Below are 72,089 nucleotides of genomic sequence, written 5' to 3' on the forward strand. Positions count from 1 at the left end.
CCATAGAACATATCTACGTCAACCAATAACACTCAAGAATCACCATGGGCTCCAGGTTACTGTCTAATGAAACGTACTTTAGGACACGATTTAAGATAAACATTTTTTTTTTTTTTGAAAACAGTGAAATGTAGGATATGATATTGCAAAGTGTGACTTACGTCTCAGCATGCGTGCTGGAGCAATCCTGTATTCTACCATTTACAAATTTCTATAATTATCTATTGGTTGACAAGAGTCTGTTTTCTGTTATTGTATTGGGTGGAGTGTCTGCCTTTCATTCACTGTCATTGCTGCCGGGAAGGTTCAGGGGGCGTGGCCAGAGATGACGGTTCGTTTGGTGGATCCGCTCGGAATAAACTCCACATTATGACACAGCCGGACTTACTGGTATTAATTGTATTAATTATATATTATATATGATGTCAGAAGCCCCGTGAGTATGTGGAGCTAAGCAAACTTGGTCGGACATATTGTTGGGGCAGCTCATTGATGGTGAAGGAGGTGACAGCGGAAAAGACAGCGGAATGACTGACGAATGTGCAGGCAAGGAGGCAGCAGCAGTTGCAAAGAGAGCAGCTTTGCCAAGTGCTAGCGCTACATCAGAACGGAGGCTCTGAAAACAAGCGACCCAAGGCTGAAATCCACAGCATCCCTGAAGTGCTGGTGACTGACAACGGGCCACGTTCTCCGGGATTGCCTTTGCAGCGTTTGCAGAGTCATGTGGCTTCTGTCATATCACAAGCAGCCCAAAATTCTCCCAGAATACCGACAAAGCTGAACGTGCAGTCAAAACTATGAAAGAACTCCTCAGGAAAGCAACAGACCCCTACTTTGCTCTGCTTGCACACATGCTGGACGAGTACAGCCCAGCCCAACTCCTCATGGGGAGACTTTGCATGACTGTGCCAACAATTCCAGTGTTACTGGACCCTGCTCTTCCTGATGGTGAAGCTGTTGCCCTGAAGGAAAGGGCAAGGAGAACGATGGATGCACAGCACCACAACAGGTGCCATTGTACATGAGCCCTCAGTGAGCTACCACCAGGAAAACAAGTGTAGGTGACAGACCATAGAGCACCCGGAACAGTGATCAGCAGCCACACCACTCCACGTTCCTACCTCGTGGATGGGCCCCATGGAACAGTTAGACGCAACCGCCATCATCTGATACCCATGCGGGTGTCTCCAGAGCAGTGCCGTGGAGGGGTGCAGGAACAACCCTCAGATGTTGTTCCAGAACAGAGTTCTGCAGAACCACTAAAGCAGATGGTTCCTGATCTGCCATCTACTCCTAGAACAAGGTCTGGGAGAGCTGTGGTGAGACTAACAAGGTTGGACCTGTAAACACACACACACACAAGAGAGAGAGAGTGTCATGTTAACTGAAAAAAAAGGGGAAAAAATGTGATCGAATGTTACTTGTATGGAACTTTTACTTAATTGTGTTAAAAATGGAATCTATAATTTTGTTAAGAAATGAAAATGGTAGAAAGTGTTAAAATCCAAGTTTACATATGATAAGCATTATGTGTTAAGTTATGTTTACACTATTAGATGTTCAGTTTAAAATAAGTGTTTGTTGATGTTTAGACAGGGACAGACCTTCCAGCAAAGAGGCAGAGTAATCCTCTAAGGTCTGATGAATCAATGGCAGTCTACCCATTGATTCTAGAAATGGGAAGGTGTTGTTGTAATGATATGTTGCAATATAACCAGTGTGATCAGTCATCTGTCAAAGGAAGCCAGGTCAGAGAATGTTGAGCTTTGGTTCTCATACGACAGAGCAGACCCCAAACACATGAGTCAACACTGGAGATACGCAGGCACTGCCCATCTGATGTGCTGGGCTACAAGCATTGGCAAACAGATCACGGCATGCCCACCATACGCACCATATACAAGATTGTGGTCACTCAGTATGACCCACTGGGTTATATAATCTCGTTCACAACCAGAGCCAAGGTAGTTGTCCCGCAATTGTGGAACAAACAAAGAGATTGGGATGATCTCCCTCCCATCTTCATTTATTCAAGCCTCCATTATATTCTGCCGGCACAGACTGCTTTGGACCATTTGAAATTAAAGGAGGACGGCGCAATGAAAAGAGATGGGGAATTATTTTCAAGCGTCTAGCCACTAGAGCTGTACACTTGGACCTTCTAGCCAGCATGAACACTCTACTCACTCATTCTTAATGGCCCTTTGATGGTTCATTGCATGCCGAGGGACTCCCACAGAGCTTTACACAGATCAGGTCACTAATTTCCGAGGAGAGAAGGAACTAGGAGAAGCCTTTGCAGACCTTAGTTCTGACCTCCAACAGCAGCTGGCCAAAGTGAAAGTAGACTTCCACTTCAGTCCACCCTCAGCGCCACATTTTGGGGAGGCATGGGAATGACAGATCGTTTCCGTAAAGGCAGCCCTTCAGACCACACTGTGCGCGCAGCCCGTTAGTGAGGAACTCTTGTGAATGGAAGGCATCAATAAGACCGTGTACACAAACTTTAAAACTGTTCCCCTGCTGCTGCAGTGGTTCTTTGTTAAAAGCTTTTTGATGACTTCTGCCATTGATCCATACTGAGCATTGCCTTTGTCCTTCTCCCTCCCACCAGCCATTCCCTCCCACCTACTGAGTGTTCTTTTATACGTTTGGTGCACAAAATTAAGAGGATTGTACAAAAGTAAGAGGATTGTGGAGATATTTTCAGATTTGATTTACCCACTTTAGCAGCTCAGCAGGAGACCAAACAGGAACAGGAAGTGTGATCAATTCTGACGTTAAACTGACTCTGAAGCGGCATGGGACAGCGTAAAAATTCACAGAGTTATTTTAAGTTCCTGATGTTTCTTCAGCTGTATGGACTCAGCCGCAGTGGCCACCCTTCTGTAACTGAACATGTAATGAGGCCTTAATAGGACACATGATTGACCACTGATGAAAACCTAACAGTTTCTTGAGAAGTTGTCCTGGACAACCAGGACAGAGAGGTACTGATTTTGTATACTGAAATTATAAGTGCTAATGATTCTCTCCAACCTCAGATTCCATATAAATCAGTGACCTTTCTGTTACATTTCTGCCAACAATAAACGAACATGTTGTCTGACCAAATGTCAAATGTGTAGCATCACAGTTGCATAACTGTGTACTCTAAACTGTGCCAAGTTTATATAACTTCATGTCCATCTGATAATATTTGATCCCAACAAGACAGGATGGTCTGCTTATAAAAGCAAATCTAAGCAAAGTGGAGTTCTGTCAATAAAACAGTAAGTATATGTTCAGAGGACACAGGGTAATTATGATTTAATGTCCAATAACACGACAGGCACGTAAAACAAATAAGGAATAATAATTGACAGAAGGTTATTGTATTACATTCACTGTCAGAGTATTCAGGGTTTTCCTCCTTTCATCTGTGTTGTATTGCTTTAGCAAGGACACTGTTATCTCAGGTAGGTGCTGATAAGCCCAAAGCTTTGGCAGTGTTACAGGGATTCTCCTGAAGCTCTTCCAAAAAAAATGTTTAATGCATTCCTCCACATAATTCTTAAATGCTAAAAATATTTCCTGTCTGCACAATGCTGGTAGAATGCACTTTTCCTTTCCTCAGGCCTCTAGATGAGCTTCTAGAAGGCTCTGACAAATGATGTAGGGTAGAGTGTCTGGACTGAGGCTGATATCTGTGTGCAGAGGAGATGCATTTCCTTTATCAAGGCAGGACAGAGAAAAGTGTCATTATTGTTATGGAACCACAGTTTATACAAGCCTTTTTCTCAAGCCTGAGCTTATGCAACTGTTCACATGGTTTTAAATTTATTAATGAAGTGCATTAAGCATCTTTAATTAAGGTTAAAAATGTTTGAGGAGGAATATCTGTCTTTAATTACAGAATACAGATTTTCTTGTATAACTGGATCTGCATTCATGTCACTGTTGAAATTGTTAATTTATTGTACTATTCTCCTGTTTAGTGTTCACGTAATTATCTGAATTTGGCACTTTTGACATTTTCATTAATGATAAAAAAAATGTCTAAAAAACTATGTTGTGCATGAGAAAGGACAATTATCTCTAACAAGAAAAGAATTATTAATAAAGTGTATTGTTACAAGCTCTGCTATACTTTCTCTGCCATAGCAAAGCTCTTTGAAGTCTGAGAAATTTCCTGCTGTTTGGTATATATTATTGGATCAACATTCATTTCATCGTTTTAATTTTGTCAGTAATTGGATACTGACTACGATATTACATCCTTGATTTTTCCTCTTTTCTTCATCTAGTGGTGAATTTTTTTTTCACACGTAGTGAATGAAGACCATAACCCTGACATGACAAAAGGATTTTTAAAGGTGTTGTAAAACTTTATTGCCCAGACCAGCCATGAGAGCATGTCTGTATGAGGTTTACTTGATGACGCACAAAGCCAATGCTAAAACTGCTGTGTCATTGAGGAAAATCTATCAGTGCTGTAAGTGTATAGCCCTTCAGACTCACTCCATCCATATATAAGTGTGTTGTAATGGCACTATTTTATAAGAGCGCAGAGCACATTGATAAGTTGTGTGACGTGTCATGTAAGTAATGAGTTCCAGTCTAGTGAGGAGTAACGTTTTTTTCTATTCAGTTAATGCGCCGGGTTGTTAATCAATAAATTCTCAAATCTAAAAGACATCGGAGGTTTATCTGAAGGAAAGGAAGGATGTAGCCATTATATTTAATATTTTTTTTTTTGCCTAATCAGAATTGTCATAAAACACTTTGCCGGCGACTGATTCAGGGGAAGGTCAGTGATTGTTATATGGTGTAGGTGTTTTATACATAAAGATTAGATTTGGTCAATCAATAATCACTCTTACACGTCAGCAAAATCATTTAATCTTTCATGTACAGGGATCAAATGAATACATGATGGAGACAGGTTACATGAACTGTACCTGTGACCAGCTTGCATGACAAATTATATAAGGGTAAGCTAGTTTTGCCAGTGACATTGATGAGGGGTTGAAAATGGTTGCTGGTTTTGTGATTAGCATGTGCTAAGTCAGTGTATAAGTACTAGTACCTGCATCTGTCTGCTGTTGTCCTGTAATAAGACGTGATAGGGGTTGAAAAGTGACTGTACATATAAAATCAGCATTATCACCATTCTACTAAAAGCACTTTGTTCTCATCTATACGCTTTGATATACTGTATGTAAATCTGACACTTTTTCAGATCTTTATCCCATCAGTTTAAATCAAACATAATGTCACATAGAGCTTTTGTCAAACACAGCAAATATAAACACAGCTCTGCTAAAATTTAAATTAAAAGATACAGAGAAAAAATAGTTTAAGGGTGTTTTTGTTATGGTTCATACACAAACCTGACCTGTTTTGGGAAACAGGAATTTCGTTGAACAGCAGCAAAGCAGTAGCAAAGGGTGCTTTCCAGACTCCGTCAGCTGCCCCAGAAGGGTCCTGTAGTCAGTCCCTGTTTCCACATGTGAGTCATGGGTGACATATGTGTGAGGGAGCTGATGGTATCTTGAATCCCACCTGCTCTGAAGGAATCATTCTTGTTCTGGAGGCTTTAAAGACAGAAACTGTCCAACAGATAACACATACTCCTGCTCAGTCTCTCTGTAACCATATGAAACATAGAAAAACAACAGGAAGTGTCAAAGAACTTCTCTTTGGGACCTCATTTTCTCTGTCATGTTGCTGCCCCATGACAGTTTATGAGAATTCATAGCTTTGTTTGTCTGACCAAATGTTAAACAGACTCTCACAGTCATGTGGCATCTGAGGTGAAAAGTGAGAATAGCAGTAAAAGGATACAGCACGCTTGTGTTTGGGTGTGTGGTGCAATATTGATAAGCTCCACATGAAGTTGGCCTTTTTCAAGCAAGAGGTTAGGTGAGGACAGTGTTTATGTAAAGAGCAACTGATAATAGCTGATTACAGGACGTTCGGGTAAAAAACTGAATGGGAGTAAAACAATGACAATCTATAGATAAATTTGTAAACATTTGTACAGAGGCCATAGAGCAGTAGAAAACCACCTGACCTGAACACATTTTTTTAATGGAAAAAGGAAACACATTGGTATACTAAAATATTCATAAAATTTGTAATAGTCGAACGTCATAAAATATCTAACCAATGAAACCTATCCTAAAACAAGTAAATAAAGTGACTAATTAAATGTGGGTTTTATGAAATCGGCATAAAAATATTATTTCATCGGATAAATCAAGGATAAAATATTGAAGTCAAGCAATTTATTTAAGTAGCTAAAATTTCAACAGTGATGTGAATACAAATCTAGAAATACAAGCAAATCTGCTCTGTATTGGTCCAGATAGCTGTCCCTGTTCATATACAGTCTGTTTTTTTATCGACTGTGCAAACTGTGCAGCCTCAGTCCAGACACTCTACCCTATATTAAAAAAAAATGTATATCGTTATGAACTTTGGTACTGCTGAAGTACACTTTATGTTTAAAAATTCACCACATTAGAGATATGCTTATTTAAAGGAAAAGGAAAAAACCCCCACATAAAACACTGCACAAAATTAATCTTACGTTTTTATGAGAATTATTAAAGTGAACAATAAACACGCAAAAAGAAATTGTTGTATTCTTTTTGACTTCATTTTTAGGAAACGTCAATGGAATATGAAGGTTTGAGGTCTTTTATCATGACTTCTTTCTTGCTTCTTATTGTCAGGGGCGCCGCTAGAAATTTTGGGCTCCATGAAAAAATATAATATTGGGCCCCCCAAACCTTAGCAGTGTTATTAATCGTGTTCTATGAGGGTCCTCTGTCGGTGCTGTGCCTTTGTAATCGTCCTAACCTCATGCTCGTGGTAGCCTGGACAAATAAAGTTCTTGAATCTTGAATCTGACTTGAAAAGGTGAAATCTGACACATTTTACTGAATCTAAATACAGTCATGTCCTAAAAATGAAGTCAAAAAAACGTAAGGCTAATTTTGTATAGTGTTTTATGGTTATTTTTTTCCTTTTCCTTTAAATGAGCATATCTCTAATGTGGTGAATTATTAAACATACATTGTACTTCAGCAGTATCAAAGTTCATAAGGATAAACATTATGTGTGTGTGTGTGTGTGTGTTTTTTCTTTTTCAGATAGGCATATGTCACTGGGGATACAAACAAATGTTAATGGGTATCCTTGGACCTCCTATCTGTAAAGACTGATAGTGAAGTACCCCTTAAAGGTGACAAACCTGTATAATAACTGTATAATAACATTATTTGCCAGAACAACTTCAATATGTGTGCATTAAACAAAATAAAACAACTTAACAAAAGCAAACCTCACATTATCTCCTTGTCATTTTTATCCAAAATGTGTATTGAATGCACTAAAACAACTTTGATCTATTTTCTTGTATCATTAAAATGGAAATGAGGTGTTACGAGCAGCGCACTGTGTGTTTTATTTGTGTGTGTCTCGTTTTGTCTGCGTCTTGTTTTTTCTCCCTCTCCCCTCTCCGCTTTCCTGACGCAGGTACCCAGCTGTGGCGCGAACCGCTGGCAGTCCCATCTGGCCTGGTGTTGCGCCCCACCTCCTCGCTCCCGATCGACCAACCAGGAGGGGAGTGCCCCTTTCGGTTCAATCAACCGGACACGGAGCGCCAAGATTTAAAAAAGAAGCTGGATGTGCTGTGTTTAGATTTTGATCTTGTTGTTGTTACTCTCCGTGTTTTCCGTGTGTTTGCTCCTTTACAAACTTGCCATTCTGTGTATGACTTTGAATTTTCGTTTACTGACCTCGTTTTGGAATTGTGTCTCGGCTCTGGTGGTTTGGTTGTATTTGGTTATTATTATTATTATTATTATTATTTATTTTTTTTCAATTCCCTGTAAATATCATTAATATATCGTGCCCTTTTTGTACATTGATTCCCCATGTCTGTGTTTTCCCTCACCATCACACCGTCCCAAACCAGCACAGGTGGTGGGATCCCTTTATGTTTCATCCCTAAATCATACCCCTAGACACCACCTTACACCTGGGACGTGACAGAGGAGTTACTCTAGGAGTTTAAAGTTTGACATATTCGGTATACGATAGTACATTGGATATAAGTTGATGATGCAGGGAGACGAGATATTCTTCTTGTTACACTCACATGGCCAAAAAAGGTCAAAAAGAAAGAAAGAAAGAAAGAAAGAAAGAAAGATTGTTTTCTAGCATGTGGATTATGCACATATGTGGATATATGGACAGCTACATTGCATCCTCTTAAATGTCTTGTAAAAAAATAACAGTGACGGGTATCAATACTTAAAAAGGCCTCAGTACAAAAGAATTTGCAGCACAAAATAGAAACCATTTCCAATACCCCCATTAATGTCCTTAGTTCCAGAGCAGCATATACACTTATAATGCTGGTTATATAAGCTGGTTATGGGAGCATTTTATGTAACCTACTATTATCCTGTATAACTGTGACCCCAGCACAAGGAAGGTAATTAGTAACCTGTAGAGACGTCATTTATTAACCAAATCTAATCTTCACCAATTCTTATCACACAAACTTTATTACAACTTATACAGGTACTGAATTACTTTTTGCTGTTTACCCCCACCCGCCCACCCCCTTAAAAGACTAAATCAAGAAGGTATGAAGTGCATATTTTTGATGACAGAGCAATAATACATATGTAGTGGAATTTGGATAACAGTTCCAACGGACTTCAAATACACTTTTATCATCAATTTTTAAATGAAAAGGTTAAAACTAAGATAAAGTCAAATGATTCTACATGCCTCACAAATCATTTCATATGCTAAATGAGTATTAGTTATCAGTCTTGCAGAAACATCAGAACCGTGTTTTATATTAGACATGACGTAAGGTTTGTTTACAGTGATCCAGAGCTTTATCTGTGGTCGCCCCCTGCCCTTAAGAATCGTGTTTGTTCTCGATGCTCTAAAGGCAAGGTTTGGTCAAAAGATAACACAGATTCCTGCTCAGTCTCGGCGTTATTCAGAGAGAGTGACTGTTGTTCAGGACACTACAGCTTTGTGTGCCACATGAGGGTTTAAGGTGAATGGAATGGATGTGCTTGCCTGTGTGTTTGAGAATAATCAAGCTGAAGAGGTCAAAGATTGGGATTTGGAAAGGGACACGCTCCCAGTGGAACTAGCCTTGGGAGTTTAGCAGTGTGTGGAATCTGATGTCTTGAAGTTCAGGGTCATTATTCAGAACAAGCCCCCTGACAAGAAGAGGAATACTCTCAGTGGTCACCACCATCTGTGATCTGCTTGGGTTTCTACCCCTAGTCATCCTCCCTGCAAAGCAAATTATGCACGAGTTATGTAGAACAAACCATGGATGGGATGACAACATGCCACCCTCGTTGACACAGCATTGGGACCAATGGGTATCAAACTCACACCAGTTAACAGACTTAACAGACTTAAGGTAGAAAAGTGTGTCAAACCATCTAACTTTGGTGGAACAGTTCCTTTTTAGCTTCATAATTTTGCTGATGCCAGTGACAAGGGTAATGGCACAGCTACTTACCTGGTGTCAAGAAATGAAAAACGCCAAGTGCACTGCACATTCATTGTAGGTAGAGGGGGAGCCGCACCCTTGAAAACGATACTATAGGTTGACCTCACAACTGCTGCCGTAGCTGCAAAGATGGGCAGGACAATAAGAAATTGACTAGATATGAATCTTGAGAGGTCCATGTTTTTGACATTTGGCACCCCATTTCTTAAGTACTTAATGAGTGGCTGAACAAGGTTTTGCACCTTTGTTGCCAATTGGATTGCTGTCATCAGAATGCAGCCTGAAGTATCACAGTGGAGATTTGGGAATACCGCCACCAATACAGTAGATTCTACTTCCATGGGTCTCACTGTGCAGGCTCTCCAGAAAGCAAAAATATGGTCACTGGAGGTGGACTTTCTGGCAAAACCAGAAGCTGAGTGGCCTGACATTCCAGACAGTGCTGTCCCTGAGGTTAGAGAAGCTTCAGTTTCTATGCAGTGTGCTGAGGAAGGTGAAGACATTCTTCTCATTGCTCTATGCAGATTCATTGTGAGATAAGGACAGGTGCATGTCTTATATTCTCTCAGTGGCACCAGTTTAAAAGTAAAGGCTTTGAATAATGGGAACATTCAACATACAGTACAGCCAAGAACTATCAGATGGATTTTCAACCCAACAACTGCTTCCCATCCTGGTAGAGTTTGGAAATGGCTGATAAAGTCTAAAAGAGAGGTTCAGAACTCCATAATGAGACAAAAGGACAAAGATTCTGCATACACTCCTGTGTGAAGTAGAGCCTATCTTCAATAGCCATCACATCACCAGGCTAATAGTAACACATTATTATTGACCTGTTTATTATCTGCAACATAGACTAAAGAGCAGGACTGTGTGGTGGTCAGGGGAAGCACTGCCCCTAAATCTAACAAGTCACTCTCAAAGCCTTATGAATACTTGTTGTTTTGTTTTGAGAAATGTGTTCCTGAATTCCCCTTTGTGTATGTTTGCAAGACAAATGTTATGGGTTTCAGGGGAATGCAGCTGGTTGTGTCCTCATAGGCAGGACATCAGCCCACTTGCTTTCTCTCTCTCATAATGCTCGTCAAAGGTCACTATTCACTCATTCAGTTGCTGGTGTGAGAGATACTGTATGCACTGTCTGATCCATACATCTTATAAGACCTAATGCTTAGCAGTAGTTCTTTCTGTTAGTATTGAGTAATTGATACACACACTGTTTTAAACAGTCTTCACCTTTGTAAACATTGAGAGGTATGACTTCTGTTTTTTTTTTTTCAGTTTTCTACAAAGTATGATTGAAATATCATGATTGAAGCACAGCGGCTAAGGAAATGCTTCAAGGCCTGTGTAAAAACATGTCATATATGTGATTACTTATTGTTAGGATCTCTCCCCCTGAGTCTGAACTAGCATAAGCCCATGAAGGGTCATGTCCGGCTGGAAAATGGCCTAATTTTGGTCAAACTTCAGTTTAATGACAAACTGGAAAGAATGCCCTTGTCAAAACTGAAACTGAGTGAAACAGACTTGTCTAGCAGGAGTTGCCTACTTTGCTCTGAAGTGAGGAATGGCATCAGTTTTTGATGTTTAAGATATTTTCTGCTAATGTTCCTGTTTAGCTGACGCCTTCTGCACATCTACATAATAAAAAACAAAACTTGTGACTTAATCAATAATAGAACAGCATCACTACCAACGACTCATTTTTCTTTCATTTTTTAAATGAGAACGTATTCCAACAATCAATTAAAGACAATTTCACAGGGCACCCAGACGGGCAATTTAGCAAGTGGTGGAATCAATCTTACATGGACATCTAATTGAGAACAGAGGACAATGGCCAGATTTCATATTCACACCCAAATATCTCAGCTAGCACTGAATACAGATATACATGTGTTTAATAGCACCTTTTAAAACATTCAAAATACATACAGATGTCATCAAATTCTGTTTTTGCACAAGCCTAATGAAATTTTGTGTTGTTAATAACTCAAGTATAAATGAAGAATTAAGCATACTTATCAAGTAAAATTAATTAAATCTTAGAGTAGCTACTCCGAAGCATCATGCCATTCAAACATATGCAAGTTTGAAAGTTACAATACAATATAAATACTGTGAATAATTTAAAATGCACCAGCAAGCACTGAAACCATTTTATAAATTATTCCTTTTAAATCAGTGATTAGATAAGTTCAATTTTAATGCTCAGAATTTTTTCTCTAGGCTAATGTTGTCTACATTGTGTTTTTTCGATTTTTTTTTGGCCTTACAACACAGGTAGGTCATGATGACAACAGCTAGTATTCCAACAAGGAAGAGAACAAAAAGAACGTAGAGGCCAGTCTCAGCTTCCGATGGAGATATTTCCAAACCCAGGAAACTCACTACCTGGATCTCTGGAGATGGTGGAGGAGATGGTGTACTTGTTCCTGGTGAGACACAAGGGTGTACAAAAATGCATACTGAGATAAAGGTATATGATTTGAAAAAGAGCAGCTGGTGACTGAAAGATGAATGGAGATGTGACTGTTAAATCAAGATCCAGATTCTCTTCAAATGCTGGTTACTTTACCTTCAGGGTCAGTTAGGAGACATTCATGAGGGCCCTGGGCAGGATCTGGGAAGCCGTTGCAATTCACAATGTTCGTGAAATACTTGGCCGATTCCTTGGGAGTGCGGGGGAGTGATGGATCTGAGCGGTTCACATAGAAGAGGCCAAATCTTTCTTCATAACCCATAGCCCACTCAAAGTTGTCCATGAGAGACCATGCCGTGTATCCCCGAAGGTCCACTCCATCAATCAAGACCGCTGAAGAAGATATACATCAATTTCCAACCATCAACATTTGAAGTCATTTATTTGGAGTTTTTTGTACAATGAGATAAAATTTGCAATACTGCTACTTGTGATAATTGCTAAACAAACAAAAACAAGTTATTACTGACTTATGCTAAGTAATGTTATTACCTTTCATGGCTTGATTAATGTAGTTTTCATAGAAGTGACGTCTGTGGATGTCGTTCAAGTCCACCGGACCATGCTCTGAAATGCCATTCTCTGTTACGTAAATTGGGGGGTTTCCATACTCTTCTTTGATGAATTTCAGGAGATTTCTAAGTCCATGTGGCACCACTCTCAACCAGACTGAACCAGATCCCAACCACGACCAGTCAGAGATGACTACTGTGCCTCTGAACATAACATTCATTGTGTACAATGTTATACATTGCTCTAGTAGTACTTTACAGGACAATTTACCAGCGAAAAATGTGAGTGGTCCTCAAAGTTAGATACTTGCCTGTCTCCATCATAGGCCTGGTAATTGATATCATAGTCCACCATAAAGGCCAGTACAGAGGTGTAATGGTTTAATCCAAAGAAGTCATGTGTACCTTTGATCCTCTGTATTTCAGCTGGGGTAAATTCAGGGAGCCTGTTCAAACACACATTGCATTAGTTAAGCTTCATTCAGCAACTGCTTTTGCCGCATAACAGCTAATAGTAAATATTAATTTTGAGACAATAAAGCAACAAGATTCAGCAGAAGAAACAAAAGAGCTCATCATTTTGACCCATCTGAAGGGGCTTTTCTTACCGAGACTTTGGAAGTCCCACAGCCAGGCTTCTTTCCTTAATTACAGTCTTCATCACTTCAGGGTAATCTCCATTAAAAATGGGGTGAGCAAACCATCCTACAAAAAACTGTTCCAAAAGTAACATAAATTACACAGTGCAAATCTCGAATAATATCTATACAGCAACTTTAGTAGACTTTAGCATATTTTTATAGTAAATGAAACTGTAGGGGCCGCAGGGGAACCACTGAGTGTAGAGGTGACAATCACCTGCAAATACCGCCAGGCTGCATACACATCCTCTTGTTTGTAGGGATTGCGAGGTAATGCCCAGTCAGAGTTGACTGTGATAGAGATGATGCCACCCTGCTTGGCACGATAGTTGTCATTGTAGAGATGCCAGGCTTCGGCATGGGCCTTCAATATGTTGTGGGCCACTTTGTAGACAATTGTGCCAGTAGGGTCTTTGACACCTGCAATGTAATTGCAAAATAAAATTTGAATCTATCTCACAGACATTCTGTTGTGCAAATTTAATGAATGACCCAGCTGCATATCTCTTCGTTCAATATGTTTATATAATACAATACCTGGAGCAAAATCTCCGTAATTATATCCTAAGTTTGCAACGATGTAAGGTTCATTAAAGGTGATCCAGAACTTCACTTTGTCTCCAAAGTAATTGAACATGACGTTAGCATACTCTGTGAATCTGTCAATAATTGTGTCATTTTCCCAACCACCTACATCTTGCAGCGCCTGGGGTAAGTCCCAGTGGTATAGAGTAACCTGTAAAATACAGGAAAAACAGGAAACTGTCACACAGTTTAAAACCACCATGTTTATGGGAACTTGTTCACTGCTGGGTCACTGACTTTCTCTTGTATATAAATTTTTTGCCATTCTTACCTGAGGCTGGATGTTTGCAGCGAGAAGTTCATCAACCAGACGGTTATAGAAATCAATTCCAGCTTGGTTCAAGGATTTCAGAGTTCCATCAGGTAGAATCCTGGTCCATGATATTGAGAGGCGATAATTATTCACTTTCAAACTCTTTAGCATTTCCACATCCCTGGGAAATTTAGCGTAGCTGTTGCAGGCAATATCTCCTGTGTCATCATTTCTTACTTTTCCAGGGATGTGTGAAAACGTATCCCAGATACTCAGGCCCTTCCCATCTGCTCTCCAGGCCCCCTCAGTCTGACATGCACAAACATTGAATAAAACGTAAGAAAAGGGTAATTGCATTTGTCTTCCGCTCTTATTATATACAAGACAACAAATACGAAACTTGACATAGTTGCTAACATGCTAAAAATACCATATATTACAATCATAAGAAGCTCACTTCACTGTGTGTTGTGGTTTACCTGATAAGCTGCTGTTGCAGTACTCCATTTAAACCCTTCCGGGAAATGTCCATACATAATCTTTTCGACCTCTGTCTCAGGAAAACCGTTGTCCATTATAATGTGGTAGTACTCATGTGCAGAGCGTTTTGGAGTCCTTGGACGGCTTGGGTCTTTGAAGTCCACATGGTGGAGGCCAAAGCTCTTAATGTAACCATTTAGCCATTCAAAAGAGTCCATGAGGGACCATGCTGTGTAACCCTTAACATTCACTCCATCCAGGTTATGTGCTACAAGGAAAGACAGAATAAGACATGAATAGAAGTATATTTTTATCATTTTAGCACGCATCTAGATGAGTGTTGATTGATTTGTTCAGTATTTACTGATTACAAAAGAAATGCTCATGTCTGTTGTACCTTTTAGGACCTCGTCAATATACATCTTGTAGAAGAAATTTCTGTCTGTGTCATCAATGGTTGTTAAAAAGTCTGTGGCCAACCCATTCTCTGTGACGTAAATCTCAGGGTTACCATACTCTTCTTTGATCCAGTTTAGAAGTCTCCTCATTCCATAAGGTACAGCCTTAAGTTCTAGGATCGCTGTACCGTACCACTCGTCTGGATCTTCTATCCCAATATCTTGATCAGTCTCGTAAGACGGGGGTTGGATAGCAGTGTTTGCATGATACACTTTTTTGGTTGTGTAAGCGTTTATACAAAAAACATCAGCTGTGCCTTGTATATAGGCTTTCTCCTCATCAGTAAAAGAAGGTAGCCTAGTCTGCGGAAGACCCTGAAGTTCACTCTTAGTGCTCACTTGCCACTTCATGGCATCTGGATAGTCACCATTTTTGAATATGGGATGTGCAAACCAGCCAAGCTGGAACTGCAGTGCCCGGTCAGCAGCAACCACATCTCGAGGGTCATCAACATTTCTGGGCTCAACCCAGTCAGCGTTGAGACTGATTGATACTAGCCCACCTTGAGATGTCCTGTATTTGTCATCATAGGTGTGATAAGCCTTGGCATGAGCTTTTAGAAGGTTGTGTGCTACCCTGTATGGAGCATCTCCTGGGCTCTTGACATTGGGAGGAAATTGTCCTATTCCATAACCTGACCATGCAATGGTGTGGGGCTGATTGAATGTTATCCAAAACTTGACTCTGTCTCCAAAGGTTGCAAAACAGAAATCACAATAGTCATTGAAGATGTCAGTCATGTTGACACTGTCCCAACCTCCTGCATCCTGTAGTGCCTGAGGGAGGTCCCAGTGGTAGAGTGTCACCATGGGTGTGATATTGTATGCTAGGAGGCCATTAATGAGCCTGTTGTAATAGTCAACCCCTTTCTGGTTAAGGGAAGCCCTTAAGCCATTGGGGAAGATTCTGGACCAGGATAAGGAAAACCTGTAACTCTTTACTTTCATGGCTCTTAGCATGTAAAGATCTTCATCTATTTTATTGTAACTGTCACATGCCACATCACCATTAGCAACTTCAGGAATGGTATTTGGGCCATGAGTAAAGGTGTCCCAGATACTTTGTCCCTTCCCATCTGCGTTCCAGCCACCTTCAATCTGGTATGCTGAGGAGGAAATGCCCCACTGGAATCCATTTGGGAAGGTCCCATAGTGGTAAACTCTTCTCTGAAAATGGGACTGGTGTGAGAACTTCTCCCAGACCACTTTGGATGTAGAGGGAACCTCAGATGGGGGCAGAGCAGGGCTCTTCTTGCTTTGTTGCTCTGAGACGTGAATTTTTTTGCTTGCTTTGACTACTGGGAAACCGTTGTCTTCAATGATCTCAGAGTAGGCATATGCTGACCTCTTTGGGGTTCTGGGTCTGTGGAGGTCTTCAAAGTCCACATAGTGCAAACCAAATCTATGGTTATAGCCTTGTGGACCCTCAAATCCATCCATTAATGATTGCACTGTAAACCTCTGCACATCAAGGCCATCCAGACGTATAGCTGTTAGAGAGAAAACTATTCATTAGCCCTCTTAAGAGCAACAAATTTATTCACAATAAAAATTAACAAAAAATCAGCCAAGAACAGATGGAATTTACTTCACAATCAGCCAGAAGCAGACTGCAGAGAATGAACTAGATCTCTTGGCAAATATCTGACTATGAAATTTAAAAAAACTTGCAGAGTTTTTGTGAAGCTAATTGACAAACCTTATGAAAACTAAAAATGCTATCTTAGAGACACAGAACTGTGGTAAATGTTTTGGTCATTGAAACTGTTACAGGGTAAGCTAATATTACATTCACCAAACTAACTGTTCCATTATGCTTCTGAATTGCCTCAAACTAATGTACAGTGTCTTTACTGAGAGATTTGGCTTGATAAAGGCATGCAAACCACATATATTCATTTGAATGCCAGTACAACAGTTCAAAATATGCTATTTTCTCTCTTGTCTTGGTGAGAGAGGGTGCCACTTAACCTACCTTTCAGAGCTTCATTGATGTAGCCTCTGAGGAACTCTACACGCTGGTTATCATTCAGCACATCAACTCCGTACTCTGAGGGCATCCCGTTTCCAGTGATGAAGATGGGCAGTTTTCTGGCAGATGTGTACTCTGTAGCAATATAGTTCAGAAGACGGCGAAGCCCCCAGGGTACATATCTGACATCATCGGAAACTGTGGTGTTCCAGCTGCTGTCTGTGTGGGATTGAAAGTCTCCCACACCGTGTGGTCCAGGGACACAGCCGCCTGTACTGTGGCTGACCAGACGGGAGGTGTAGTGGTTTAAACCGAAGAAATCAGCTGTTCCTTGGATTCGTGTTTTCTCAGCATCTGTGAAGACAGGGAGTCTGGCAACTTCTGATGGTGAGCACTGTTGTTTCTTAAGATCGATGTAACTCTTTAGATTTGCAGGATAATCTCCATCAACAAATATTGGGTGAGCAAACCAGCCCAGCATGAACTGAAGATAACGCTCTGCTGCCACTACGTCTTGTTGATTTGCGGGGACCCGTGGCTCTGCCCAGTCTGAGTTGAGAGCAATGCCCACTCTCCCACCCTGCTGCTTTCGGTAATTATCATTATAAATATGCCAGGCCTCTGCATGAGATTTCAGTATGTTGTGAGTCACCTATGAGAGCAGAGTTTAAAATTAGACTATGCATATTTGTTCAGTATCAAATATAAATGCAAAGTATAGCAAACTTACTTGAAAAGAAGCAACCACAGGGTCTTTGATGCTGGGAGGGTGCTGCCCTGTGCCATATCCATAATTGCTGACTACCCAGGGACTGCTGAAGGTGTTCCAGGTCTTGACTCTTGAGCCATATCTGGAGAAGCAGAAGTCAGCGAAGTCTCTGAAAGCCTCCACGATAGTGTCACTGGTCCAACCTCCAAGATCTTGCAGGGCTTGAGGCAGATCCCAGTGATACAGGGTGGCAACAGGCTCAACACCAGACTGAATGAGGGTGTCAATCAGCTTGTCATAATACTGAGCCCCCTTCTCTTGAAAGCTCTCTTTACGACCGTTGGGGAAAATGCGGGCCCAGGAGATAGAGAACTGATAGGTTTTGGCTAGCATACCCCTAAGCAGGTATGCATCATAGTCCACCTTGTAGTAGCTGTCACAGGCCAGATCAGCAGTCTGCTTGTTAAAAGCATGACCTTCATGACCGAAGCGATCCCAGATAGTCTCACCCTTCCCGTCTTCAGACCAGCCACCCTCTACTTTGAAAGACTCACTAGAAACAGCCCATTGAAACCCTTCAGGAAAAACGTCGTTCAGGAATGTGTCCCGCTCAGCTGCTGACTGGGAACTGAATTTGTCCCACACAGTCTGATACGAGGCTGGGGAAGCATTCTTCACATGGCCACTGAGGTAAGTACATTTTAGAGTTAGTGAAATATTGGCTAAATATTAAACAATAAGAAGGAAACATTGAAAATGTGTAGTAACATTAAAATAATAGCTAAAGCATAAACTACCTTCTATGAAGTTCTCCATGACTGTGGCACCCACAGGCAATCAACAGCAAGAGACAAAGAACTCCTCTTAGGGACCTCATCTTCTCTGTCACAATACTGCCCCAAAACAAGGAATTTATAGATCTGATTGTCGGACCAAATGTCAAACACGTGGCCTCACACTTTCATAATCATACAGCCTGTGCTGTGCCAACTGAAAGTTGCTTTTTATTGCAGTTCAACTGATAATAACTGATTCCAACAGGATAGCATGGTGCTCATAAAGGCAGAACGGGGGTAAGGTGGGGTCATTTTGTAGATAAAACAGTAAGTATCTTTATGGCAGAAACAAACACAAACCAAAACACTGGCTGCTGTGGCATTGTCACAGCCGTTTGTAGCTGAAATGTTTTGGTAATGATGGCATCCGAAGACATTTAAGCTCTTCTCTGTCCATTCATATTATGCACATTGTACTTGATTACTATAATTTAACATGTTTCCTATTCTAATTTAAATGTATGTAACAACTGACAGGAAATTGCATTGTAGTTTTCACGGTAAGAGTGACCAAGACTTCTGTCTTCCGTCTGTTTTATATTACTTGGGCAAAACCACTATTATCTTTAACTAATTTTCATAAGATGATATATGCCTTATAATCTGTTTTTCTAGACAGTCAATTTATTGGATTTCTATAGACCCAATAACAGAACAGTGAACAAACAGAGTGGTGACAGTTGTGTGTACTATTAATTCCCACCCACCTTCTCACACATTGCCCTGCCCCGCCCCTGTCCCCACCACTTTCATGTCACCTTCTACATCAATCCTGACAGAACACCTCCTCTAAGCGCCGTAAGTAGCAGGGGAGTCAACAAATTAATTTAAAAAAGGAGCATAATAAAATAAGCTAAATAAATAAATCTAATTCAGAACAAGTTAGTAAAATTAAGTTATACTTATTATACGGTTCCTCAGAATTCTGTATGGGCTTTAGCCAAAGTAATACATGTTCACACTGTCCAACCTCAACAGATGATTACTTTCATGCCATCTGGCTCTGCCCACACGTCCAAAACTTTTGGTCGGAGGTCATGAGCAAGCTATCTGAGATCCTTAGCCTCAGCATCCCCTTATGCCCCATCATAGCTTTACTTGGCGATGTCTCTATGCTACACACACCAAAACATCTCAGATCATTCACATTAATATTGCTAACCATTGCCAAAAAGACCATATTACTGAACTGGAAAGACATTTGAATGGTCTGTTAGTAGGTTGAGCCAGTGAGCTATGGATATCTTGGTTCTGTCTTTCCAGTTCAGTAATATGGTCTTTTTGGCAATGGTTAGCAATATTAATGTGAATGATCTGAGATGTTTTGGTGTGTGTAACATTGCCAAAAAGACCATATTACTGAACTGGAAAGACAGAACCAAGATATCCATAGCTCACTGGCTCAACCTACTAACAGACCATTCAAATCTAGAAAAACTTACCGCATCTCAGCAAAACAACATTAAATCCTATGAAGACACCTGCTCCCCCTTTCTACAATACCTTAAACCCTGATTCCTCTCCCCACAAGTGACCCTTAACATTACTGTTCTTTTCAACTTTTATTTATTTATTTATTTATTTATTTTCTCCTCTTATCTGCTTCAACAAACCTAACACAGTGTGCAGTTTGTCCCACCAGCCCGGTTTGTCTGGTCTTGTCTGTCTTGCCCCATCATGTCTTGTCAGTCTTATTATGTTTTGTTGTTCAACCTTTGTACATAAATACATATATACAAAGAATGATGTATTTTATTTATTTATTTATTTATTTAACTATTATTATTATTAATTTTTTTTCTCTTTTTTCCCTTCTTTTTTTTGTTTTGTTTTTTGGGGGGTTTTTTTGTTTTGATTCCCTTTGCTTTTTCTTTTTTGACTTTATTTGTTGTTGATCTTCTTGTTGTTATTGTTTTTTCTGTTTGTTAGTTAGTTTGTTTTGTTTTCATTGTGAAGCATTGTTGTACCTCATACTTTTGTTATCCTGTTTTCAAAAAAAAAAAAAAAATTCTGCAGAAGGTTTCATTGAATTGAATGGGCTATCCTAACGTTCAGAGGCCCGATATCTCTTGATAACAACCGCTGAAAAATATTAAAAACTGCTGAGAAAAATTAATGACTTCTGCCACTGGCAACAGGTTTTGTGCTTCTGATTCAGATATTTCATATCATTCTACAAGTAGTCCGTTCATTTATCATAATGGAAATTCATGATAATTGACAATCTGTGGACAATCAAAGACAAGAAATGAATGGGGACATTGACTTCAGCTTCCTCTGAGATGTGCCACTGATTCTCTTAAACTGCACCATTAATTGAAACATTCGATTTGATATCAATAAACAGAATGCTTAGCCTATTAATCTGCAACAAAAAGTTGATGAATCTGCAGGTAGCCTAACATGTTGCTACGCAACACCTGCAACTTTAAAGTTCTATTTGAACAAGGGCTATTTTTCTCAGGGGAAGCCATGAAACGGCAATAAAATCATTAAAATGAAATATTGTGTGAAGTTTCTTTTGTTATTTTGACAAGTAACCGTATAATAAATGGAATAATGTAGAGTCTGCTAGTCATTATTGAAAAATGAATCCCTTCAGGAAGAAAGAAGACCCCTCCACTGTGCTTTGGGGTCCCATTCGTCCTGATTTATTATTCAATAATGACCGGCAGACTATACATTATCCCTTACATGTTTTCTGTATGTGCACTTAGTAAGAGTGATGTTATATACAGGCTTTAGAAGATGTTATGAATAGCAATGATTTGAGTGTCTCAGTTTGGCAGGTTTAGCAGTTTTGGGGGAATATAATAAGGATGTCAATATAATTTAAGAGGGGTTTTCAGGGTTTGTGGCAGGTTTTAAGGGATCCATTCAGAGAGAATTTGATCTTTACCAATATCCTTCAATGTGTGTGTGTGTGTGTGTTTGAGGGTTTGGGCTGGGGGTGTGGGGTTGTTGGTTTTCTTGGAATTCTAGGACCTTGGAAAGGGGAGTGCTTTTTTTTTCCGGGATAAGCTATCAGGTTCTGTGTTCTAGACCAGGATGAAATCTCCCCCCTATGAATATATAGTAATCCATCAATATTTTGGAGCACGATAAACTAGGAATGAACTTATAATCCCAGGTTGATACAGATACACAAGCCAGGATGCCTTGCAGCCTGCCTGAGCCAACAAAATAATGACCAATTGGATCTCAAGTAGTGCATGATAGTTCAAACACAACATCTTTGTGAATGAAGATGGATGCTCTTCTTGCCCTATCGGGATGCTTCAAGTGGAATAAATGACGTACCCATGCCTTTGTAATATGAAGGATATCTTAAGTACAAGATGTGTTTCCTGTAAGAAAAATAAGACTTCTTTGAGGTGCTGCAAGTGTGTCAGTACCTTATTAAGTATGGTTATCCCATTCAACCCCTTTCACATTCCAGGAGATAAAACTGGTGCTTTTGTCATTCCCTGTCATAACCTTAGCCATCTATGAAATGTTGTGGAGGTAGCCCGACTTGCCCTGATGTGGTGCTTACTGAAATAAGGGACAGTAAAAAGCCCCAAAACCCACACATAATCAGGACTGTATTACTCATAGATGTTGATGAGTTTCTTCTGATACTGAAGCTCCCCTCTCCTCCTGCAGGCCTGGCAGACAACTCTCTCCTTGGTATGGAAGCAGTATAGCATGACTGCTCTTAATTTTTCCCTTTTGGCTTTGGTTTGGCAATGATACTCTGTGAGTATGGTCAAGCTCTGGTTGGGAGGGCAGAACGTGTTTTATTTTAATTTTTTGTTATTTCGGCATCATGGTCTGTGGTTCTAATTTTTAGCTAGGCGTTGTTGTTGTCCGGGGTTGCACTCATTGCCTCCAGTGCCTGCACGTGCAGGTGGATACAAAGTATGTGATTTGCCGACTGTGGTCAGATAATATAGCTTGCTCACTTTTTAGCTTTACCCTGAGGGGTGTGATACCTAACTTGAACTCTGTGGACAGGGCAGCTCTGTGCTCCGTGACATATTGAAGTCACTGGTGGGCACTTTGTCTCTGATGCTGAAATTGTTTCTACCTTGTTTGCCTTATGTCGATGCAATAGTTCCACAAATACTATTATAGTAATGTTTTTTTGTCTGGTTGATTTTTGTCCAACTACCCGTCAATGCATGCCATCAAAAATCTATGGATTGATGCAAAATGCAGACAAGATACAAAGTAAACTCAACCCCTTTACACAATTTTCCTTCTAACTTAACTTCCCTTTGGGATCATTTTAGTACTCATTTGTCCATTCAAATCCTAAATTCATAATAAATATTTTTAAAAAGTAAAGCTTTGCTGACGAAAATAATCTCAATTAACCAATGAACCTTTTATTTTACAATCATATTCTCTAAAGCCGTTTTGGAATCAGCAGCAGTGCCCTTTCCTCTGTGATGGAACATGTAATGATGCAAAAGTTCTGAAAAACCAGAACAGAGCTGTATGGATTTTGTACATTGAAATTATGAGTGCCAATAATTCCCTCTACTCCAGCCTGTTAATGGGCACGTTCTGCACAAAACAGTGACCTCTCTGTCACATTGCCACCAACAGCTAATGAACATGTTTGATTGTATTCCCAAATGTCAAACACGTAGCTTCAGAGTTTCATAACTGTGTATTCTAAACTGTGCCAAGTTGAAAAAACTTCATCTGATAATATTTGATCCCGCCAAGACAGGAAGGTTTATGAATGAAAATTAGGAGCAAACTGGGGTCACTTTGCCAATAAAACAGTAAATTTCTCTTCAGAGAACACAGGGTAATTTGATGTGATGTTTATGCTGATAATGATAGCATCACGTAAAACTAACTGGAAATAATAATTAACAGACAGTAATCGTATCACATTAGCTATCAGAGTATGCAAGGTTTCCCTTCATCCATCTATGCTGCTTTGCTTGGGCAGGGCTAATGCTGAGTAATTGTGAGTAGCTGACAAGCTGATATGCCCAGGTTGTAGCACTGTTACAGAGATACTGAAGCACAACCATAAAATGTTTCACACGTTCCTCAACACAGTTTCTAAACACTAGTATTTTCAGTGCAAAATAGTAACCATAGTACTGGTAATATGCATGTTTCCTTTCCACAGACGTTGCCCATAGTCTTTGGACTCCATTTTAAGGCTTCATGTGAACTAATCATATCCCTAAATGTATTTAAATCAGAGTAAAAGAAAACAATATTTGGATTACTATATATTAAGTGTATGTAAGGTAACTAGAATGAAGGAAAAGAAAAAGTTCTCTTTTTTCCAACTCAATGTCCAAAAGCTGTTGTTTTAATGAGATGTGATCCCAAATGTAAGAGGAATTTTACTGTATCCACATCATCTTGTTTGAAATGGTTTAAGGGCATTGAAATAAGAATAATGTGAAGGATACAACTTGACTTGCCACAGTAATTGTTATTGGTTCTTTCATCATTTCACGTTGATTATTTGTACCATAATTACAAATATACATTTCAAAATGTTTATTGATCACACCTTTCAATAAAAAAGGGTTAATGTGTGAGGAGATTGACATAGATGATATTCCTTTGCACCAGTTGTAATGTACGTATTTCTATCTTTGCTACAGGTTTATTGTCTTCGATGCTCTTGAAGCAGCGGAGGTACAGTTGTTGTGAGTGGATTATTTTAAGCCTTGTTTTACTGCGATGTTTTTTTTTTTTCTCACAATAGAAGGGAACCTTCATATAGAGAGGGAAGCTCCAGCTGAGCGACCACTGCATCTGACCTTGAACTGTGTAGTGTGATATGCCCCATTGTTTTGACAAGATAGTGCTGTAATTATAGAAAATCACTGAGATTCACTTGCATGTCAGGTGAAACACATGCATTTCTTATGGTTTTCTCCAGTTTTATGGCTTCAGATTATCTACAGATTATCTTTGTTTTGATTCTGTTTTTATCTGAACTCTCTGTCTTGATGGGGTTACTCACCATCAGTTCTGTACTTACATAAACTCTTTCCTCACTTCACTAGTTGCTTGAATAAGGCTCATTTCCCATACTGCTTATCAATATTGCGCCATGCATCCAAACACAAGCACGCTGTACCATTTTACAGCAAGCAAACCTGTAAATTCTTTCTTATGGGACAGCAGCATGGCAGGAAATTGCACCCTGAAGAGGAGTTCCTTCTTACTTCCGATTGTTTTTCTGTGTGTTCTGTGGTTACGGAGAGACTGAGCAGGAGTCTACATCACCTCTAGGCCAAATTTTTTCAGGGTCTCCAGAACAAACATGATTCCTTCAGAACAGTTGGGATTCACATTAAGATACCATCAGCTCCTTGTAACATATGACACCCATGACTCACATGTGGAAACAGGGACTGGCTACAGGACCCTCCTGGAGCATTCCAGAACAACAACACTGGGATTAGCTTCATCTACCCTTATGGTGGTAAGCTATTCAGTCTGCAGAGGATGCAAGCTAAAACCAAAGTGGAGGAAGTCACTGTTCGAGAACTTTTGTTCGCTGAGGACTGTGCTCAGGCCACTGGCTCACATGAAGAACTACAGGCCAGTATGGACCACATCCCCTCAGCTTGCAACAACCTCGGCTTAACAATCAGCACAGAGAAGACTGAAGTCCTGTACCAACCTGCTCCTGGGTAACCCTACACTGAGCAGGGGACAAAACTAAAGGTCTCCCAGGCTGCTGTATTACCAACTCCTCTGTATTGGTATGAAGCCTGGACAGTCTACCAGTGCCACGCTCGGAAATTGAACCATCTCCACCTGAGCTGTCTGAGGAAACTGCTGAGGATCAAGTGGCAGGACAGAATCCCAGAAGTGACAGAAGTGAGTGCAAGGTGGCCCCAAAAAACACTACAAGGATACCCTGAGAGCCTCCTTGAAGCTGGGAATCCCTAGCTCAGGACCAACCTGCCTGGAGAAGAAATGTCCAGGAAGGTGCAGTCCTCTGTGAGAGCAGGAGAAGCTCCAGTGCTATGTTGAAGAACAGAAGCACAAATCTACTGAGGACGGACTTGTGGCTGTATGATATGCCTACCCAAAACAGGTTAGGTTTGTGTATGAACCGTAACAAAAACACCCTTAAACCATTTTTCTCTGTATTTTTTTAAATAAAAATTTACCAGAACTGTGTTTATATTTGCTGTGTTTGACAAAAGCTCTATGTGACATTATGTTTGATTTAAACTGATGGGATAAGGATCTGAAAAAGTGTCACTTTTACATACAGTATATCAAAGCGTATAGATGAGAACAAAGTGCTTTTAGTAGAATGGTGATAATGCTGATTTTATATGTACAGTCACTTTTCAACCCCTATCACGTCTTATTACAGGACGACAGCAGACAGATACATGTGCAATTACTTATACATTGACATAGCACATGCTAATCACAAAACCAGCAAACATTTTCAACCCCTCATCAATGTCACTGGCAATAAGTAACTTACCCTCATATAATTTGTCATGCGAGCTGGTCACAGGTACAGTTCATGTAACCTGTCTCCATCATGTATTCATTTGATCCCTGTACATGAAAGATTAAATGATTTTGCTGACGTGTAAGAGTGATTACTGATTGACCAAATGTAATCTCGCATAAAACACCTACACCATATAACAATCACTGACCTTGCCTCCCAGCAAAGTATTTTATGACCATTCTGCTTACAATACAAACACTAAAAATATTCATGGTATTTTATATGATTTTTCTGAAGAACAGTGGTCCTTTGTGTCTGAATGCAGTCTAATGAAAATTAAAATTAGAACTGATTTAGGGAAAAAAAAACATTAAATATTATAATGATAACGTCCTTCCTTTCCTTCAAGCCTATATATGGATAGAGTGATTCTGAAGGTCTACACGTGGCTTTTGTCTGAATGTCAAAAAGCTGTTGCGTGGACAGTTGCCGTTCAGGTGTAAGAGTGAATTTCATTGTAATATTAACCACCTAATTGCTCACAAGAGCCTGGCATTTTAGAAGTTTTAATGTAAACAGGGAAAACTGAAATGATGGAGAAAAAAAAATTAAAACTTTCTAGTAAAGGAGACTATATGAATGCATAATAAAATAGCTGAGGATCTGGATATACTTGAGAATAATGGAATGCTCTGACTTTGTTTCCTCAGGTCATGACCCAGGTTTCTGCCAGACAGACATCACTGAGGCTGGACTGAACTGTCACGTCACAGGGTGGTGGGTGCACTACTGGCTGCTGACATTCAGCCTTAGGTACAATGAGAAGAAATCATTTTGTTGCCTTTGGTAGTCGGGGACATAAAGTTCTCCATCGCTTTGAACAAACTTTTTGTCATATCAGGGTTATTATGCTAGTGCACTAGATGTGAAAATATGATTTCACCGCAGGATGAAGAAGAGATAGAGAACTTAAAGATAAAATATCGTTGTCTTGTCTGTATCACTGACAAAATAAAAACGATGAAATGAATGTTGATCCAATAATATATACAAAGCTGCAGTATATTCCCACCTAATATTGTTTCTCATACTTCAGATGTATTGAAAATTACAAATATCTTCTTACTAGAGATAATTATTTCACTACATGCCCAACTTATTCTTCAGACATTTTCATCCCTAGTCAAAATTCAGTAAATTGCTCAGACATTAACCTGGAGAACAATGAAGTAAATTAGTTAAACCTCTGTCATTATGTTATGAATAGAAGTTTAAATTAGATTTATTTGTTAAAATGTCTTGTCAGCAGCTGAATGGGTCTGGCATCCAGTTTCAAATTTCAAGTTTAAGTTTATTTAAAGCCAAATATCACTGTTTATAGTCTCAAAGGGCTTTACATGCCCACAGGATTACAACAAACAGAGCAGAGCAGGGTGGCACCCCCTGACTTGATCCTCATAGTGGGCAAGAAAAAACTCCTCAAAAAACCCAGACGCTAGGGAAAAATAGGAGAAATCTTGAGAAGGACCACAGAGAGAGGAGACCCCTTCTAGGCCAGCCAGGCGTGCAGTAGGTGCCAACCCAGTGGGCAAATTACAAAACAACACAGTGATAATGAAACTAGTAGGTAGTATGAGGAATGACAAGACAGCATGGGGCTCAGTTGGGGTGGACGACACATCCAGTCTTTGCTGACGTTTAACCATTCCACTGTGAAAGAAACCTCAGAACTAGATATGGAATCCTGATCTACCAGCATTTTTGAGCAGTGCACTACATTAGTGTTCATACCACGTGGAGGCAATGCTTTTATTGTAGCCTGCATGTTCATGCCAGTGTGGACCAGTTACTCGAAAAGGTCATTTCTGACACATTTTATTGAATCTACTGAGTCTTATGATAAAAGTGAAGCCAAAAGGAATATGTTTACCATTCACTTAAACAATTCTCATAAAAAAATTAAGAATAACTTTGAACAGCACAACACTGTTTTCTTTGTGGTTTTGTCTTGTTTTGATTTGATTTGTTTGTTTGTTTGTTTTTGCAAGGAGCATATTAGTAATGTGCTGAATTATTTTAATTTAACTTATGCTTTAGTACATTATGTTTTTATTTCTCATTAGGGGGCCATGCATCACTGAGGATACTACCCAGTGAAGCTGACAGTACTGCCCAAGGCAAGGCCAATAATATGTTAGATTCACAATGTGAGGAACAGAACATGTTTCTTATAAATAGGAAACAAAATATTCACAGGTATTAATGGAGTTCTCATATGTAAAGACTGATTCTGAAGTATTTCTCATAGCTGATAAGTGTACAGTCCATTCACTGTTAGTCAATAAAATTACCAGCTAAAACAAATCCAAGATGTATCTTAAGCATGATAAAAGTAAACCTCAAATTATTTTCTTACATTTTTTAATCCAAAAGTTTATTAATTGTAGTAAAACTATTTTTATCTATTTTCTTAAATCATTTAAGTTGGAGGGAAGCGGCTGAACAGCTTTTGCAGTTGCTCTATGAGTTTAAAGTTTGTCAAATGCTGTACATGATGTTACAAATGGTCACTGACAGTGTAAAGGTCAAATAGAAAGAAAGAAAAATCTTCTTAAATGGCTTGTAAAAGAATAACAATGGACAGCTACCAATGCTTGTAATGATTACTGCTCAGGAATTTTCGGCAAAAAAGCAACCATTTTCAACTGCTCAAATGTCCTGAGTGGTATGTTCACTCATAATGGTTATGAAAGCTGGTTATAGACGCGTTTTATGTAATGTGCCAACATCCTGTATGACAGTCAGTTCTGCACAAGAAAGGTAATCAATAACCTGTAGAGATATCATGGATGTATGAAACTAATCTTCATGAATTATTCCACATTACATAAACATTTATCACAAATTACACAAGCACTGTCATACTTTTTATTGTCCCCTCCAACCCCCAAATGTGTAAATACCACAACCATGTATTATTTTAATTACAACATAAGGTTTATTTACAGTGACCCAGAACTTTATCTGTGGTCGTCGCTCTGTCCTGAAGAATCATGCTTGCTCTGGATGCTCTAAAGACAAGGTTTGGTCAGAGGATAACACAGACTCCTGCTCAGTCTCTCCTAATCACAAGGCAGGACTCACGGACAGGTTGACATGGCATTTACATGGTTCAGACTGCTGAGTGAGACAGGCGTTTACAGGTAGTGAGACGAGCGTTTAGGTACAAGTGGCAGGTTCAAGGTCACAGAGCTCAGTCTTAATGTGACCAATGCGATTCAAGAAAAGACAATTAAAATACAAGTGTATGTATACAAACAGTAGATCTGGTTATAATCACAAAATCAGGTGAGAACTGGGCTTAACTGAACAGAAAAAGGTGCAAAAATGCTTGAATTATTAAGGTGATCTGACCAGTGATCAGTAGACCAGCAACACTGAGCACTAAATGGTGGAACTGGAGGGTAGATACAATCTGATGTAATGTCTATTCATTATCAATAGGCTTTTTTTTTTTTTTTTTAACATTTTTCATACTTTATACCAGAATGTACTATTATTTTATTGTAATTCATTTTTATTTGCCCTAAGTATACAGCCTTCCTGTGTTTGGATGTATGGGGAAATATCAATAAGCACTGCAGACTGACCCTACCATGGCACAAAGTGTGAATAGCTTTTTAGTGCAACTGACAGTAGATAGTTCTACCAAGACAGGAGGGTCCTGATAAAAACAGAATGTGTGCAAAACAGGGACAGATGAATCGGTCAATATCTGTTCATAGAATTAGAGAAAACATGTAAATGTAAATCTGTGATTGTACACACACACTGTGAACAGTGAATTTGTCCTCTGCATTTAACCCATCCAACACACCAGTAGTGAACACACACCTGACGCAGGAGCAGTATTCCTTGTGCCCAGGGAGCATTTGGGTTAAGTGCCTTGCTTAAGGGCACACAGCCATAGATGCTGGTCCAGGGAATCGCACTCCCAACCCTTCGGTCACGAGCCTAGTTCTCGAACCTTTAGACCACAGCTGCCCATGTGAACGTTTGAAACGCGTGTCTGCCACGTGAGTTGCATTACATGTCAACAACCCTCTGTTATGTTTTAGATGTTTAAGATGCATTCATAAATCTTCTAACCCATGCAACAATTCTTCAAAAAGCTATGTTAGAGCAAATTTTCAGGATAGCTTGAGTATTGTATATAGTGACTGCCTGTGTATAGTGTAGATGCTTTACACCTCTTAGTAGCTTTACTATCATGCTGATCCTATCTGAAAACGTGAACTCATTCATGATGCCCATAATAAAGTTTTATGGTCTGGACTCAGTGTTAAAATGTAAACTGCAAATTATATGTGAATATGTGGCAATGATTTGCAGTATCAAACAAAGTTCAAAGCAAGAATCACCAAGCTTTCTCTGTCTATCTGACTTGTATTGCTTTGGTCAAGGTGGCACCTATCTTTAATTGATTCAAATGAGCTGATATGGTTTTATCACCCAGCTTTATTTGTAGTGTCACAAGGGACACTCTGGAACACTGTATTCCAGAGTGTCTGTATTTATATAAAACCCCCCATACAATCAGTCAAATTTTTCCATGTGATTATGATTCAAAATTTAATTAATCTTATGTCTTATCTACTAAACACATGTATTTACGTGTATCATTATGCTTGATTAGAATCGTGATATCACTGCCCAATGTCCAACTGAGGACAACTGAGGACAGTCCAACTAATAACATGTGATCCCATCATGACACGAGACTGAGATAAAAGTGGGATCAAAACAGGGAAGTTCTGTCAATAAATCAGGGAATATCCGTTGTGAAGCCAGAGAGTTTGGGAAAACAGCAATACAAATGACTTGCTCTCATCTTGTTTGCAAATCTTACTTAACTCACATAATGGTTTTATGGGTAAAAAGAGTTTTCCATAAAACATTTAACTCTTTAAAAATTTCTAATGTAAAATAAAAACAGAAACATAATTAGAATAAATGTCAGGTTTTAACAAATTTATACGATTGCTTCCACTGCTGTATTCAGTCTGTTAGTGTTCAAGAGTTTAAATATGATAGTAGTCATTCTATCCCGAACATGTGAACTCCTTCTGCCTTCCCTTATAACAGTCATTATAATCCTGACTTAACATTCAAATCCAAGAGACACATAAAGGTATTGTAAAAGCTTACAGCATGTTGTTACATGTTCAAAGTAAGAATGAAAGAGAGTTCCATCATCCATCTGAGTTGTATTGCTTTGATCAAGGCCACTGCTATCTCTGGTCGCCTCTGATGGGCGGATATGGTTTTATTTCCCCCAGTTCCCCTCACACTGTCACAGGACATTTCTAACCCTTAAACCTGTCCTCTGCCAAGAGGACAGCAAAACACGTGTAGATACAAACGTGATGTTGCCATGGGTGAGATTTTTAGTATGATTCATTTATATGCAGTAAACATATATACACTATAAATAGAGAATGTTTTGGTAATGTAATAACACGGAGGTACTATTTTATCCTAAATTTATGAGTACTGAGAATACTGAATATTTATTTTTGTTTCTTGCTATTAAGTTACATTTTAATGGAATATTGATTGATGTAATTTGTATCCATTATTATTAATTGTTCACTTTATACTTCCTGTAGTCAATTATTTTTTATTGGAATCCATCTTTAAAGTCTACAGCAGCCTTCTCTTTGTATGTATGAGAAGTGTGGAGAGGAAATGGGGCTGATTAGAGCAAGTCTTTTTTTCAAATGCATTATCATTATTTGTTATTACACCAACTAAGTTTGCTACTTGAGAAAAACTGAACTGTTTCAAATACAATCCTTATGTCAAATGATCAAACTTGATCAGCCAAAAGATAGTGGGATAGCTTAAAAAACAATGTCTTACACATTTTGAATGTTAACTTGTGAACTATGTGTTAAAGAGACTATTTCCCCAAGATTCTTTGGATTGAATCAGGCTGACTCTGAAACCTGTCACAGACTAGTTAATTTACTCGCTTGTCTCGAAACAGGGCTGGAAAGAACATCTGTAACACGAACCCAATGACTTTGTAAACAATTTTTAATTTTCACCTTAACGTCAAACTTTGTTGATCTGGCCTTTTTTGATGCAAACATTTTAGTGCTGGAACTTATGAAGGCTCTGTTTGATTTTCACCACATTTTGGTGGACATGCCCAATAGATGTATATGGGGTGGTACACACATTTTACTGACTTTCTTTAGCAGATGGTGCTGTGCAAGTTTGATATTTTACACTGTTCTTCTTATGTGAAGAACTTGCAAATATTTTGTACCATTCCTCTTATAAATTGTACAACAACTGAGAAATTACAAAATGACATGTTGCTTGAACTGTAAATATCCCTGTGTGGCTTTTTTTCATGATTTATTTTGATTAGCCCTACATGTAACTTTTCAAGAATTGTTCCTTTTAATCTTTTTTGATCAAATCCTAGACTACCAAGTGGCTCCATGTGACATGCACAGAAACAACATGACCGCTCTTTTCTATAGGCCTATAGCACCACCTGCTGTTGAAAACTTTAATTTATCCAGTACATTAGCAAATCCACTTTACAGGTGAAGTGCAATGAACATCAACCTTGAGATCTTTGCAAGACAATCCTGCAGTGACATTTACCTGTTTTATCCTGAGAGCAAATCGAGTTGGGACCTCATTTGAAACAAACTATGCCCTGCTACAATGAACATTTTCAACGGAGACCAACTCTTGAAATAATGTATTCATGTATTTCACCAAATATTTATACATGACATGAGTGATTATTGATTTTAGTAAATTGCAAAGTAAATTGCTACATTGTTATGGTATCATTCTCTAAGAAAAATATAACAGTGTAAGTTATTACACTGCCCATGTGTTTTAAATATGTCTGACAAAAAAGATTATTACACTAATTAAATTCAAAGGCAATTGTGTCCATCTAGGTCCACACCAAGACGTCATCTGCCATTAGCATGGTACACTATTTTGCAACCTTGCGGTTATCTCACCCTAAGCCATGTTTGTTGAAACTGACCACTAATATGAATAAAGCTGCAGGAGACCCCTGCCAAAAGCCTGGCATTTTCAAATGCATGGAGTGGATTTGCAATATTTGTGATGTTTGTGTGCAAACTAAATTTGTTATTTGTATGCTTTATTCTTTGCAAAACCTAATGTATATGCAAACTGTGCTTTGTTTGTTTACCAAAGATTTTTTTTGAATTTGTAAAATATGTTCTACTGATGGGGTGGCACGGTGGCGCAGCAGGTAGCGCTGTCGCCTCACAGTAAGAGGGTTTCAGGTTCGGCTCCCGGCCGGGTGGCCAGGGTCCTTTCTGTGTGGAGTTTGCATGTTCTCCCCGTGTCTGTGTGGGTTAGCTCCAGTTTCCTCCCACAGTCCAAAGACATGCAGGTTAGGTGAATTGGAGACACTAAATTGCCCTTAGGTGTGAATGTGAGTGTGTTTGTCTGTGTGTCTGCCCTGCGATGGACTGGCGACCTGTCCAGGGTGTTTCCCTGCCTTTCGCTTTATGAGCGATGGGATAGGCTTCTGCACCCCCTGCGACCCTAATCAGGATAAGCGGCTTAGAGAGTGAGTGAGTGTTCTACTTATTTGAAGCATCATACATTTACGAAGTGAGCAGTATTTTTTTTTTTCATTATTTTTATTGCTGTATTTGCAAAATGCAGTGCAATGTAAGATATTTATTAAATACTATGCATTTATTTGTTAAGCTTTTGCCATAAATTATGTCATAGCCACTTCTTCCCCATTGCCATAAAATACATTACAGCAAATCTTACTCCTTAAATGCTACCAAAGATTCTGTTGGATCCCTTGTAATCATGAACGTGAAAGAACAGAAGTGTAGTCAGTCCATGGATTGCTCCTGAGATTTTCTGATGGTCTTTTATGGTGCCGTTCAGACACTGGTTAATGGAAGACATTCCACTTTACATTTTTTAAAAAAAAAATTTGACACATAATGTTATTCAATATTTTGCAGAATTTCATGCTTGCTACGTATTGACACATTACGCTTGCTACGTATTGACACATTAAAAGTAAAAGAAAAAAACACTCTTCTGGTGAGGATTGACCCAGATTTCTCCGCTAGAGTTTTGTGCATACCACAGGGCAAAACCCAAAAATCCAAAGAATACTCTGGGACGAAGATTAAATAGATTAAGAGTTTAGAACAATATAAGTGTGATAAGGTAAGAAGCATATTTTAGGTATTCACATGCTGTAAAGCAAATATCACAGTGGAAAATTCTGTACTGTACAAACATTTACAGTAGATCGCACAACCTTTGTAATTACTTTTTCTTGCCCTTCTTTAAGCTTTGTTTGTAGACCATATTAATACTTAAAACTTTTTCTCCAGGGCAATGTCATCCCTGATACAGCGCTTAGATCTTTTTTTGGCCTTGCAGCATTGGTACGTCATAAGGACAGCAAAAACTGCAGCAACAATGGAGAGGCTGAAGAGAACATAGAGACCAGTCTCAGCATCAGAAGGAGATATTTCCATACCCAGGAAATTGACTACCATGTCTCCATCGGGGGAAGGTGGAGAAGTTGTTCCTGTGGAGAAAGAAAGACAAGCATTTGTTGAGTGAGGCGTTACTGGTTGAGATTACGTATGGTTTTCAATATTTGTGGCAACTTTACCTTCCGGTTCAGGGGTAAGACACTCATGAGGACCATGTGCTGGATCTGGGAAACCATTGCAAGAGATAATAGAGCCATAATATCTTGCTGATTCTTTTGCTATTCTGGGAAGAGAAGGATCTGATCGATTTACATAGAAGAGTCCAAACTTCTCATCAAAGCCTGTTGCCCACTCCAGATTGTCCATTAAAGACCATGCAGTGTAGCCACGAATATCCACACCATCAAGCAAGTATGCTGAAAACAAAAATGATCTCTTTACCATCACAATAAAATTTGGCATTTTCAGTTCCAAAAGACTTAACTATGAATTGCAAAAAAAAAAAAAAACCTTAAAAAATCTATTACTTAATTATTTCTATGCATGACAAACACTGTATCATAGCTCAAATACTCTCAATTACCAACACTCTCTTAGTGGTTCAGAGGCATGACACACATTAGTACCTTTCAGGGCCTGATTGATGTAGTTCTCATAAAAGTGAATTCTATGGGTGTCATTTAAGTTCATTGCGCCTCTCTCTGAGATGCCGTTTTCAGTGATGTAAATTGGTGGGTTGCCATATTCTTCTTTAATGAAGTTCAGGATTTTTCTGAAACCTGTGGGGGTCACCTTCAGCCAGGAGGAGCCAGAGTCGAGCCATGTGCGGTCAGCAATAGTTCCTGCCCCCCTAGAATGACACATAGTATGCAGTGTGTTAATTATTTGGCTTTGTGAAAAAGACAGATACACAGAGGTGTTGGATATTTGCAGAGCCTTACCTGTCTCCATCGTAGTGCTGGAGCTTCTTGTAGTCCAGCGGATATGTCAGAACAGTTGTGTAGTGGTTGAATCCAAAATAATCGTAGGTGCCTTTAACCCTCTGTATTTCGGCTGGAGTAAATTCTGGGAGTCTAGATGGGTACATAAATGCAGTTTAAGATCAGTGTTGCATGCTGGTTGACAATGTCCTGCGAACTGATTGGTACGTGGACCCTTACCGAGATTTGGGAAGGCCAGCGGCCAAGCTTCTTTCACGAATGATGTTTTTCATCACGTCGTTGTAATCTCCATTAAACACAGGGTGAGCAAACCAGCCAATGTAGAACTACGGCAAGAGGAGTAGAACACAAATTTCAAACTCAGGAACTGCTGAAATTGAGCTTGATGACTGAACTGCACATTACTTTGCTCCCTGAACTGGTTGAGACAGTTTGAGAAAGTGCAATAAGTATGAACAAATTGTAAGAACTCACTTGCACAACACGTCTGGCTGCTTCTATGTCTTCCTGTTTGTAGGGATTACGGGGTTCTGCCCAGTCAGAGTTTATGGTAATGCCAACCATTCCACCCTGTTTGGCTCTGTACTTGTCATTGTAGAGATGCCAAGCTTCTGCATGAGCCTTTAGGAGGTTGTGGCCCACAATGTAAGGCAAAGTACCTGGCCTGAAGCTTATACCTAAATGTAAAAGAAATATAAATAAACTCAAGATTCAGCACTAAAAATGACTGACTTCTGCATCCATAACCAGATTTTCACATTCCTTGTCTTTTTATCTAGAAGCTACAAGAATGCAGACATCCTTAAAAAGAGTTCAGTTTAGTATTTATGTTTAGTATCCTTCAAACAATTCTTTTAAAAACTTCATAGTTTTTTTTTTTAAATAATGCATTTTTAGCAGGTCATTTGAATGCCCCGAAGCCAGTTGGGGGAATAAGACCATACCTGGTGCGGCAGCTCCATAGCCATGGCCTACGTTTGCAACATTATAAGGCTCATTGATGGTGATCCAGAACTTCACTTTGTCTCCAAGACTATTGAAAATGACATCTGCATACTCCTTGAACCTGTCAACAATGGTGTCATTTTCCCAGCCTCCGAGGTTCTGCACCGCTTGAGGCAAGTCCCAGTGGTATAGGGTAATCTGTTAATATGAAGAGAGAAAAGTCACAAGTTTTAACTCTATGTAATCCACCACTTACCTGATCTTTGTATTTAAAACATCACAGTCTCTTTCTCTATTATGTAAAGATACCAATATGCTGTTTAAAAGAAAAAAAAAAATGCCTCCACTGGTGAAGAGCTTCATTCACAAGTGTACACTTCAGAGAAACCAAGACAAGTTAAGGTTAAGGTCTCTTCTGTTTCATAAAAGGAATGATATTTATTTAATTGTGTGTCATTTCTAAATTCCAATTGAATTTTGCCAATTTATTATTTTGTGATGTCAATTTTGCCATGACAAGAAACACATAATTTGTAGAATTATGTTTTCATAATCCTCCATTTTTGTGATCAAACGGGTGTAGCCCAAATTCAAATGAACTTAACCATGTTCTTCAACATAATTATATTCCATAACAACTCTGGTTTCGCTGTGGGTCTTTCCCTACCTGTGGTTTAATATTAGCAGCCAACAGTGCATCCACCAGTCTGTGATAGTAATTCAGTCCAGCCTCGTTAATGTGCTTGGTGGTTCCATCTGGCAGAACCCTGGGCCATGATATGGAGAAGCGATAGTGGTTAACTTTCAGCTGTTTGAGCATATCCACATCTTCCGTTATTTTGTTGTAGCTGTCGCATGCGATATCACCGGTGTCATCATTTGCCACCCTTAGTGGTGTGTGAGCAAATTTGTCCCAGATACTCAAGCCTTTTCCATCCGCTCTCCAGCCGCCTTCAATCTACATTTAGGGAAAAAGAAAAAACAAAGTTAGAATAATGAAGAAAGGGCTGGTTTTGGAATTCAGTAGTCGGTGAAGACAACCAATAAGTGCATGTTACTGGATGTATACGAGAATGTATATCACCTGATATGAGGCTGTAGCAGTGCTCCATGCAAACCCCTTCATGAAATGACCGTACAATGGTTTCTCTTCCTCTGGCTGAGGAAAACCATTGTCTCTCATGATGAGATAGTATAAGTGAGCAGAGCGTTTTGGAGTCCTTGGTCGATCCGGATGTTTGAAGTCCACATGATGAAGCCCAAAGCCTACTTCATATCCATTAAGCCATTCAAATGAATCCATGAGAGACCAAGATGTGTAGCCCCTAACCCTCACGCCGTCCAAGCTGTATGCTTAATGAGCAGGAGGGAAATGTTTTCAAGGTATATCTTAATGACCTCTTATAATCTTATTTTGCTATTTAACTTTAAAAAATGAAGAAATAGCCACAATCTTTTCTTACCTTTGAGTGCTTCATTGACGTAAGTCTTGAGAAAAAATATTCTGTCTGTGTCATCAAGTGTTGTCTTAGAGTCTGTGGACACTCCATTTTCTGTTATGTAGATCTCTGGGTCTCCATACTCCTCTTTTATCCAATTGAGAAGCCTCCTCAAGCCCCGTGCAACAGCCCTTAACTCTTTCAAGGCAGTGGCTTGAGAATCTGACTCATCCTCCTTTTGAAGATCCTGATCATCCTCATAAGATGCAGGGGAAACATTGGCAGTTATATGATGGACTTTTTTGGTTGTGTACGCGTTTATGCAAAAGACATCAGCTGTGCCTTGTATGTAGGCTTTCTCCTCATCAGTAAAAGAAGGTAGCCTAGTCTGTGGAAGACCCTGAAGTTCACTCTTAATGCCCACTTGCCACTTCATGGCATCTGGATAGTCACCATTTTTGAATATGGGATGTGCAAACCAGCCAAGCTGAAACTGCATTGCACGGTCAGCAGCAACCACATCTTGAGGGTCATCAACATTTTTGGGCTCAACCCAGTCAGCGTTGAGACTGATTGATACTAGTCCACCTTGAGATGTCCTGTATTTGTCATCATAGGTGTGATAAGCCTTGGCATGAGCTTTTAGAAGGTTGTGTGCTACCCTGTATGGAGCATCTCCTGGGCTCTTGACATTGGGAGGAAATTGTCCTATTCCATAACCTGACCATGCAATGGTGTGGGGCTGATTGAATGTTATCCAGAACTTGACTCTGTCTCCAAAGGTTGCAAAACAGAAATCACAATAGTCATTGAAGATGTCAATCATGCTGACACTGTCCCAACCTCCTGCATCCTGTAGTGCCTGAGGGAGGTCCCAGTGGTAGAGTGTCACCATGGGTGTGATATTGTATGCTAGGAGGCCATTAATGAGCCTGTTGTAATAGTCAACCCCTTTCTGGTTAAGGGAAGCCCTTAAGCCATTGGGGAAAATCCTGGACCAGGATAAGGAAAACCTGTAACTCTTTACTTTCATGGCTCTTAGCATGTAAAGATCTTCATCTATTTTATTGTAACTGTCACATGCCACATCACCATTGGCAACTTCAGGAATGGTATTGGGGCCATGAGTAAAGGTGTCCCAGATACTTGGTCCCTTCCCATCTGCGTTCCAGCCACCTTCAATCTGGTATGCTGAAGAGGAAACACCCCAGTGAAACCCATCGGGAAAAGTCCCATAGTGGTAAAGCTTCCACTGAAATTTTGTCTGACGTGAAAATTTATCCCAGACAATTTTGGATTTAGAGGGAACCTCAGATGGGGGCAGAGCAGGACGATTCATGCTTTGAAATCTTGTGCTATGAATTCCATTTGGGTTGTTTACTCTCCCTGCTACAAAGCCATTCAATTCAATGACTTGTGCATAATAATATGCTGATTTCTTGGGTGTCCTAGGCCTGTTTGGGTCTTCAAAGTCCACATAGTGCAAGCCAAATCTTTCACTGTAGCCTTGTGCACCTTCGAATCCGTCCATCAATGCCTGTACAGTGAACCGTTGCACATCAACACCATCTGTACGTATTGCTGTAAAATTAAATAGAGAAAATTAATCTAAACATTTGACACAGAAAAAATGTAAACATGGTGCATATGAGTTTAAATAGCACGTTGAAATTTGAGTCCAATCAAGGTTGTTCCTCACCAAATTTTTTACAGAAAAATTTTTAATCAACCAACTGATTTACCTTTAAGTGCCTCATTAATGTAACCCTTCAGGTATTCCACACGTTGTGTGTCATTGAGCACATCTCTGTTGTACTCTGTTGGCATCCCATTACCAGTGATGAAAATGGGTACTTTTGTGACAGATGTATACTCTGCAGCAATATAGTTCAGCAGTCGACGAAGCCCCCAGGGCACAGACTGGATTTGACTGGAGGCAGTGGTGGGCCAGTTGGGATCTACATGTGATTGATAGTCTCCTACAATATCTGGTCCAGGGGCACAGTTGCCTGTACTGTGGCTGACCAGACGGGAGGTGTAGTGGTTTAAACCGAAGAAATCAGCTGTTCCTCGGATTCGCGTTTTCTCAGCATCTGTGAAGACAGGGAGTCTGGCAACTTCTGATGGTGAGCACTGTTGTTTCTTAAGATCGATCTGATTTTTTAGAATTGCAGGGTAATCTCCATCAACAAATATTGGGTGAGCAAACCAGCCCAGCATGAACTGAAGATAACGCTCTGCTGCCACTACGTCTTGTTGATTTGCGGGGACCCGTGGCTCTGCCCAGTCTGAGTTGAGAGCAATGCCCACTCTCCCACCCTGCTGCTTTCGGTATTTATCATTATAAATATGCCAGGCCTCTGCATGAGATTTCAGTATGTTGTGAGTCACCTATGAGAGCAGGGTTTAAAATTAGACCATGCATATTTGTTCAGTATCAAATATAAATGTAAAATATAGCAAACTTACTTGAAAAGAAGCAACCACAGGGTCTTTGATGCTGGGAGGGTGCTGCCCTGTGCCATATCCATAATTGCTGACTACCCAGGGACTGCTGAAGGTGTTCCAGGTCTTGACTCTTGAGCCATATCTGGAGAAGCAGAAGTCAGCGAAGTCTCTGAAAGCCTCCACGATAGTGTCACTGGTCCAACCTCCAAGATCTTGCAGGGCTTGAGGCAGATCCCAGTGATACAGGGTGGCAACAGGCTCAACACCAGACTGAATAAGGGTGTCAATCAGCTTGTCATAATACTGAGCCCCCTTCTCTTGAAAGCTCTCTTTACGACCATTGGGGAAAATGCGGGCCCAGGAGATAGAGAACTGATAGGTTTTGGCTAGCATACCCCTAAGCAGGTATGCATCATAGTCCACCTTGTAGTAGCTGTCACAGGCCAGATCAGCAGTCTGGTTGTTAAAGGCATGACCTTCATGACCAAAGCGATCCCAGATAGTCTCACCCTTCCCGTCTTCAGACCAGCCACCCTCTACTTTGAAAGACTCACTAGAAACAGCCCACTGAAAGCCTTCAGGAAAAATGTCGTTCAGGAATGTGTCCCGCTCAGCTGCCGACTGGGAACGGAATTTGTCCCACACAGTCTGATACGAGGCTGGGGAAGCATTCTTCTTAATGACATCATCACTCTTTTGGTTCTCAGTCTGAAGACTAGATAAGGAAAATGTGAGTACAGCAGGTGTATGTTAGATATAGACTGTATAAAATGTGTTGCTTTATAATGTGTGGCTTAGATTAGACAATGCTTTTGTACAACACAGGCAATTTAAAATATTGATTAAGAAAACATAACTGAAAGGTAGAAAAAGAGTACAAGGCTCATATCGAGAGCTTTGCAATACAAGATATATTACCTAGTATGGGGGCCTTCATGATCTAGATTTCCCAAAAGGCCCACAATGTCACAGCCCAACAGATGTAAATCTGTGTTTCTTAAAACTGAAAAAGGAAGAAAAAAAAAGGCTTGTGATACCGAGACACAACTGGGTCATTTGCCACATTTCTGATTATTCATCGAAAAATTATGTCTCGTATGACAGTCTTTCACATCAGTAAGCCCTCCAGAAAACATCAGAATTTAAAACGAAAATCACCTTAATTTTCAACAAATATATCTCAGTGAATATCTGGCCAACATCATTTGGTCTTAACACAGCTTTTTTAAAATTCTCCCACTTGCTCTTAAACAGTTCGTGTTAGTCTAAAAAAAAAACAACCCACTTTAAAATACCTTGTTCTAAGTTAGACACTTATTCATTTCATCTCAGGGGTATGGTCATGAGAGTAAAAATAACCATCTTCATTGAACAGAAGATTATCCAGGGTTACTATGATAAATTCTGAGGTTTATATTCAGTACACTTTGCAAATCTGGAGGTTCAGAGATTGTATTTGTAAAGATATAAATGTATGTCCTATTTAATGATTGTTTTGACCATTTTAACAGTGGTGTGGAACTGGTGTGATAGTAGTTAAATTAATGAATTATCTTGAGTTATACTGTTACATGCCTGTAGTTTTATTTTATTTACATTTGCTTTCATTCATTTTGCAGAGGCTTTTATCCAAAGCAACTTCCAGTTCAGACAGATTGCTGTGTAAATGACTCCACTAAATTCATTATCAGGTTAGATAGACATACACGAGTAAGTTAACAGAAAATAATAAAGTGAATTACAAGTGATCTAAACTGCAGAGTATCATGGTTATATAACTATATGATTTTATTATCTAATTGTATCAGCTATAACTGTTGCCAGCTGTCAGGTTAAAGTACATGGATTGTTTACCTTCAAGGACACGGGTGAGAGGTTGAACTCCGTGTTGGACACTTTTCTTCACGTGGAACTCATATATCAGGGTGGATCTCTGTCCACCGGTCATCTTCATTGAAATGCAAAGATAGTGTTAATGGACATGAATGATGATCTTAACAACTGTGATAAGATAATCATTAGCATACGATGGGCATAACAGTCACGCTCTTTGTCCAAGCAATGTGTTAATAATTAGCTCATCTGTTTTCATAATTTTCCATGAAATGGCATTTAAAGAAACTGGGTTAGTGACACTTAAGATAAGATAACACTTTATTAATCCCCAGGCGGGGAAATTTGGGAATGCCTTGATGTGCTGAATGCCCCCACAGAGGCCTGTGCAGTAAAACAAAATAACAAATGACAACAAATTCTAATCATGAAAAACAAACAAAACAAAAACAAAACCAAAATAACGACAAACAACAACAACAAATGCCACCTTATTTTCAATTAATGCTGTTAGACTGACACATTTTTTTTTTTTTAGCTGTTTTGTAATTTTGTTGGTTTCTCGCTTCTGTGGATGTCTGATCTGAGTTTGTGCTTTACTTTTTGTCTCTATGAGTTGAAGGTCATTTTTTCTTCTTCAGTTTTGTTGTTTTTTTCAAGCTGCCCTATTTTAGTATTCAGAGAACTGATAATAATGATGATGATGATGATGATGATGATGATGATGATGAAGATGGGTGTTGTTGCGATTGTGTTTATTTGTTTGTTTGTTTATTTGTTAAGAGATGGGGGGGGGGGAGACTATGGCAGCCTATAGAATCACTTTGTCACACCTCTATGCCCCACAGGGATTTTGGACTCCACCAGACCTATACTGTGGCGCCACCATGAGTTCAAACCTGCAAATTCAAATTTGAGACTCTGAAGTTTATAAGTAATCATTAATAAGTGGTCATTACTTATTACCCACTCTCTAGCCCCACCCAGAGGCTATCTTTCACAATCAGGCAACACTGCCCCATACGTCATTCTATCAACCAAGAGTCCAAGAGAAATATTATATCTTCTTACATCTAATAATCCATGTGGAGATAGGTAACTGGCTATGCAGAAAGCGTGTCTCAATCACCTAACCAGTGCCGACACTTTACAAGTCTTGAAATCTCTTGGCAGACATGTGACCACAAATGTCACATACTTCACCACCACTGGGGCCTCCTACAGGCCAGTTTTACCAGGGATCCCATAAGAACTGCTTTTAGTCCTAATTTGAGCTTTGTTTTTTTCTTTTATTTATTTGCTGTTATGGGCTAATATGCTACACCCTGCAGGCGTTATATACTATATATACTACGTCATCGTCAATGTTACTAATAAAAACATCCCAACTGCATGCTTTAGTTAGTTTTTTTCACCTTGCAGAGACAAGCCCTATTTTAGTGCATGTTACAGAACCTTGCTTTACACTGAAGTCTTTTCAAATGTTAAGACTGAGTCCTTGTTTTGTTTACGTGAAAAGATAGTTTCTCTTTTTACTGAAAGTGAAGTGAATTACCTGTATATCCGTCAGCTTTGTTGTTAAGCTTGATCCGGGAGTGTGGTCATAACTGATATGCACAGAAAGGAAATCCATATGTGCCTAATGAAGAAATACACATTTTACACACACATAGCATATGTATGTTTATACGTATATCACAACACGGCAATCGTTGTGATGGCTAAACAGAATATGTTTGTCTGCAAATCATTTGAAGAGAAGCTTTATATATCTGCCATCATGTTTAGCATCCATACCCTGTTAATAGCCCCAGTTTGGTAAATTCTGGCAACATCATCAGCACTGATCCCAAGTGATATACGCCCCCCTGAGGACACAGAAAAATGACCATGTAGTTGATGGTTGAAACTCTTTAATTCACTGGTATGTGCTGAAAAAAGTGTCAGTCTTAAAAGTCTAAAAATGTTATCTTTTCATTGTTTTTTATTTGTTAACTCGTAAAATTTTGCTTATTGACATCAAACTACAAATGAATAAAAGGACGTATTCAAAAATGAATGTACCAAATATTTCTTCAATACAGTAAAAGCTGCTTTACGTGATTACTTTGAACTCAAGGAAAATTTATTAATGAATAATTCAGTGGGAATAACCCCAAAGTTCATTGTAATCTCTAACATCTTGGCTTCTACATGAAGTGTTAGGATTTTGGACTCTACGGTCAATATTTTTATTGCAGGTCATTTCATAAGGGCTGTAGTACTAAGCAGGGTTCAAATGTGAGTGATCAAACTCTGGGTCCAAGTAAAAGTTATTTGTCACAGAGTTGGCTCAATTTTTAGCTCTGTTTTTCACCATGACAACTCATGTTTCACCATCCACTGAAGGTGTGGTAGGGTGTTACTTTAGCCTTGCTTTTGGTTCCAGCTGGACAAAATCATTTGGCCTGAAAATTTCAAGAAAGAGTAGGAGAGGAAAGGATTGCATGGACAAATGATTGTACCCAGTAACTTTTGAAATCCGCGGCTTCATGAAATGTTCTATAAGGGCAAGAACAGGGCAAAAATACTCTAAAAGGTGAACAAAATCTATGTGAATAAATTGTACACCACAAGGTATGCATTCGTTGCGGTGGACTTCTGTGCCTTATCTGTCTAATTATCTAATAACTTACCTCTGGCAGAAAACCTCTGGTGGTAGAGCTGGTACACATTAGCATGACAGTGGGCAGCGTTTTGCATTTGCTCTTGCTCTGTAAGCTCGTGAAAATGGCTAAACGTGATCCAAGAATCGACAAGGTCGCCAAAAGCAGAGAACACAAATGAGGCATATTGCTCAAACAGAGTTGGTAGTTCAGGACTCTCCCATCCTCCATATCTGGTTCTGAGATTTTCTGGTACGGTGGAATGATGGAGCACCAGCAGAGGCTGGATGCCAGATTCAGTCAACTGCTCCAGAAGGGTCCTGTAGCAAGTCACTGAGTCCTCATTGGGCTGATTGGATTTGCCAGTGGGAAGGAGTTGAGACCAGGACAGGGGTACCTTGAAGTGAGTTACTCCTCTGCTCTGAAGATACTGGAAGTGGTCCTTGGACTGGGGTGGTAGAGCAGCTCGACAAATAAAGATATCCTCGCCCGGATCTCCGGAGGACAAAGTTTGGCCAGAAAGAGGATTCGTTTGCAGGTCTTTTACAAAGTTGTTGGTTAGAGGACCTGCAAGAAGCATGAACTCCTCCTGGTTCTTCCCATTCCCATGGCAGCCATGAAAGCACAAGAAGAGACAGAAGAGTCCGTTCAAGAATTTCATTGTCACGGTCTGAGAGGACAAAAGTTTCACAGAGCACTTTATAGCTTAGCGTGCTAATCTGTTAGTTAATCACTTTCACAATCAAGCCATGTAACTAAAACCTGCAGATAGCCTTTATTGCAGTGGTGTTGATAATTGTTTGGGACATCGCTGATTCAGACATTTGATAAAGTTATTTTGAGAGGAGATTATTTTCCTGATAAAATAACTGCATGAAGAGATACGCTGAGATAAACACAAAGTCATGAGACACCCTTGAGTAGGGGGAGCAGATTTCCTTGTTTGCTTATAAATTCTGTAGACTATATGATTTACCTTTAAAATTTGTCAGTGGAACCTTAGTTGTCACATAACTCTTTGTTTTGAGTTCCTTCCCATATGACCCCATAATTTTGTTTTCAGGTTCTACCCGGCAGCAAATTTGGCCAAACTACAGGCATGGGCTGTTCGGTTCATCATTGGTCCAGGCGTTAGAAGGGAACCTCTCTGGATTTCTGGGAAAAGTTCTATTTTTTGAGACTTGTTTTTGGGCAAATTTACTACCAAATAAACATTACTTTCCTTATTACTTACTAAACATAACTCTTTGTCCCTATGTGCCTCTCTGGCCGTTCCCACCCACCTAACCCCGGTGAGTGAAGTTTGCTCTTTTCCCCCAAGCCTAAAATTCCTAGAAATCCTTTAAGATTCACTCTCTCAACCTTTACTCAATGCTGATAAAGGAAATTCATATATCATTGCTAAAGTCCATATATCTATTGCTAGAGTCTGTCAAACTTACAGCAGGATCACATCGTTGCCTGAACTAATACCAAACATTTCCAGACCAAAGTGAACTTACAGTGCTAAACTCGAAATTCCACAGGGAATGTAACGTTGTATGAGCACTCTCACATATTTCTTATAATCACTTATACAGGCAGCAATAACATGTAAAAGCTAAAGCAAAGGAACATTTTGTGGATTATATGTTCAAGAAACCCAAGAAAAAAAAACTGGTGACAGTCAGTCTGTACATTTTCAAACATTTACCCATGGCAAGAGAATGAGTTCAATCAAGACAATGTTTCAAAATTTATTTATTTTTTTTTTCCAAAGTTTTTCATTTTGTTTAAACTCAAATAACACCTTACAAAAAGTATAAAAAAAGTATAGCAAGTTTTAAAAAATAACTTGATTTTGAGATGATGTAACAAAATTCTTCTTGGTACCATATTTTGAGTCAAAATTTGTGGACTGCATCAAGACAAAACGTGTTCTATTTTTTCCATGATCCAAAACCACACGTGTTAAATGTTGCTTCATTCTGAGATGTAATGACACATTGTCTCTCCTGGACAGACAGTACTTCATTTGAAATTGCATAGAGAATCAAAATAAGACACGAATTATGCAATTAGTGTGGTTGGTCTAACTGCTGGAGACCATATCTGCCTCAGTAGGCAGGGCAGTATTTTCGTGTTCATGAATGGTTTACTACTACCTTCAATTATCTGAGGGCCAAATACTGACAGAACATTTCAAACAAACAAACAAACAAACAAACAAACAAACAAACGAGTTCACGTTGTCACCGTACCATGAGAGTCCAATGCATTCCCATTTTACCATACAATAAACAAAACACGTGGGACAAAAAAAAAAAAGATTTGTAGAAAATGTGGACAAAACTGCAGGAAACATTTGTACTTGATGAATTTTAAGTCCACCTCAGAAGGATCAATATCTCAAATACTCCTAAAGTACACGTAACATACACAAAATTAAAACAAAATATCCAGAACATCTATTAAGATTCATAAGTATTCAAGCATTTCCCAGGTTTGTTGTTTTGTTCATTCAGACAAACGGTGCTCCAGGATTCTCAGAGAAACTTCAAGGCCGGACCATTTATAACTCTGGCAAAACAGCCCAGGAGCCATCAGTCTGAGGAGCACTTTGCCCGGTGAGATTTTACCCCTACAGGCAAAAAGGCTAGGAGCCCAGTTGAAGGGGCAGCCCTTACTTTGTTTTACTAAGTAACTGAGTAAAGTAACTTTTGGTCTTTCCAACTCGACTCAGCTGATGACCAAATAACCAGAGAGCAGGAGAGAAGCCCCGTTTGGCGCTGCTTCAAGACTAAATGTGCACTAGCTGTGGATCAATACTCTAAACACACATAACGACTTGTTCTATAAAAGCTACATACACAATCTATGATAAGACGTGGCTTTACGTTGGCTCATCCATTTCTTTTTTTTTTGGAATGACAAAGAAAAGGTAAACTCCAGTTTTCAATTTAAGGCATTTTTGAGATGCAATCCTAAGCACTTCAGAAGAAGTGAGGTAAGACAAAATGGACGAACCACTGTTACCATTCCCTACGACAAAAAACAAAAAAAAAAGAAAGACAACACTGCAGCAGTCACTATGAGAATGAAACAGACACAACGATCTGAATTACTCTATCACTTGTTTTTGGGCACTTTGGATTTTCAGGCTGGTTGGTTTTCAAGTATCACTGGCTGGTAAGATGCTGCTTTCTGAAATTGATGTTGTACCTTAGTGTTCTCCTAATACTGCAAGGCATTCATTACCTCATTCTCCTCCAGAGTGCATACACTCAATAAGTACACACGTGTGCATACACAATTGCACACACACACACACGTCCACACAGACAAATGTCCCCTTGTCCAAACGATCCTCTCCTGACATACAGTGTCACTTTGACTGAAGATGAAGCAGACTGTAGTTCAGGACTGATCCTCATGCTCTGATTCCTGAGGAGAAAGACCAGGAAAGATGTAAGCTACATATCTAATTGTTAGCACACTTCAGAGGAAAATTCTGGTAGCCCATTCTAGAATCACTGCTGATCTGAACATAAAACAGTTCTATTAAACCACTACAGACAAAATTACAAAACATTATAAAAAGGCATAACATAATACTTCAAATTTTTCTGACCCATCAGGTCATTTCAAACACTAACCCTTTTCACAGGTGCCTCCCTGTTTCTCCTGGGCAAAGTTGAGTCTGTTCTGTTCAACGGCGGTACCATTAGACTCTGGGCTGCTGCTGCGTGACGGGCTGCTATCCCCATTTTGGTAGGCCAGGTCCAGGTGCTGCTGAGCCAGTTTCAGGTGCCTGCGCAGCCGGTCCAGTTCTCTAGACGCTGCCTCGTCTGCGAAGGACTCGCGGCCAGAGTCTCCCAGGTTGTACTCCGGTTTGATGCCCATGGCCATCTTGCCCATGTTGTCCTTTTTCAGCGCGGTGTGGTACCCGGGCGGGGCAGAGGGCACCTGTCGACATGCGGCGCGCGCCCTGTTAATGGCGGCTTGATGCCGTGCGGAGCGTCTGAGGAAGACGTCGCGAATGCCGCTGATGCCCAGGTGAAGGATTTCCAGAACGGTGAATAGAAGGCAGAGGGCGCTCACCGCATACATGATTAAAAGAAAGATGGTTTTTTCGGTGGGGCGCGACACGAAGCAGTCGACGGTGTGGGGGCAAGGGCTGCGAGTGCAGACGTACGAAGGCGCCACCTCAAAGCCGTACAAGATGTACTGGCCAAACAGGAAGGACGCTTCGAAGGCCGCGCGTGAGAGCAGCTGCAAAACATACACCTTCATCAGCCCATCCCGCTTGATACGTCGGCGACCGTCGTGCTTCTTGCTGGGCTTCTCCGGCTCCTTTTCCTTCTCTGGAACAATCTCCTCTGAGATCATTGGATCTTCCTCCCCATTGTTCTCTGCCTCTTCGTAGTCACGGTTAGCCCCGCGGTTGACCATGGGCATTCGCTTCCGCGTCCGTGGCCTATACTCGTCGTCTTCCATACGTGCAATCTTGTGCATGGCAAAACCTAGGTACATGATGGTTGGCGTGGTGATCATGATCACCTGGAAGACCCAGAACCGGACGTGAGATAGAGGGGCGAAGGCGTCATAGCAAACGTTCTCACACCCAGGTTGCTGTGTATTACAAACGAATTTACTCTGTTCATCATAGTATATGGACTCTCCCCCAACGGCTGTCAGAACGATGCGGAAAACGATTAACAGCGTGAGCCAGATCTTGCCCACAAAGGTTGAGTGGTTGGAGATCTCGTCCAACAGTCGTGTAAGGAAACTCCAGCTCATGGTGTCTTTGGGTTTACTGGCCTCTCAGCACTGCAAAAGAAAACATGCAGTGAGAAACGAGAGTAAACAGAGTATTTAAGAATGTTAAAAAAATTAGGCCAAGCTTAGAGAACTCATTTAGCCCAACAGGCTGCAAAACACCCATGAAAACATAAAAGGTATTTCAAAGCAGTAAAAATATATGGTGGTAATAAATCTAACACACAGCACATAGTAAATAGGTAACAAAGGTATGCAGAATTACACTTAAACTCAATGTAAAGGCCTTGACTGTTCCTGGTAGAGAATTTCAGTCATGAGAAGTTCAGTAATTGAAATTCTCTGCCATTGTTGTTAGTTAGTCCAGGAAACTCACTGAGAAACTCAATTTGTCATACGGTTTACTGTTGTGACTGCAACACTAAAATCAAACTATGAGGATGTCATGTGGTGTCCAGCAGATGGCGCTGTAAGTGTACAAATCTCTAATCTTTACAGCTGGAATACATCTCTTAGGTCTGTGATGAAATGCCTTAATAAAACACATAAGTTTTGCCAAGGAATGTAGGTTGACCTTAGAATCACAGGCACAAGATAAACCTACTTTTGAGACCGAGTTAAATATTTCTGAACTTTGTAGAGGAAAACTCGGCAGCTGATGATACTACGATGGTCTATGATACTTCTGATGATCTCTCTCAAAAGGACACTGTATGACCTGAAATGAAACCGAGTTGATTAGAAGAACATGGTGGGACGTTGGACTAGGAAGTTCACCACCGTATATCAAGTCACAGACGTTTGATTACTGCTTCAAACATCTGTCTTACTGAACTTTGAACTCAGCGCAGGGCACATTCTGAGGGAATGGTATGAAGATGCTCTTGGACTGGGGCCTTTCATTTTGCGCTGCTTCCTGACCCCTGTGGTTTAGCACCTACTTACTACAACAACCAGGAATTCTCAGCGGCGCATCAACATCAAAGCCCTGTGTTTATAGGGAGGGAAGTCATCAACTAGGTTACTATGGCAATGTCTTTTCTTAATCCACAGGTTCCTTTAAATAGAACATTAAATGGAGGGAGTCTCTATAGAAAACATCACAACATTAAGAACAGGTCTTCATATGAATCACTCCAGGGTGATATCTCATTGGCACAAAAACAAAACAAAAGATTCTGTTGTACTCTTCAAGGCAAGTGTATTTAACTAAACACCTTAAATAACAGATAAAGATGCCAGAACCAGATGATCTGAGTGCGTAGATCATGATGACTCATGCCTCCTCTCTCATAGCTCTCATCTGATACACTATCAAAGGCAAGTTTTCTGTAATTATTTCCAAAGTGAATCAACATAGATGGTTGTTCTGAAGAAGGGGAGGGATGACTGGTATAACCAAGCAGCAGAATCCACATCAGTATTTTGGATCCAAAAAGCACACAAAAGGTTTACAAGAGTTCAGCTCTGACTTGTCTGTTCCATTAAAAGCAATGCAAGAGATTAACACTGTCAACACACCCAGTATGTTGAGTTCTTTTGTAAGACAGGTCTATTCTTTCAAAAGAATTTCTTTCATAAACCTACCACTCAGATTTCCATTTGTCTTTTCTTTTCGTGGAATGCTACAGTCCTCAGAGTTTTACAATACACCGCGTGAAGGAGCACCACCCCTGTGCCACCTCCACTCCCAAAGACTGACAAGTATCCGCATGTCAAGATAGTTACAGACAAGGTCTTCTCGACTGAACAGTCCCTTCCCGCTTAAATTAAATCTGAAAAGCTGACAACATTTGAGGATAAATGCTTGATTCTGTTACATAGTGCATGAAGCAGATGTGTTCATCACAGTATAGACCATCTTTAAAGGACAGTCCTTCACAGAAACTGGTCACTGCTGTATCAAGTCTCTCTGCTGCAGTGACTCCTGTTGGTGGAGGGCCACACAATTTTGACTTTCGACAATGGCCCAAGGTATTCGTCCATTTGTAGCCAAGACCACAACTGTCTGGATCCTCTCAACCCTAATGACACAATCATTTACTTCGGTTACAGGTGTCTCAACTTCCTGAAAGGTGCCAGCTCTTTTAATCCACTGTGAAAAACATCTTTAAACTCAGCAGTGTAGTCCTCTGCGTTACTGAACCCCAGAAGTAGCCCATGTACATATACAGCACATTGAAAAATCTTCGTCGAAGGTCTTTTCCACAAGAAAAAAAAATTACAGGGCTGATGTAAATCCATTATTTCTCATCAAGCTCTTTGTCCTTGTTATTTGGCTGTGGAAAAAACTGACACAAACACAACCCTGATCCCCCAGGCAGGGAAAAAAAAAAAGTTTCAGCCCTACCTTCTAAGAGTCAGAATACTGACCTCAGAGAACAGAAGGCCTTTGTAGAGACACATCTGGGGTTGTACTTATCACCCCAAACCAGACCTTTCCTGCACTGAGGCTGAAAGGGAAGCTGGAGCTCAGCAAAATGAGTATCAACATCTCTCAGATATTAAAAAATGAAAACCTCTCCAGCATCCAAAAACCCACCAACCTGGGGTGTGCACAGAAAAAGTTTGGAATGAATTCCACAGTTTAGTTTGAGGGACAAGCCACTGACAGTTTTACACTAAGTGTACCAAGTACACCGTCAGGTTAAATAACGTGACAAAATTCAGTAACATTCTTTTCTGAATTTAGATTCTTAAACTGTCCTTGTAGATTCTTAAACGGTCCTTGTACAAACATGTCCCAGGAAATCGTCAACACATTTCGTTGCATCAGGCCAATGTTCATTCGTGTTTTAAGTCCATACGAAGATTCTAAATCCACAAACGTAGTTACATCATAAGACTTATTCAGGGTCTAGATACGCACGGCTGGGGAAAAGATCTGGAAAGCTTGATGCGAAATGTTAAGAGAAAAAAAAGCCGGCGTCATTAGCGCGCCTTTTGAAGTAATTTCAGAAACCAAACTCATAGGTTTGGGAACTATAGGAGGAACAGCTGGCAAGGGAAAAAGTAAGGAGGGAAACAAAAACCAGCTGAGACTATTAAATGAGGCTTACGACCAGTCTCCGTTAGACTACCACTTTCTTCTTCTACTCCCGGCAAGCCAAAGCAAAAAGTCTGTGTTCATGCCCGATAACATCAGCACCTGTTTGGCGTATGTATTTGTATTGACCCGCAAATATTAAGATCCTTGCGAGACAACAGTTCAAAAATGTGATAGAAAAATGCAGTGACTGTGTTTCAACGTTAAACAGCACACTTCACGGAGGCTACTCGTAGTCTACCTCACCCCGTGCAACGTGTCGCCTCACCTTGCCTGGCGACTAACAGAATTTAGCCAAAGCTAACGTTGTCTGCGAGTCAGTTAAGTGAGATGCACGTTGTTCTGTCAGGACACGCACTCAGAGCTGCCCTCGGACTCTACTGGCATTCCGTCAACACCAACATCCCAAGTGCACGCCGATTCAGTACCAAAGATTTTGACCAGCTGAGGAAGGTAATATCGGCCAAAGAATACTTTGTCCTTATCAGATGTTAGTTTCAAAAATAACTGAAAATGTCTATACGTCACAGAAAAAATTACTACTAATAAAACAATACTAATATGAAAAACAAGTTTACCATTGTTCTCCAACTGACGCAAAAGGGTTGAAGCGCGGTCTGTTCATGTGCATGAAGCTAATCTCACATGTTTATTCAAAAAAGGAGCTCAGAGTTCATAATCAGCTCTTACTGACTTTCGTAAAACACTAAAATAATACCAATAATTAAAATAACAGTTTATTTAGAAAACCCAGGCATATAAATCATACACGGCGTGTAGAAACAAGCGCGTTTAGCGACGATATTCAGTCACACATCACTGGTGTGTTCGCCTTCGGTAAAATGTTTCGACTTACCTTAATACTTAAATTTTCCAGTCCTTATCCTTCAATTTCCGTTGATTTCCAGTAAATCTAGAATATTCCAAACAATTCTTTTATCTTTTCCAAAGCGCCACTCATTGTTGACCCATTTGATTCGATGATACCATGTGACCCTTCTCCGTACGTCGTCGGGGTACTATATACTGTGAGGACAAAGAGTATCCCGAAATCCTTCTTTCTCCTCCCCTTCTGTCTCCGTGTACCCCACCCCCTTCAGGGGCCCTGGTTTGAAACCTGATAGTGTGATCGGAGTTGTGATTTGCAAAATATGTGCGGTCCGCAGAGGTTCAACAAAATTCCTCTCTATTAATTTCTGTGCTGCTCATTTGTGTTTGACACATTCCTTAAGAAGAATCTCAAAGTCCTAAATCACAGCACGGTTTTTCTCTGCCCTCTGAAAAGCACATTAACTCCAACTAGATTGTTTTTGCTATTTAGAACGTGAACGTGTTTACGGTCAGATGTAGCCTACAATACAACAACGCATCGACTATCACGTTTTACGGACTAACTCGAATGATTAACTCTAGGAAAACACAGCAACTGCCAAACCTCGTCACGAAAACTATGACGTTAAAGCAGTGCTGAAGTCGCATTGTACTCAGATATGTAGGCAGTCATATATTCGTATACATCTTAAACACACACACACACACACACACACACACACCGGGATTATATAATTTTTTTTCCCTACTATATAAAAACAAAACCATCATTTTAAGTTGTGTTTCTTTGTGAAACATGTATGATATACTGTTCAAATTTAGCTTGAATTGAACGGTTTGAGCTTTTTCCATTCAGATATGTGACATACCAAAGTAAAGCAAATTACTGTTATCCTAAGGGCGTCGTTTCAGAACTGTTTGGGTGAAGATGTTGTGCTGTTTATCTGACAAAACACAACTGAGAATACTGAATGTTGACTATGTGGTTGCATGGTAACATCCAAAGTTTGTGAATGTGTTTAGATTGGCTTGCCATAATGCAAAACATGTTTTAGCTCTAAATGTGTCTGAGTTAATGCTTCATTTTCTACAATGCAACCAGCAGTCTTCAGGAATTCTCTCACTGACACAAGAGGATGAACAACGCGACAAAGGAGACAGCCTGTGTTGACACTCCTACGGCTTTAAAGCTAAATGCTTGTTGACATGCCAATATCATTTGCTTATGTGTGAACTGGTAGTGTTGACTAATGAGCATAGTCAGCATATTACCCTGTTTCTTTCTCCTTTGACGCATGGCTGACTAGTCGTAGGTTTTCCTGTTCGTTGTATTGTACAGACAGCTTTCTCTCGCCCTGCTCGAATGGGTTGTTCGAAAGTTGTTGTTAGGTAGGCTTTTCCCTCATCGTCGCTTAATTTCAATAGACAGGGACCCCCCCCCCCCATAACCTTACAGCCTCTCTCTCTTCAACAGCCACTCTCAGACCAACAATAACAGGACTGTTTTCAAGTTATAAATGACTTAGTCATGGCCTCGTATACAAGGCAGTACAACTGCAGGCTGAGAGGTCTTCCCTGCTGCTGGCAGAACTGATGTAAATGGACACAATGACACACTCAAGTGATGCATGAAGAGCTGTCATTATCAGTCATTGATGTAATGCTATGGACATTTAAATTGTGAATGACAAGCTTTTAGCACCCTTGATCACCAGTCGCTGTCCCAAAAAAAGGAAAATGTCACAGACCCATAGGAAAAGAAAAGATTGCATTAACATTTGGAATTCCACCAAGATGTTACTGGATGAGCTTTTAAACTGGTCTGCAGACATTGTCTCAAGTTTAGAGCTTCATGCTGCGCAACGAAGACTTTTTACAGATAATCCAAACCAGGATCCATTCGCTTGGTAGCCGCTCCTAAAGAATTATCACGTTGTTCCCTCGGCAACGTGATCTTTTTAAAGCAAAATATTTCTGACCCGGAGTGACCAACATAACACATTTTAAAAAAAAAAAAGAGGTGTGAAATGACCAAAAATGATGGACACGAGTTATGTTTTGTTAATACTCTGGATTTCTGGCTAGAGCCGGGTGCCCCTGAATCACCCACGGTATGCTCTTCATCTTTGTTCAATATCTGCAGGATGAAATCTAAAGCTCACTTCTCACGGCAAAACTCCACCCTCCGAACTCTCTCTCAGAGCACCATTTGCGTAACGTGTTTGTTTTGTTTTAATATAACAGGCTCTCATTAATCAGACTAAAGCGTTTTCATTTAACACGGCTTAGGGCATCCAAGAAGTAAGGGTGGAGTATTAGAACATCAGTGCAACATGACGTCCGTGTGGAGACAACAATTGAGTAACGTCTGAACTGGGTGAAAAGTCTCATCCTCCAAGTGCCACAGCCAAGCACGTGATGTTTCCCCTTCTTCTTCGCTTTTGTCACCATACACATTTTTAGTTTCGCAGTAGAAGTCAGTTGCCTGCCTGAGGACAGCTTTGGAATGATGGTCTGCTTGTGGATGAACTCTTGCGTAACTTCTGCTGCTGGTGACATCAGAACCTTTCTGTTAGAAGGCTGTGGTCAGCTTTTTTCTTTGAGTCTCTGAGGGCTTAAAAACACCCCCCCCCCCCTCCCCCGCTCCAGTCACCCCTTACCCTCACCCACCACGTACAAAAACGCACACACACACATACACACACACACATGCATGCACACACACAGACACATATACACGCACACACACACGCACGCACACACACACACACACACATACATACACGCACGCACACACATATACACGCACGCACACACACACACACAGACCCACGCACACACACACACACAGACACACACGCACACGCACAAACACACACACAGACACGCACACACACACATACATGCACACACGCACACATGCACGCACACACACACACACGCACATATACACACACACACGCATACACAGACACACACACGCACACACACATACACACACACACACACACACACACACACTCACACACATACATGCACACACACACACATGCACGCACACACATACACACACGCATGCACATATACACACACACACACACGCACATATACACGCACACACACACGCATACACAGACACGCATGCACACACATACACACACACACACACAGCCCCTCAATATCTTTTAGTCTCATACGGGAGGTGACTATGAAGAAAGAAAAACCGAAGGTGACTGTAACAAAAAGACTCTGGATTAACTTTCAAACTTTGAAGAACGTAGAGCACAAAGCCTTCTTTAGTTAAATAGAGGTAAAGTTCACAGAGAATTCTGTTCTGGTCAGTCTTCCAAATGCTTGTATCATGCAGGGATCTGCTTGAATGAATTAGGGGCGGGGCTTTCACTTGTCCTCATGACATTCTTTAAGGCACATTCTTGAGATTATCCTTATACCAGAAAAGCTGCTCAGCCAAACTGCATGTGTTAAATTTCATTTTCCATATACCATAATCAGTTACATCAAGGCTAACTACAACTGTTTGTTTGTGTATCTTTTTGTCTACATTCTGACTGAAAACAAACCCCCCAACCTTGTCGAATCACTTGAAAATTTGGTAGCTCACCCGTGTTACACAAATACAAACCAGTAATATGGGGTCGGCTGTGTGTGTTTTTTGTTTTTTTTATTGCTCTAGATGTGACCACAAAACAGGAAAGGAAAAAAATGAAAGAAAAAAGACAACCATAAAAACAGACAAGCGTGTCTAAAATAAGCCTGAATCTATCAACAAAACCAATCACTGACTGCTCTACAGGGATTTCAGATGGTTACATGGTGTTGATGACTTACATATGCACTAAACACCTGCAGATTCTGGACGTAACACTAGTCTGCAAAATACAGTAATTAACTAACACTATAAAATGCCCCCCTTCCACACACACACAGTGCATGCAATGGAGTCAGGTACCAAGTGCTATAATCTTTACCATCTGTGTTGTTAAGCTCTATGTGTGTGCTGTATTCTACTGTGCTGTTAAGCAAGGGAGCACGAGAGAGGAATGTTTCTTCATCTGTTCTTCAAGGCTAATAATTTGACCAATCATGTGCTCTGTACCTCCGAATAGTTCCACTGTTTTAATTTGATTTAGATTTTTTTTTTCCCAGGCAAAGTAGTCTTTGAAGTGGTTTTTAATGCACACAGAAAATTTGATTACTTCCGTTTGTTTGATAAGCAATAATTTAGCAAAATGGCTTTTTGACTTTATGTAAAAGAAATTTCAATTTTTTTTTTTAAGTAATTTCATTAATTGTAGAATGCCCACTTAATCTAACAATGCTTACTAATGCTTACATTGGCCGCAAAATGTTCTCATAGATAGCGAGATCTAGATAAACTCAGGGACAAAAAGAAACAAAGTGTGATAGTAAGGCTGTATTTTCTGTTTTGGGACGTCTACTCTTAAGTTAGGTCCACAACTAAACTTAGACCTTCTTAAGCTTCATCCCCCGGCGGGAAGGAGACAAAAGGTGCAAAATTCCTGCCCAGTTTGGCTTTTCTCTCTCTCTCTCTCTGCACCACTCCTTCTGTGTGTGTGCGTGTGTGAAACGGGGGGTTCAGAGGACAGGCCAGGAATGGGGGGGGGTCATGGGTCTTACTTTGTGCTGTTCCCTTTCTGTGAAAGGTAGTGGAATGTGGGCAAGCTGAAGGTCTTTTATTCGGTTATAAGATTCTTCGCCCTGTCCTCACTACCCCCGAAGACGGTCAAGTTACGGAAAGTGTCCTGGATACGTGCAAAGGCTCCCCCAACTCATTCTGCAAAAAGGGCAGGGAGTTGCCATGGAAACAGACGGGTCTGCCTACACCCTCTCCCCCCGAGCAGCAAAACAGATGGTCTAAGGTTGGAGAGTTTAAGGACTGGTTGCAACGACAACTCTGCAAACATAGTCATTATCACCCACCCCCCCAAAAACAGGTCCAGACCCTAAATAACTGACTTCATTCATCGCTGATGTGTGTGTCGTCCAAAGCAACCCGATTTAGGAGAAATGTGTCTGCAGAGACAGAGAAACTCTCATTTGATGGATGTCAGTTGTACTTCATCAGTAGAGTTCAGACTATGGATATATATGACAAGCAATAATTCATTTGATCATTTATGCCTATTTGATATATATATATATATATATATATATATATATATATATATATATTTGAAGGTTTACATTTTAATCAGTAAAGCACCAGTAATAGAGAGAAAATCGCCACAGTATTACAGGACTGTTTGGAGTGTGTCACACAAACACCATCTCTTCAGGATGTTTCAAACTTACTCAGAGTTGATTGCATTGTGAAATTACTTTTGAGTTGTGGTTTACTCGTACGCTTTACCAAAAAATCGTTTCGTCCTCCTGCAATGTTTCAATTGGTCCCTGCTCTGTCGGACCAAGAACAATCTAACAAAACAAAACAAACAAACAGACAAACAAACAGTGGCACAAAAGGAAGACAGACTTCTCACTTTCTTATTTTCATTGGGAAATATCAGACATTACAAAGATGGATGTACTTATTGAGTACTTTTTTTTTCAAGAAAAAAGTCAAATTTCCTTGCTGTCACTGAAGAACAGTGACAGATGAAAGGGTCACAAACAAAGCTAGACATTTTTGTACCTAAAAGACTAGACTGTTTTTTTTCCTGTGTAGTTCAGATCTGTTTATTTGATCTATCAGGAAATCTTACAGCAGACTGAATGCTGCAGATGTCCCCATCCTGCCTTAGCATTGCGTAACAGACACACATAACGAACATAAGCATACACAAGCCTATGATTCTAAAGGGGAGGGGATCATGACGAAAACATTTTTTAGGAAGAAATATTATATCACAGAGAAGCCCTACGAATGATTTACAACAGCAGAAAAAAATAATACAGTAAAACTGGATGTTGGGGAGAGCACTGAATGATGAAAATCAAACCAGTGAAACAGCATTGAACAGCAGAAACACCGAGATGATTTTATTAAAGGGCAGCATTTTGGCAAAGGTTTCACTACACTTTTTTTTTTTTTACTGAGGAAACACTTACTAAACAATGTACCACCGGTGAAAGTGAGACATAATCATTAAACTTCTGGCAATGCTGACGTCTTTGTGGACCTGGGTCATGTAAATAGGGGGGGAGGAAAGAGTATCAGGTATCTAAACAGATAAATTAAAACAGGAGATGAGTTTGGTTGGGGGTAGGGAGTGGGGGTTGGGGGGTGCGCCTGGAGGGAAGTGGGGGGAGGGGGGAGGAGGAGGGGGGGCTCCCTCGCCAGTTTGCCCATCTGTTCTGAGTCGTCAACATCCCAGTTCATGCCTGCATGATGATCTCACACTTCGGGCCTCTGTCAGTGGCTGGTTAAACAGGGTCCTTGCAACGGTCTTTGGACTTACTCTCACCCATATATCAGAGCGGTCATACCCTACGCTGCCGTCTATACCGTAGCCTGACGCTGTGATTGGTCCGCTTGGTAGCATCACCCTCCTCCTGCCTCAATCGGTTCAATGGTCGTGCACACCATCTCCTCCGATGTCTTCCATGTTTTCTGTGCTGCAATAATTTCAGTAAGTAACTGTCGTTCAACATTTATTAGCTCCAACTCCAACATGATCCGTTCAGTTTCACTGAAAATTTTCGGCAAAAGGGCGAAGTGAGCACTCGTTATTTTGAGAGCCCCATTTGTTTGTCCCCTAAAGTTTAGAGACTGGTTCTTCTTTTGAACGCAAAACTTGTTTTACAGATGAACTTTTTATTTAACATTATTCTCGCCATCGTTTGCACTGCACGAAGAAAATCAACACAGTGGCATAGAAACCCTACCACAAACTAGCACAGAGCGATGCAGACATACCAACGCACAGGTATAAATGCTCACAACGGCATAGGCTGCTTGTGTAGGCTACGGTATAGGCTCTGCGTAGAGCCTATGCAGAAGTATAAATCAGCCTTTACTCTCACCCACAGGTCAGAGCGGTCTTTGGACTTACTCTCTCTCATAGATCAGAGCGGTCCTTTGACTTACTCTCTCTCATAGATCAGAGCGGTCTTTGGACTTACTCTCTCTCATAGATCAGAGCGGTCCTTTGACTTACTCTCTCTCATAGATCAGAGCGGTCCTTTGACTTACTCTCTCTCATAGGTCAGAGCGGTCTTTGGACTTACTCTCTCTCATAGATCAGAGCGGTCCTTTGACTTACTCTCTCTCATAGATCAGAGCGGTCCTTTGACTTACTCTCTCTCATAGATCAGAGCGGTCTTTGGACTTACTCTCTCTCATAGATCAGAGCGGTCCTTTGACTTACTCTCTCTCATAGATCAGAGCGGTCCTTTGACTTACTCTCTCTCATAGATCAGAGCGGTCCTTTGACTTACTCTCTCTCATAGATCAGAGCGGTCCTTTGACTTACTCTCTCTCATAGGTCAGAGCGGTCCTTTGACTTACTCTCTCTCATAGGTCAGAGCGGTCCTTTGACTTACTCTCTCTCATAGGTCAGAGCGGTCTTTGGACTTACTCTCTCTCATAGATCAGAGCGGTCCTTTGACTTACTCTCTCTCATAGGTCAGAGCGGTCTTTGGACTTACTCTCTCTCATAGATCAGAGCGGTCCTTTGACTTACTCTCTCTCATAGGTCAGAGCGGTCCTTTGACTTACTCTCTCTCATAGATCAGAGCGGTCCTTTGACTTACTCTCTCTCATAGGTCAAGGCGACCCGAGTGAGGGCAGGACTCAGAGCACAAACATACGACAAAGCGCCTCTGTGTCTTCACAATAGATTTCCAGATTCAATTTCTAAAGGTATTTGGTATTTGCCTGTTTAGAGATGGCATTTCGAGGATAACAAGACAACAATTTACTAATGCGCCGTTCACAGTTTGAAATTGTAAGACCTCCAAACTACTTGGACAGAGAAAGCAACTCAGTGTGTGCGTGCAGAGAGAAGTTGATGACTTCCATCTGGTATAACATGTGTCTAGAGGGTTGGCGTGCATTGCACTGCGCTGGCCCTTGGATTCCAGTCATGTTGTTTAAGACGAAAGGTCAACCGTTTCTGATATGTTATTTTCAAATCGTTTTTTTTTTTCTATTAAAATTTTTTTTGGGAGGAAAACTTTGCGAGAACTTATTCTGAGATGACAACCAAATCCAAACAAATCGATATTTTATTAAATGATGTCTGTGCAGTTCTTTTGTATTTTTGTAAAAAAAAAAAAAAGAATAAAAAAAAGACTGAAAAACATGAAGACATTGAACAATACAGTGTGTCCCTTGGCTGTTTCTCAACTGATGATTGCACAACCTTCCGCGGTGTTCTTTCATGATCCTGTGGAACAGTTCACAGGCGTTAAGAATAAGGAAATGATAAAAAGACAGACATGCTACTGAAACAAGCAAGTACAATGGTGTGAAGCATATGACTGGTCTTAGGATTCCTACCTCACTGAACACACCTAAATGAACAGCCCCTGACCCTTCTCTGCACACACACGCACATATGCACACACACACACACACACACACACCAGAATACGCTTGGAACTGGAAAAAAGACACACAGATACACTTAGTACAAATATGAACATTACACAGGAATGAAACGTGTTGAAACGTTGCTTTTTTTGTGAGTGCAAAACGGATGTTCTTTGTCCTCCACACACAACAGGAGGGGATTGTGCCTTGTGAACGAGCATCAAGAAAAAGACTAGGAGCTAAGCAGTCTGCACCAGCACAAATATATACTTTAACTTTACCCTGGGACAACATAGTGTTGTCGTTGACAACCTAGACTAACAACGCATTAACGGTGTGGTTGGATGTAGCAGATGCCTGAGCTGTTGGTTGCCTTTAGGGTGACCCCTCAGACATGTCTTATATATGCATTAACCATGCGCACACATCTGCCATATGTGTGACTTCACTGTTCCTCTGTCCCTGTAGCATATTTGAGACCTATTGTTTAGAGTCATTATCATACCTATGGCGAGTGTGAAGTACCAGGGGCTAAAGTTCAGCCAATGGAAGCTTGTCAAATGTTTACTGCATTCTTCTTTCGGAGTGCCCCCATTCAATGAAACGTTCTCTAAGAGCAGCAGTCTCAACTCGCTGTAAAGTTTTATGTTCCGTTTGGTATCATCTGACAGGAGCAGAGGGACAAAACCAAAGGGCTAAAGGCCCTTAAGCATGACTGGGCCAACCTGAGACCATGTCGTACATTTTGCATGGTAGCTTCATCACAGGTAGGTTAATGTCCAAAAAGGGACGTTCTAAAACATGGAGTGCCTTTGGCTTTAACACTACCACCAGTCCATCGATCCAGTGGGAGAACAATCAAGGACAAAAACATACATCAGTTTCCTCAGTGCACTGTAAACAACCACGTTTACATTTTTATAAAGACGGGAGAATGTTTCTGGCCAAATATCGTGATGGAATATACTTTGATTTGCGAGTCTGCTCTTGCATAGTAAATCTGCCAGAGTAAAATTTAATCAGATTGAAGAACACTTCTCAGAGAGGGAACAAATGTTATCTGGATAGAGTAATATTTTCTTCAATTTGAGTAAATTTTACTCTGGCAAATTTACTGTGTGGCATTTGGCTATTGATCATCCCCCAGACCGAAGCTGCCTTACTCTCGGTGGTGAGCGCTGAGGTCCCTTTCCTTTCATATCACTGTCATTGTCATTGTCATTGAGGTCACATCTCAAAGGCATCTCACAACAGGGAGGTCATAAACTGAAGCATGTCCCCATAGCCATGGTTTAAGAGGGATTTAACTTTCTGAAATACAACAACAACAACAACAAAACCATTTATTTTTAAATGTCTGAAAGCTTGAAAACATAGTTAGGTTATTTAAAAGAAGTAATTATATGTAAAAAAACAAAAACAAAACACATACATATGCACACACACGCATGCATGCACACACACACACACACACACACACACAAAAAATAAAATATGTAAAACTACTGTAATAGTGAGCGAAATGGGAGGTGGAGTAGAATGTTCCTTTGCCTAATTTAAAATATCTTCACACAATAAAGATATTGCAGGATATTCAAAAATCGCTGACTTTGTTCCAAACATTTACTTTAGGTTTCTTCCAGTTACCCCCACAGTGTCCTGTCATGTGGGAGGAGACTGTGCTGAACTCTTGAGGAAGAAATTATCGGTTTGTCTTGGCTGCAGCTTTCCCAGTGGAGGAGGCCTGGTCACTGTTTTTCACTATTAATTAAGATACGGATGGACGAGCCAGTGTGTGTTAGCATTATCTCAGAAAGTTAAGCACCACAGTCCACAGCCTGGCCTCAGGCCTGGGTCTTGTATACCTGCTGTGGATAACTCAATTTGGTGCTATTGCCTAGTAGACTAAATACCATGGCGCGGTACCAGACAGAGAGGCCTCGGGAGGACCTAACATCCCAGCTCCAACCTGACCTGGGGGAACTCACATTCCCACATCCCTGTGTGAATTTCTTCTCGTCTGGAAAGTCACGAGGCGTGAGGCTCGGTGACCTGACCTCACACATGGGTAGGCGGCGAAGGGAACGCAACGGTTGAAACCTGTAATTGTTGCTGAGACCATTGTGAATGACAGAGTTAACCTTGGGCTTATGGGCCTTTGTGTTTGCCATGGCCTCAGGCTGGTGTTGGTGGTGCAGGTTGTGACACGGCACGTGGGGGAAGGAGAAACAAGCGAAAGGTCTGAGGAGATGAGATGTTTTGACTTGACTGCTGTACGACTGAGGATCACGAGAAGTCCAAAGATTTCAGCGTGTATAGTGTGTCGCGTAAACTGGTATGGAATCGTGAGACTGTCAGGACACTACCGATGTAAGAACTTATGTTAAAGAAGTTTTCTCTGCGTGTTTTTTTTTTTTTGTCATGATGCAACATTTGGCGGGAGTGTACGTGTTGTGTGTTTACCCAAGGAGGCTTCAGAAAAAGCCTGTCCTGTTTTGCTTGACCGAACAGACTTAATTCAAACAGGACCCAAGCACAGGGTAACATGAGAAAAACACTAACTACTGTCTCCTGGTCCAACACACATGAACGGAGTTCTAATCTATGCATGGAACATTTATCAGGACACGATGATACAAATAAAAAGTGTTGTTTATTTTGCACTTGAGTGTCTGAGTGGAGGAGAAAGACATTATCCTTTAGTCTTCAGGGTTGTACAGTTTGAAACAGCTTTTTGTCCTTCAAGGGACTCTCCCAATTTACACACACAAAAAAAAGAGGTTAAATAAATAAATAAATGAATAATCACAATGCTTAAAGTTTTTGGGCAGTTCATTTATTTTGGGTACTTAAGAGGATGTTACACGGTCCTGTCCTAACATGTTGCAGAAGAGAAGAGCATCTCTACAGTGCAAGCCAGTGCTCAGTGTTCTTTTAAAGTTTTCTTTCACAACGATTTCTTTCATTTCATCAAACAAATATGCAGCAGATTAGTCTTAAAATAAATAAATAAATAAATATTTCAAGCACAAAAACCAAGCATTACATTAGTAACTAAGTAGATTAGTATGGCTATTGGAACATTCATTGTCATCTGTCCAACTGTAAGGGTAAAATTTGTCCTTCTCACGATTGCATGTTTTTCCAGCAAACATTTGCTCTTTTTCAGTTATCATGCCATAGTTCACTCTACAATGAGTGGAACTAAATATAAACAATCTCAGTACTCAGTAGAGTGTTTGTTCTGTTGGACCCAACAATCAGAGGACATCAGTTAATCACAAGTGGTTCAGAATTCTTCCATTTATTACTGAAAAAAAAAAGCTTTTTAAAAACACGACTAAACCAGACTAAAGCAGAGCCACAATGTCATTAGGTGACTGAGAGAGAGAGTGGTCTTTATTGTAACATTTTAAAGCCTGTTAGATGAAGAGATTAACCTTTATTTCAACTATGAAAGCAAGGTAATGCTATGCTCCTTAGTGTTTGGAACATGCTGACTGTCATGGGGGACCTGGAGGCAGAAACACTGTGCGACCAGTGCATTGGTACAAGCCGTAACTAAAATGTCACGTGACACTTATTAGACTATTTAAAGATGATTTAAATCTTAGATTATTTAAAGACATCTTTTAAAGGTGTCCCAAGTTCACCTAAACAATGACTTCATAATAAATACATTTTTTGCCTCAGTTTTAAAGGCTTAGAAAACTACTTGACAGATATTCTGGGTGCAAAGACTTTGGAAGATCTATGCGGAATGCTTAACCGCTGACCTTTAGGTTTTCATTTTGGCCCGATGGGCCTTTCTATTCGAGAGCAACATAGTTCACGCTGAAGTCATGTAGTTACAAGCTGCATTTTGCGACATGTAAAGAAACCCCTGTTTTCCCTCCATCTGCCCTCAGGCAAGAACAACACGCTGTACTGTGAGGCTTGTGTGAGATGATCCTGGCCTTCTCAATATGGCACTGTTGTTTAAATGTCCTGAGGAGCTCCAGAATTGGTGTGTGAAAGACTGACACCCACACGGCTTAATAAACTGAATATTATGTAATATATCTATGCAAGGGGCAAGACTTAGACAACTTCGCATGTATCACAAAACATGAAATGTCCAAATATACCACATATATGTATGATAAAATGCTACAAATAAACCAGGAAGGTGTTCAAGAATTAAAGAGTGTGAGAAAAGGCCTGCAATGGACATTTAATCCTGTCCCAGAGGATTCGGGAACTGAGTTCTGAATGAAAAGTCTTGGATGAGAAAGGTATATTCATATTTCGCATATTCATTTCATTGCTGACCTGACACTTCCTGTAGGGACAAAGGAGCACGCATGAGCGAATCCGGAGACTTCTGGGTTCCGTCTGTGAATCTGGGATAGTGGCGGGGTGTGTTGGACACCAGACACCAGTGTGGCACTCTCTAAAAAGATTTACAGACAAAGGCTGAGGACTATCTCCATTTTCTCTTATGTTACCCCTGAGTCCCTCCAGAGGAGAAAAACATGACTAAAATAGAACACAGTGTTCTTCACGGCAAACCCATCCAGTTCACTGACATGCCTGGTCCGCTCTGAGGTCGGAGAGAGTGATACTAAACACTGGCATAAAAGGCAGTGAAACAGGAAATACCAGCGGGTATACAGTGAAACATCTAGATGAACGAACAAACAAATAAGCATTTACATTTCATCAGTTTGATGTTATTGAAAACACACACATACACACACACACACACACAGTGCATTACTCTTAGTTCCATGGGGAATGGGACAGACATTGGAAACAGAGCTGGGTTTACGTGGAAATCTGCTCTCGGTCATGCTCAGATGTGTAGCTGAATGGATATTGGATTACTTCCTGCAGAACACATAACCCTCATATACAGGAACTGCCTTTTACTCACACCAAAGCATTGTTCTATAACAAAGGCCGTTAAAAGGCCTTTGATCTACTGAAATACCACCACGTAAACAGACTAAAACAGATTGAACACAGCCCAAAAGCTCCCGAACCCAAAACTAAATTGTAAGATCTGACAGAGAAGAGCAGAGTAGGATGTTTAACTTGATGAGGTTTTGTGGGGTCAGGTGTTCATGTAAGACAGGTATGCTGACTATGTATCATCAGAGAGCTGAGAAAGAGAAGCCTGAGCACCGGAGAGGGGAAAAAAGTGTTCAGCCAGTTGTAACTCAGGTGTTTCCGTATGTCACATGGCACATCCAACATACCTGCGGTCAAAAATATCATTTCAAGGTATCTCAGTTCAAGACAGTGGTAACAATTTTTGAATCTTAGGACTCAAAGTCTCTGTTAGAGGTAACTTTGTCAGTCTGTCTGAACGCTCATTTACATGAATGCACACAGAAATGACATTAGGGGTCTAGTGAATATCTTATATAAAAATCTCGTCGCTCGAAGCAAAGCAATTTGAGATCAGTGGTTGTTATTCAAACACGGTTTAAGCCACGCCTATTTTCCTTGTGCAGCAGAAGAACAGGCACATGGTGGGAATGACTGACAGGTCTGTAAATAAGTGGAGACAGAGGTGTAGCACCAGTATTTTTCCTCTCTGTGAGTTTTCTCTCTCTCCATGAACAGCATGTTTCTCATATAATATGCTGAAAGGTATGCATGGCCATTGTGATGTAAAAATACTGAGGGAAAACAATTTTCCATTACACTGACTGAACCCAGATCAGCCCATTGAAGTCAGAGACAGTTTTTGGTGAATATTCTATGACAGATATCCAGAGTTGCACAGTGAACATTCTTGTCTGAAATGCGTGGCCTCCCCTCTACTTGACTGTTATATGCACAGTCCTTGACAAGTGAGTTAATTATGTAAATACTTTTCACACGTTAAACCCCGCAGCTTACTGTTTCACAACTTTAAAGAACTCATCTCTCTGTCTTTGTCTTTTTCTCCACCTCTCTCTCTCTACACACACACACACACACACACACACACACACACGCACGCAGACTCACTCACTCAAATAGACATACACACACACACACACACACACACACACACACAAATTTAAAATTTGTCTTATGATAGCTATTGAGCTGTTTCTGAGGAGACTTAAGAAGGTCCAGAGCTGTGTTTGTGTTGCTGTGGGTATTGTATAGACAGTAACAGGGCAACAGAGTGACTTGATCTGTGAGACCCACACACTGGGCCAGAGGACAAATGTCTGAACAGGAGGCCCTGTTCTCCATTTGAAGACATCTGTGGTGATCCACCACGGAGTGAGGCTGCAGCTCACCAAACCATCACAGTTCCTGCTTAGAATATCAGCATATCCGCAGTCCAAGAATAAGAAAGAAAAAAAAAAGAACACTTCCCTTTGGTAGCAAGAACTTTTGTGCTAGTCAGAGAACATCTGTACTAAATCACACAAAGCCTGCATGCAAAAGCAAAAACTGTTTTGTCATGGTTAAATCCATCCCCCATTTCTTCCCATAGACAAATACTGTAACAGCTGCAGAATGGCACCGTTAGCATCAATAAACACATCTTTCTGTGTATAATAAATAACTTAGAGAAGAATGTAGAAATATTCACTATGGTAGGAAGTTACAAGGGGAGGGGAGGGCATCTTTATTTGAATAGGGCAGATATTTGGGCTTTCTCAAGTCAAGTCCTCCGCTCTCTCAAATGCTCCTATCCACTATGACACAGTTTAAAAGATACCTCTTTCTTACTTCAGAAAGGAAAACATGATATGTTTTGGGAATAACTCGGCCTCCACAAAATTCAGATTTAACCTCATTTAAAAATGTACATTTATTCGGAGCAGATTTTGGAAGTAATTCATGGGGATTGAGGTTTTGGTTGGCTTTTAAATATGCTTAATATCTAAGAGGAGAAGATTTCAGTTTTATTGGGCAGATGACAGAAAGGTTTGTTTAGATGTGTTGATCCAGAATCTGGAAATGTACAAAACCTGACAGCCTCAATGGGCATGCTTCTGAGGAGTTTGAAACAGCCAAAGTTTAAGGAGCAAAGACAAGACATTTGAAAGGGCTCAACAGTATTTTCCCCATGTCTTAAAGGTCATGCAGGCAAATGGACAGAGAGGTGGAGAGAACAGCTGAGACTTGTCTGAGTTTAATTTTAGATGGACAGTTTGGTGATAAATAGAAAAGGGAGACATAAACAAACATACAAACAAACAAACAAACAAGCAAATGCAAGCTTCATCCATGTTGTTGCATAATTGCATTCAGAAAACATGCAAGATGTTATTTGCTGTCAAGTGATACTAAGAAATGCACATATTCATTCAAAGAACCTTCCCCTGTCCCCGATCTTTATCTGCCAGTGCAGTACAGTGGCCTAATGACTCCTCAGTGAACCCAAACAACAATCAAACAGTCCCTTAAGCTCAACCTGAAACTTGGCAGCAGCGTTTGGCTGACTGTTTGGGGCATTTCCCTCTCTGCTGGTCCTGTTCACACACTGAAAACATGCAAATCCAAGGCATTGTCCAGAGACACTCAGAGACGGCAGGCTGCTTCCTATCATGAGGCCTGTCCTGATAAAAGCCCGCCTTCCAGAGGTTTTGTGTGAAAACCGGGCAATCTCTGTGTCCGGCCAAAGCTGTGGGGATGTCAGTTGGCAGCTACTTGTCTGAAATCCGGCACAGAACATCCTATCAGGAGCCTACAACAGCTGGGCTGCCTCTACCCAGACAGGCTCCTCGGTGGGCTTGTAATCTACCCTCTGCAGATCAGCGCAAACATGCACCCCTCACTCCCCTTAACTGGCATGTCATGGTACAACTGGCCAACCGAATAAACTGTTGTTCCTGCCTGGGGAGGAGGATTGTAACTGTAGCAGTGCATGCCAGGACATCTCAGAGGGCAAAAAAAAGCCCATGCTGATCATTTAGTCTGCCAGGGAGAATTGTTTTCTGAACGTTTTTGTTGGCATTTTATGGTGGGGCGAGGAACGTGATTTGGCAAAACTTTCAAGATCAAATAATTAAATTACCTCTGTGAAACTTTCACTTGATTTGTAAGAGTTTCCAGACTCTCTCAAATCAGACCAGTTATCAACATTGGTTAGTTTGCCTTGGCCCCGGACGAAGGCATGTTTGGTTAAGTAAACACAGCTTTACCCTACACCAGAAACCTTAAAAAAAAAAAAAAACCCACTAACTTTTCTACATTATCTCTCTTTGCACTTTTCATGATCTGGAAACAGGGCTTGGTGAGGTGTTTTTCTCAGCATTCAAAGAGGTGCTCACAGTAATTGTTGAAAAAGATGCTAAACTGGTTATCCAAATGATGCACGTGACTCCAGGCAGAGTTATGTCACTAGATGTTAGATAAAGATGAACAGACATGTGTCAGAAGAATCGTATGTGACTAGAGTTACTGTGTGTGAGAAAATGTGATCTCTCGAAGTCTTCTCGCCAAACTCGAACATTGAACTCCATGTCCCTGAGATTCTCATTGCCCAAAGAAACCACAATAAAAGTCCTGAGAAACTATAGGCCGTGTCAAATTTCACGAAAATATGGTCCTTAAATGAAAGGAAGATTAAGAATTGCTTTCATGTGGGATTACGTATGGGAAATGGGTGATTTGTTAAACTGATTTTTATTTTATTTTTTTTTTTAGCTGAAGCTGAACATTTATTATTGTAAGAGAGTGAACAGATGTTTCTCAGCATATGTGAGAAAAAGATGCAGCCTAAACCCTACAAAAGCTCAAGGTAAATAATAGAGGGCCCTCTGTGACGTTAGAAGACATTTTGGGAGACAATGGAGAATACACAAAAAGAAAAGAAGACAAGTGACACCTTGGGACACTCATCACGCTCCGTAGCCTCGCCCATGGCTCCACCCACTGGTCCTACGGGTTTTTCTCCGTTTTATGAATTAAACAGCATGTACAGTATTTGTTCATTCGGATGACAATTGACTGGCAACTGGCAAAGCATCATGTTAGGTTTTTCATTATTTTTTTTCACACGCTTCCTCACTGTCCAACTCTCTAAAGCAGTGGCTCTCAACTCCAGTCCTGGGGAGGGGGGGGGGGGGGGAGGTGGGGGGGGGGGCACTGTCCTGCACGTCTTTGTTTTAGCTGTTCATTGTCACGGTTAATTGAGCCAATCAAGGGCTTGATGATTTAATTGATCAGTGGAGTCAGGTGCGTCAGTCCTGAGCTCAGGAGAGTTAAAACAAAGACATGTAGGACAGTGGCCCCCCAGCACTGGGGTTGAGAACCACTGCCCTAAAGCAGAAGCAGCCGGCGTGTGTTTTAAAGTGCTCTGTGACACAACTGTCTCACACTCTCTGTGCGTGAAGACACCGCTGCCAAGTCTATCGCTCTATCCCTTATGACTGATCTGTCTGGTTTCCGCCTTGGTTGCTCTGTCGAACAGAGCCTGACAAAAGATGCACATTTACCGATGAATATCTGCAACCCAGAGATACCTGTGTGTCAATGTGAAAGCGAATATATCAGATATAGGCAACACAGCGTCTTCTTTCTTAGCAACCCTCAGTCATTCGGCCATTGCAGCCATCCGCGACGACTGGGAAAACAGTGCTGTAAAAGTAGTGACTCAGGATGACTGAGAACTGTTTGCCATGGCTACTGTTTAGACGTGGCAAGGCTTGTCAGTCCGTCTGTTATTCTTAAGAGTGTGTCCACAAGGCTTATCTCACCTGATGGAGAGAATGAGAGTAGAGTACACAAAACGATGAGTGTGTGTTTGGGAAGAGGGTTTAGAGTGGCAGACAACCCGGCTCAGGCCTCACACACTCACATGTGCGGTCTGAGTCGTTCTCGTTTCTGGCATGGGCCATTTCTTCTGGACAGCACTCTTTGATGAACAGCCTCACTTAATTACACTTGAGGGCTGAGTATATATTCATTGTGCACTTCACTGAAACGCTGGACACATTTGTTGGTTTTTAAAGATGTTAAAAGCTTTTTAGTTTAAAAAAAAAAAAAAATGAAAGGCTTTTTTTTTTTTTTTTGAAGACTTCTCCAAGACTAACAGAGGGTGTGGAGTGAGACTTTGCTTTGATGTGTGCAGCGAGAAGCAGACGAGATGGACACAGTCCATAAAATTCATTTTCAGCATTTGAAAAAAAACACACACACATTTGCTTCATGAATTTACTCAGCCAGAGTATGGCCTGGACATCTCTCCTAGCTTCTGTGATCATGGAATAGATCATATTCAG

At 40.5% G+C, this 72,089-nt stretch overlaps 3 protein-coding genes across 3 annotated transcripts; all 3 read right to left on the minus strand.

Annotated features, from left to right (window-relative positions):
* Positions 1-11,755: 11,755 nt before the first annotated feature.
* On the minus strand, positions 11,756-19,919 carry LOC115823579 (lactase-phlorizin hydrolase-like). The gene is made up of 13 exons (XM_030787640.1): positions 19,915-19,919; positions 17,658-18,321; positions 16,931-17,579; positions 14,895-16,445; positions 14,497-14,765; positions 14,036-14,326; positions 13,717-13,915; positions 13,397-13,599; positions 13,147-13,253; positions 12,850-12,984; positions 12,519-12,742; positions 12,123-12,359; positions 11,756-11,979 (listed from the first exon to the last, which is right to left on the minus strand). The coding sequence occupies exons 1-13, from the start codon at positions 19,917-19,919 to the stop codon at positions 11,756-11,758; spliced, it is 4,758 nt and encodes a 1,585-aa protein (XP_030643500.1).
* Positions 19,920-34,342: 14,423 nt separating this feature from the next.
* On the minus strand, positions 34,343-45,380 carry LOC115823296 (lactase-phlorizin hydrolase-like). Its single transcript, XM_030787338.1, has 17 exons — positions 44,750-45,380; positions 43,872-43,942; positions 43,630-43,713; positions 42,096-42,189; positions 41,160-41,244; positions 40,263-40,956; positions 39,536-40,184; positions 37,818-39,374; positions 37,439-37,707; positions 37,022-37,312; positions 36,354-36,552; positions 35,884-36,086; positions 35,629-35,735; positions 35,410-35,541; positions 35,095-35,318; positions 34,648-34,884; positions 34,343-34,560 (listed from the first exon to the last, which is right to left on the minus strand). The coding sequence occupies exons 1-17, from the start codon at positions 45,378-45,380 to the stop codon at positions 34,343-34,345; spliced, it is 5,745 nt and encodes a 1,914-aa protein (XP_030643198.1).
* A 2,710-nt stretch (positions 45,381-48,090) lies between these two features.
* gjc4b (gap junction protein gamma 4b) lies at positions 48,091-49,498 on the minus strand. The gene is made up of 2 exons (XM_030786760.1): positions 48,355-49,498; positions 48,091-48,142 (listed from the first exon to the last, which is right to left on the minus strand). Exons 1-2 carry the CDS (start codon positions 49,496-49,498, stop codon positions 48,129-48,131), a joined length of 1,158 nt encoding a protein of 385 aa, XP_030642620.1. The 3' UTR covers positions 48,091-48,128.
* Between the last annotated feature and the right edge of the window lie 22,591 nt (positions 49,499-72,089).

This window comes from Chanos chanos, chromosome 10 (assembly GCF_902362185.1).
Source record: "Chanos chanos chromosome 10, fChaCha1.1, whole genome shotgun sequence".
In the NCBI taxonomy this organism is placed as follows: Eukaryota; Metazoa; Chordata; class Actinopteri; order Gonorynchiformes; family Chanidae; genus Chanos; species Chanos chanos.

Excerpts from the sequence above, each read along its gene's own strand:
- gjc4b (XM_030786760.1), bottom strand. The coding sequence starts at position 49,498 with ATGAGCTGGAGTTTCCTTACACGACTGTTGGACGAGATCTCCAACCAC.
- LOC115823579 (XM_030787640.1), bottom strand. Across the intron at positions 17,580-17,657 it reads CTGTGGTTGCTTCTTTTCAA|GTGACTCACAACATACTGAA; the intron begins GTAAGTTTGCTA and ends CTGCTCTCATAG. Across the intron at positions 14,766-14,894 it reads TATTGACGAGGTCCTAAAAG|CACATAACCTGGATGGAGTG; the intron begins GTACAACAGACA and ends CTTTCCTTGTAG.
- LOC115823296 (XM_030787338.1), bottom strand. The coding sequence starts at position 45,380 with ATGAAATTCTTGAACGGACTCTTCTGTCTCTTCTTGTGCTTTCATGGC. Across the intron at positions 43,943-44,749 it reads CCAGAGGTTTTCTGCCAGAG|GGGGGCGTATATCACTTGGG; the intron begins GTAAGTTATTAG and ends CTGTGTCCTCAG. Across the intron at positions 35,542-35,628 it reads GCTGGCCTTCCCAAATCTCG|ACTCCCAGAATTTACTCCAG; the intron begins GTAAGGGTCCAC and ends GTACCCATCTAG.